Source organism: Myotis myotis, unplaced genomic scaffold, assembly GCF_014108235.1.
Source record: "Myotis myotis isolate mMyoMyo1 unplaced genomic scaffold, mMyoMyo1.p scaffold_m19_p_11, whole genome shotgun sequence".
In the NCBI taxonomy this organism is placed as follows: Eukaryota; Metazoa; Chordata; class Mammalia; order Chiroptera; family Vespertilionidae; genus Myotis; species Myotis myotis.
In genome coordinates, this window is record NW_023416315.1 from 35586888 (window position 1) to 35658976 (window position 72089).

Genomic DNA, 72089 nt, shown 5'->3' on the forward strand with positions numbered 1-72089 from the left:
TTACACACAGTAATACTCTCAAATCGCACAGCTTTGGGGGATATTCATTTTTTGGTTCCTGTGATGCATCAGTGTGCATATTAAAAATTAATAAATTTGTTTACTTTTTCTCTGATTAATCTTCTTGTTATCAATTTATTTTATAGACCCAGTTATTAAACCTAAGAGAGTAGGGAAAGTCTTTCTTTTCCTACACTGTTAAAGGAGCCACAACAAGTTATGCACTAGTCATGCAGTGCTATTAACTACATCAATTTTCAGAAACTCAGATATTTTCTCTTACTTTCATTTCATCTAAACCTTTGCTTCTTCAAATGTGGTCTCCAGACCAGCAATATTGACATCACCTGGGAGCTTATTCAAAACATAGAATTTCAGGCTTTAGGTAGACCAACTGAATCAGAATTTGATTTGATCAGAGATTTGAATGCACATTAAGGTTTAGAAACACAGCAAGTCCCAAATATTTGCTCCAGAAAAATTTTAGAAGCTTTATTCCAGGTAGACTGATGCAAGCTAAAGAACCTGCTGGGGTATAAACTCTGAGATGGGAGGAACCTTGTCTGGCACCTGCCCTGCATGTATTTCAGAGCCGAATCCATAAACAATGTTAAATCATTTTGAGACAAGAGAATGAAAAATATCTCCTTATATCAAAGGTGACATATTTTCAAGTTTTATGTTTTTTAAAAATACTTTTTATGTTTTATTTTATTTTTATCACTCCCCTATAAGCCAAACCATTAAACATATATCACACATATATTAAACACACCACACATTAAACATATATCACACATATATTAAACACACACACACAACCTTGGCCATATGGCACTGTTAGTTGGAACATCATCCTGTACACCAGAAGGTTGTGGGTTCAATTCTTGGTCAAGGTACATACCTATGTTGTGAGTTTGTTCCCTGGTCAGGGCATGTGATTGGGAGGCAACTGATCAATGTTTCTCTCTCTCTCTCTCTCTCTCTAAATATATTCTTGGGTGAGGATTTAAAAAATATAGTCCAGTCAGGTGTGGCTCAGTGGTTGAGCATCAACCCATGCACCAAGAGGTCACTGGTTCAATTCACAGTCAGTGCACATGTCCAGTTTGCCGGTTTCGCTCAATCCCTAGTAGGGGGCATGCAGTAGGCAGCAGACTGATGTTTCTCTCTCATCAATGTTTCTCTCACTCTCTCTCCCTTCCTCTCTCTGAAATCAATAAAATGTTTAAAAATAAAATAAACACAAAATAGATTAAAAATTTAGGTATAGGACCTGAAGCTAAAAATTTAGGCATAGTACCTAAAGTCACTCCTAGAAGAAACGTAGGGAAAAGCTTCATAACATTGGTCTAGGCATTGATTTCTTGAGTATGACACCAAAAGTACAAGCAACAAAAGCAAAAGAAAGACAAATGGAACACATCAAACTAAAGAATTCTACACAGCAAAATAAATAATCAACAGAGTGAAAAGGCAACATATAGAATGGGAGAAAAATAAACTATACATAACTGATAAGAGGCTAATCTCCAAAATATATAAGGAAATCCTATAACTCAATAGCAAAAAACAAATAGCCCAATTAGAAAGTGGGCAAAGAACTAGAGATTTCTCCCAATAAGACATACAAATGTCTAACAAGTGTGTGAAAGATACTCAATATCATGAATCACCAGGGAAATGTGAATCAAAACCACCATGAGATATCACCTCATATCTATCAGAATGGGTATTATAAAACAAACAACCAAAACCAAAATGTAACAAAACCCTAAAAGGTAACATGTATTGGTAAGGATGTGGAGAATATGTAACTCTTATATACTGTTGGTGACAATGTAAAATAGTGTAGCCAGTATGGAAAATATCATGAAAGTGTCTCAAAAAGTACAACCAGAATGACTATGTCATCCAGCAATCCCTTCTGGGCATTTATCCAAAAGAATTGAAATCAGGATCTTGAAAAGATATCTGGGCTCCCATGTTCATTGCATCATTATTTACAATAACCAAGACATGAAAACAACCTAAATGTCCATTGACAGGTGAAGGACAAAGAAAATGTGGTCTATACATACAATGGAATATTACTCAGCCTTTTAAAAGAAGCCAATTCTGTGCTAGTCAACAACATGGATGAACCTGGAGAACATTATGCTAAATAAAATAACCTGGTCACAGAAGGACATAAGTTGCACAACCAAAGTCACTCAAGTAGATGATTCTACTCTGAGTAACTTTGGAGCCTAAGCTTTTCATCTTTCCTGAAAGGACATCATAGGTTTGCGTTCTCAGTTTTTCATGGCTGGCTAATTACCTGTGTCCTCCCGAAGTCAAAATGAAGATGCCTTTGAAATTGGTCCTTTCTCCAGATATCGGCCATTAAACAGCCCCTCACCATTTCTTCCTGGATAGAAACGGATACAGAAATGTCAATCGCGTGGGATCCATCCTGCCTGGTTATGGAATAGTTACTCCATAGCAAACAAAGATTCGGGTATGTATTTGTGATGTAACTAATACCATGTGGATCCCAAATGCAACTTCTAGAAAGAAAAAGATTTGCCTGAGACAAATGGAATCATCTACTATAAAATCTGCTACTGATCTGATTTCCTTTGAAGTTAAATATAATCCACCAATTACAGACATGATCTGATATGAAGGTAAAGGCATAGTTTTCACTCCAATGCTTCTCGCTAGAATCGTGGATGGTTCCTAGCCATGGAGAACTACGTCAACCCCAAGGTTTTATTTTCTCCTTTATTCTACCTGTTTGCCCTTTGCACTTCTGTCTACATTTATGTTTTGCCATTTTCCCACATGTGTATACCTTTAAAAGTGTTAGAAAGAAATGATTCTAGAGATTTGTGTGTGAACTGTCTGCCTTTCCACACAATGAGATGGTTTGTTTCCTATCTTTAACAAAGCCCTTAGGATATAATAGCTCCACCATGCCTTAGCACTTACTTCTCTCAAATATAAAATAAATTTAAATTTTAAGTACTCACTGTGAGGAGGATTCAATAAGTAAATACACAGAAAGGGTGTGGCATAGTGCCTGATACAAAGTAAGCACTAAATACATGTTGGCTACTGTTATTTATATTATTATTAACTTGTGGAGGGACTGACTTCCTCACAAAGTATCACCAAGATGTCATCTAAGAAACAAAATCCACATTTAGAGATTTTTAGGATTGGTATGGAAGATCTGAGATAGATAATAACTAACATGTATTGATCACATTACACTAAGTTCATCAGATAATCTCATTTAATTTTTACTATAACTCTGCAAGTAACCAAAATATACTTTAGAGAAGTTAAGTAATTTGCCTAAAATCCCTCTTTGGTAGGAATTCAGCATGGATTTATAGCCTGGTCCATCAAATATGTATTCTTATATGCTCAATGTAATGAAGCAATAATGCCTTCAGTGCCTCATACACTAATGGCTATCATTTCTCAAAGTTCTTCCCTGTGCCATAACCATGAAAATGAGAAGATGCTCATTTTAACCATGTGCCACAATGGCTAAAATGAGAGGTTATCCAGTCAGTGGTTCCAGCATTTTGTATTTAATGAATTAATAAAATAAAATAAATGGAGACTAAACATAAGGTAGTTTCTCAATTATTCCTTTAAATGGAATACATTCAGTTTCAGGGAATAAAATCACTATATTGCTATTGCTTTTTTCTTTTGCTAAGAATTAATAAATCAAATAATAGGCCCAGGAAGTAGAATTTGGGATTCTTGACTCCTTGGACTAATTTTTAATAGCATCTTAAATATTAAAATATACTTCAAATAACATACAATTCACCATTTTGAAGTGTACATTTTAGTGGTGTTCAGTTTATTCCTTGTTTTGCAACCATCATCACTATCTGCCATTACTATCCTTAATCATCATCATATTAGCAGTTAGTTCCATCTCCTTGCAGCCGTTAATCTTTCTGTCTCTATAAACTTGTCCTTGGGCAAATCTTTTATCTCTGCATAAGATGACTGCTCAGATATGTGATTTGTTTTTTATTCTTTGACGTCAAAATCAAACTGCCTGCCCCAAGCTTCAACTTGGTGTGTGGTTCTAGTGCAATATGTAATATGTGTGACAGAAGGCATGCTAGAGCGTATAAATCTCTTACGAGAGCTCATCAAAGTTAGCAAATGCTGCAATTAAATGGACTTTAATATGAAGAATATACTACATACTTTCTGCATATGAAGAATATACTACTACTTTCTGCATGTGAAGAATATACTACGTACTTTCTGCATGTGAAGAATATACTACTACTTTCTGCATATGAAGAAATATACTACATGCTTTCTGCATTTCTACTGTCTACATTCATTACCAACTTTAGGTTTTCCTCATAGTCTCCCTTCTTTCATTAATTTGGTACTTACTTGTGTAGCATACCAAATTACATATACTTGGAACTTAATTTGAAGACTGTCAATGTTTTCAATAATCAAATCAAAATAGTATTATGAAGGGTAATCTTATTTTTTTGAAAGTTACATCTAATTGTAGGTTCCCAAACTCTGATCCAAATACGTGCTCTATTTAGTTGCTCCATTCTCCTCCATACACTCATGCACTTTGTCCACTTCTTAGGAAATTTTAATTGAAAATAGAGATTCAAATGTATTATTGTGTCATTGGGACCCATCTGTGTCCATGTCTCTGAGTGGACTATGAGCTACTTGAGGGCAAGGACCTCGTCTATACCTTTGATGTTCCAGCACAGTCAGTCCCTGGTTCATGGTATAAAATTTATGGGATGCTGTTGAAGAAATGGGATTTCAACACATAAACAAACACATGTAACAAAATGTACAATAATTAATGTACATTTAATTATATTACGCAATGTTCAACTATAGTATCACATATAGATGAGATAGTTTTAGGTAGATCACTACATTCCAAATATTAGATATTTTAAAAATTCAAAATGACATGTTTTAAACGCCATAGGATATTATGCATCTCGCTTTTACGTAGCATTATTTTGTAATAACCTGTAAAGTAGTTATTACACACACTCCCTATTAATCGGGTATTCACCACATTGTAACTACAAGATGGAGGAACACCGAATGGGAAAATGTGGAGATTGAAGTCAGGTGAACAAATCTGCATTTGGGTTGACTAACACTACCTGAATGCCTTTGGCCGTTTGCAAACCTGAATATTCTGGGGTGTGCATATATTTAATGCCATGCTCAGCGAATTGGTTTAAGGACTGAGCTAACCTAGCCTAAGGGCCTAGCATTTAGCAGGCCCTTCATGAATCTTGGCGGACGCCTCACCCCTCAGGTTTGAATTTATTTTTACACAATATGAGTCTTTTCTAATCGCGGAAACCTACCCTGACATCCAGTTTGTCAATTCAGAGACTCGCGATAAGGCCGCAGAGGTACAACAGATCCAACCTAAGCAACCTTTCTAACTGAAGGCTGGCTAAACCCGCAGGAGGCGCGGGGCCGACCTCCAGTATCCCAGCATTCCTCGCGCCGCCCCTCTCGCTCTTCCCCCGCGTCTCTATGGTAGAGCGCGCTCGGCGGCGGCGGCGGCGGCAGCGGTGGCAGCCGTGGTGAGGCGAGTGGGTCCAACTTTCCTGCTGGCCTCAGGGGGTTGGGGCGCGGAGGGTCGCGATGTCCGAGAAGAAGCAGCCGGTAGACTTGGGTCTCCTGGAGGAGGACGACGAGTTCGAGGAATTCCCTGCGGAAGGTGAGCGGCGGGGCCTCGGCCTCTGGGCCTCGCGGACGGTGACTCAGGCTTCGGGTTGGAGGAAGCGCGGCAGCGAGGGCCGGGCCTAGAGGCGCCCGCGGGAAGTTTGGACCCTGCGGCCGGCGCTGGAGGCCCCGCGGGGGCGACTCCCCGTGCACCCGGCTCCGGGCTCGGCGCGTCCGTGGGCTCGCCGAGGAGGCTGAATGCCTTCTGCTTCCTCGTTGGGAGGAGCCATGGTGACCCTGGGCCCCCGCGCCGGTGTCCGGGACGGTTGGTCCTTCTCGTCAGCCGGCTACCTCGTTCGTGACCCCACCTCTTTTCCCTTTATTTTCTTTGGTTGAGCAGCCCTCCTTTGCCTTTACACCCCCCACTCCCAGAGTTGTTGTTTCTGGTTAGGCCAGTGCTGCTGACTTTTGGGACGTTACAGGTGAAGTCTGAATGAATGTTAGGTAGGATGGGGGGGGGGGGGGGGGTCAGGTGTTAGTGCTTCATACACGTTATTGTGTTACTTGTGTTCCTCACTCATCTTTGATTACTTTGAACTAATCTAAGTTTAAGGGTTTTTTTAGGGCCCTAAAATTCTGTATTTTTATTAGTTTCATGGTTACCTAGACTCTAATTTCACAAATCTAGCCAGAAGGTACTGATATTTACAGTTTTTCAGAGAGACACTGAAGCTTGGAACAGTTGAGAAACTTCCCGTGGTCGCATAACTGGCAAGAATTGGTGGACAGCTGGCCCCTTTGACACCAGCGTTCTTAACCCCTTTAGCTGTTTATTTGGTAGATTTGGTTCTGTCTGTCTGTTAGATCGTTGTGGCTACTTAGATTTTTTCCCCAAAAATTATTTACTTTATTGGCTAAATGTTATAGTTAGGATAGGTATTTGTCTCATAAGAAAAGGAGGTTATTGTTGGGGGTAGTCTTTCTGAAGGTGGTAGAAAGAATTGTGGTTAATGGTGTACAAACTTGTTACATTAAGCCGTTATTTGCGTCACTAAAATTGGCCTAAGTTATACCCATCGTGATTCTATTAAATCATAAAACCACACAGCTGGAACACTTGTTCTTTGTATATATAGTGCACTCAGTTGTTTTTTAATGGAAGAAGAAAGACATTAGTGTGCAGGCTACACAAATTCATAAACTAGCCCGAGTACATTTCTTCTCAATTCTGGGATTCATTTTACATTGTGGGGATTGTTTGTCTTCTGTTTTGATAGTAGCTTTATCGTCAGACATGTTTTCTTTACCTCACTTTCAAGTTGGTTCATAATCCTCCAGTTTGAGCTATGCAGTAGAAAACTGGCTTATTGAGAGCAGGATCCCATTTCTTACTTAAATTTCATATTTTGAAATAGCATTTATTCATTGTTTATCATATACAAGGTGCAGTATTAGGTACTTTATTTAAATTAGTCTAATTATCACCACAGTCCTGAAGCTCAGAGATTTAAAAAGCTTGCCATTAAGTGGTTAGTCAAACCATGCTTAATCTTAACATTTTTCAAAGTGCCTGGTACTTTTTAGATGGTCAATAAATGCTTGTTGAATGAATGAATCTGTATTTAAAATAAGTAGCTGAAAATTGACTCCTTAAAAAGGATCTAGAGATAATTGTGTACCTGATGATATACATGATTTTTCTCAGCAACTTTCATCTTACCAGCTTTTGCAGAATATGTACTAGTAGTTTGTTCCTGTTCTATGTTTATGATGTGAGCAGCAATTTGTTCAAAATGTTTGTAGTTACATAGTAGAAAATCTCATTAAAAAGGAAAAGCAAAGAATATTTTTTTGTGAAGAAAAAGGCCTTCACAATAGACTGGTTTATTAGTATTAAGTAATTCACCATTTATTGGTCACCTTACAGAATATTTGTGGTCTTCAGGTTTGAATGTGTAGAACCTACTTCATTCAGGAAACTTTCCATTTAGAATGACAAAAAACATTTGAAATTGTTTTGTTCAGGTTTCTGTATGTTTCTTCTTTGGTTTATAATTCAGTTTTTCTTACATGTTAATTTGAGTTAGTAAGATTTTTCTGGATACAAAATTAGCTTAGAGGTGAAACCAGATATTTACTAAGAAAAACTCCAATAAGTAACAAAACTAAGTATTCGTCCAGAATTTATATATACATATGTATATAATTTTGTGTGTGTTTATATTTTTTAAATACACACAGAGGACTATATTATATATAACATTTCTTCTACTTGATTTTTATGTTTTATTTCTTAGGCACGTGTTTACACATTAATGTAAAACTTTACCTTATGCTTTTTAATAGTTGTGCACTACTAGTCCCTTGTATGCATATTAAGTAATCTATTTAGCTTTTGTGTTTATCAGATAAACTCTTAGAGAAGACTTTGCAAGATCAAATTGACAGGTGCATTTATATTTTTTAATATAATTTTTTACTTTTAAATAATTGCAAACTTAGAGAGTAATTGAAAGTGCATTCTTTTTTCCCCTAAACCCATGGTCGGCAAACTGCGGCTCGTGAGCCACATACGGCTCTTTGGCCCCTTGAGTGTGGCTCTTCCTAAGCCTTAGGAGTACCCTAATTAAGTTAATAACAATGTACCTACCTATGTAGTTTAAGTTTAAAAAAGTTGGCTCTCAAAAGAAATTTCAATCATTGTACTGTTGATATTTGGCTCTGTTGACTAATGAGTTTGCCGACCACTGCCCTAAAGCATTTGAGAGTAAGTTGCCAACCTGATGCCCATCACCCTTGTGTATTCTAATTTGAATTTCCTAAAAAGAGATTCTCATAGTACAACCATCAAACTTGGAAATTAATACACTAATACATTACTATCATCCACAAATCATCTTTAGGTTTCTCTAATTGTCTCAAAAATGTCTTGATTTAGAATCATGGATCACTACATTCAGTTGTCATGTCTCTTTAGTCTTCTTCAGTCTAGAGTAGTTCTCAGTTTGTCTTCAACTTTCATGATTTTTACACTTTTGAAGATTATAGGCCAGTTATTTTATAGCATGTACCTTAACTTTGACTTTTTTCATGTGTCCACATGATTAGATTCAGGTTCTGCACATTGTCAGGAATATCAAAGTCATGATGCTGTGTTCTTATTGCATCTTGTCAGGGAGAACATGATTTTCATTTGTTCCATTGCTGATGATGTTCATTTTTATCACTTTATTAAGGTGGTGTCTGAGAGAGTTTTCCATTGTTAGATTACTAATTTTCCCTTCATAATTATCTGGTATTTTGTGAAGAGGGATTTTGAAACCATGTAAATAAAGTATTCCATTCATCATCAAACTTTCAGTTTGTTCATTTGCTTATTTATTATCAGTACAGATTCATGGATTCTCAGTCAGTGGGTTACAATTTATTACTATTATTTACTTTCATCCTCAAATTGTCCCATATTTGAACATTGGGAAGCCCTTCAAGCTATCTTTGACCTTTTGACATGTCACCATCAATCTTTGTGTAATACTTACAATACCTTCTGGCACAACAAGGTATTCCAAGCTAATCTTATACTTTCCCTGCTCCAGTCCTGGAATCAGCTGTTTCTCCAAGGTACATTCCTTATATTGGAGAATGATATTTAGAAGGCAGTATCTTAACTCCAGTTATGCTAATTGCTTTTGGGACCATCTCAGTAGGAGCTAGGAAGTATACAAGTGTGTGTATACATATATACACTTTTACATCTATAGTGTATGTGTTTGTATAAAATTATGATTTCACACAGAGATCTCCAATAGCTGTTTGTCACAGGGTTTATTCTCACAGGGTTTTTTTTTCCCCTTTCCTTATTCATAATACCTTTCCCAACAGTGAGATACCTGGCTTTCATTATCATAAATATATTGTCTATTTGGTCATCCTCCTCCCTAACCAATCTTTGTTGTCCCCTGCACATAGAGGTCCCCTCCTCATGCCACTTGGGTATCAACATTCTATGTCAGGCCACCCTCTCCCCTCCTCACTCCAGTATTGGATGACTTCTTCACCCTGTTCAGGCTCTGACATAACAACCATGCAGTGCTACTCCTCCACAGGAATGCTACCCCTCCAAGCTCTGCTTGGGCTCTGACACCTCATCAGGACCAGGTACATTTTGAAATTTGATGTATATTTTCAAATTGCCTTTGAGAAGTATTACAGTAATTAACAGTCCCATCTACAGTTCACCTTTTTCCTCATTAGGTTGCCTATCTATAATAATAAAAGCATAATATGCTAATTAGACCAGACAGCCGAACAACCTTCCAGACGAAGCCGTGGCTGCATGGACTAAGCCCCTTGCACGAATTTCATGCATCGGGCTTCTAGTACTCCATATTAAACATTTTAGGCATTGCAAACCTAATGGAGATGGAAAATATTGCATCATTTTGATTTGGATTGATTTCTTGTGTGAGATTCACCATTATGTTTTTCATTGAACTGTACCTTCTTAATTCTCAGTTTCTTTATATATAACTAGCAGTTTGTGCACTGGTGAGGTCCCTCAGCCTGGCCTGCAGAGATGGGGCCGAAACTGGCTCTCTAACATCCCCCCGAGGGGTCCCAGATTGCGAGAGGGCGGTTCTCGGGTGACACACCCCAGAATCGGGCTCCCTCCTCTCTGGTTCCAACTGCGTCACTCAAGAACCGCTGCTGCCAAGGGACCACAGCTCAGCAGCTGCTGCATTAAGCATCTGCCCCCTAGTGGTCAGTGTGCGTCATAGCTACTGACCAGTCAGCTGGGTGCTTAGACTTTTATATATATATAGATTTTTGGATAATAATTAGAGTCATATAAGGATTACATGGTTGTATTAGTCTGCTTGAGCTGCCATAACAAAATTCCATATTCTGAGTGGCTTAAACAACAGAAATGTATTTTGTCACTTTTCTAGAGCCTGCAAAATCCAAGATCAAGATATTAGCCTATTCATTTCCTGCTCAGTGCTCTCATTCTGGCTTTCAGACTATTACCTTCTCACTATGCCCTTACAAGGTGAAGACAGAGCAAGCTCTCTGGTGTTTTTGTGTTGTTGTTTTTTTCTAAAATGCCACTTATAGTTTCATCATGAGGACTCCACACTCATGACTTCATAGGATCCTAATTACCTCCAAAAGGCCTCATCTTCAAATACCATCAAATTAGGGGTTAAGGCTTCAACATAAGAATCTTGGGTTTGGGGAACACAGACATTCAGTCCATAGCAATAATACGTGTAAGTGCATATCATAGAGTTTGGCATAAAGTTGGTATTCAGTGAATATTAGAGCCCTTTCTCTTCTCCCCCCAATCTGTTTAGTGCTTTGGATTTTGGATGATGTTTGATATTTAATTTACTTAGAATTTGAACTATTTTTGACAAATATTTTATTTGTAATTTTAGGTATATATGCAATTAAGCTTGTTGAGTTTATGGGTTATTTGATAATTTATTTTCTAATATTAAAATTTTAAAATTAAAAAATATTAATTTTTTTCCAAAAGTACTTTTTAAGTTAGTGTGGTTATTTATATAAAATATTTTAATACATAGAACATAGCATACATTGTTTAAGGATGTATACAGATGGACAATAGGTATAAAAAACAGGGGAGTGAAAACCCCCCAAATCAAGATATTGGTGCTTGGGAGGGGATGGTGAGATGGTGACCAGGATATTACGCAGTAAAAACTGCTTAGAAAAATTATTTGATTAGCTCTTTCACTGATTCTATGGAATGAACAAGCAGTACTAGTAAGCAATCCTGATTTACATGACTCATTGAAAGATGTGGACTGTGGAAACATTTAGGGGAAAATGAAAGTTTTAAAAGTTATATTTTTCTTCTGGGGTACTAAAAATTCACCAAGTAACATTACCTCCCCAGTTTTGTGTTCTGTTGTATGTGTAATGCTTGGTAGGGATGGTGTTGTCTTTGTTCTGGAACATGTTCCTTTTATCTCTATCATCCTTCAAGTTCCCTGGCAGTGATTAGCATATAATAACTTACTTATTCATTGAATATATATGTTTGTTGAGTGCTTCCTGTAAATCTGGCACTGAGTAGTGCAGAGAGAGAATGCTACTAACTGACATTTTTCAATACTGTTTTAGATATACAGCTGCCTTATGGTTTTATATTTGGGGCTCAGGAAAAGACCAAGGTTACAGTTAACTAGAGGCTGCACTTAGGCAAATTTGATTCCTTAGGTAGATATTTGTCTTTGGACTTAATGATATAAATATCAGTGGAGATGATGGATCAATAGTTTTCATACCAAGCTTGAGCCTTTCAGTATTTTGCAGGTGCTTATCTGGAATGTGGGTCTCCAAATCCTTTCCTCCCCACCTTCAATTAAACCAGAGTAGCTTTGCATTTGACTGTCTTTATCTGTTGGGTTTCTGATTAGGAGGTCCTTTGGTTTCCTGTCAATTGCTGCTGCTGGGGGAGTGGGGAGGGTGATTAATCAATTGATAAAGTGCAACAGCAGTTGAAAAGGGGGAATGATTTCTAGTTGTGTACAACCTGAGATAGCAACATTTGAACAGAGTTTTCAAAATATAGAAATGTAGGAAAGGGGTTTCCAAAAGAAGAGCAAAGAAATAGATGCTTGGAGATGGAAAATCAGTGTGTAAATTTTGGCTATGAAATAATGGTTGCAAAGCAGGTAGTTTGGGGCCTAACATGGAAGGCTTTAGCCAAATGACCAGTTTGGACTTTATCCTTAGGTAGATGGGATGTGGATTTTTTTTTGTTTGATATGTGTGTGTTTTCCTTCAGATAGGCAGTTTGGGGAAAGTCAACCCAGAAAAATTAATTTGAAGAGATAGAAAGAAAGAAAGAGAGAGTCAAGGACGCTAATTAGCAATAGCTTAGGTAAAGAGTAAGGGCCTGAGATATATTATTATTAGGAAAGAAGTGAGGAGAGTGATGGAAGAATAACAAGGGAGCTTTGGCAACTAGTTTGATAATGGAGTGTTGGTAGTAAGACGAAATCAAGTTTGTGATTTTGCACTTGGCATGTCTAATGTATGACAGATGGTGGAGTTCACATTGGATACCCTTGATTCAGTAGTATGGAGGATCAGAATGAGGAAAATGATGAGTATAGGACATGAGGGCTTGGGAAAGATGAGAGTAATGGCTTTGGAGAATTTTTTAAGAGAGAATTCAAAATCGATTAACAAAGGTAACAAGTCAACATGACTTTGTAGTGGAATCATTCTGCCATATGTATATTTTAAAAAATTATTTATGAAAAGAATTGTTTGAATTTCCTTTTGTTAAAATATAAGAAAAAATTATAAATGGTTATGTAAGTTATTTTGAACTTCTTTTCAGACTCCTGGCAACAAATAACTAAAAAAGGTTACTGGTAGTCTGGTGCTAACATCATTTATTACTTGCTTTAGGTTGCTGATCTGAAGTTCCTTATTGACATTTTTGGTCCTTGTTAGAGAAAATACAGTAGTGCAGTGATGCTCTGCTAGCTACTGATTTCTGAGCCACTGAATATAGGCATTATTCTATATGTATAGAATAATAGGGTATAGATATTTTTGTATCACAATAACCTACAAAAGTGACATTTAAAAAAAAGTTTTAACTTATTTTATACAGCTTAAACAGAAACACAAGTAAGTTTATCTCTGACTAGATTTAGTGTGGCTCATCATATTCATGAGCATAATGATGCTATTTGCAAGTATTGCTGTTCTCTTTTACACTCATCTGTGATTGTGAGTGTACAATTTACAACTTTTTTGAAGATCATTTGTCTCATATTTTTCTTTATACATGCACATTTATTTTATTTGAAGAAACTTTGTGGGAGATGAGTTTGTTTATATTCAGAGTAACTTTGCTCTTAAGGAATGAATGATAATTTGATGCTCCTGAAAACTGGTATATTGCATCCCTATTTGGTATAAATTGAATTTCCTCTCTACTTTTCTCCAAAATGGTATCCTTCATACTTTTAAGGTATTTTGGAATGTATGTTGGAGGGTGGGGAGAATAAGTAATCTTAAGGACAGAGAGAGAAAAATCTTTTCCCTCTTTAATGTCAAGGTGATACTTAGATAAAGTATATGGGATCTTTGATAGCTCAGATTTTTGAAATTTAAAGCTAGTCACAGATGTAATTCTCACTGACAAATGTGAACAAAGCCATATTTGGGGGCAAAGTCCTAAATAATTTAGAATTGCTAGAAACTTATGTATTAGGCATCTGTTACTGGTTATTTCTAACTCTGACTTCTTAAAATATGATAATTTTTTTACCAGTACACATCTGGAGACCTGCACACTGAAGTCAACACAGATGTCGTTATTTAAACGATTAATCACAATCCTGGCAATGCATTTAGTGTTGAAGATAACATGTATGCTTTATAACTCATCCACATGTTGAAGGAAGGCCTTAGCTATGAATCTGGTATCCTCATTTGATTTTATTGTTTTAACCTTTTAAAAAGGTATTTCTGGGTTTAAGGCTTTAAAATGAAGTGATTAAATCAAATTGCATGATTCTCAGTGTTATGTTTTAATTAAAAATTAAAACACAGTTCAGTCAGAGATATATTGCAAGAGATGTCAGCCAAATCCTAGAGATTACAATAGTCACAGCTTATTTATGTTACATGTTCACTTAGTGGAGTTTACATATATTATAGCTTACATATACTGTAACATATATGCATATGGAGAATTTGTAAGTTTTGAAAATAATATTTAAGGCTCTTATATCCTGTCACTTAAACTTCTTACTTAATATAGTTTAATATATTCCTAGTTAATAAAGAAAATATTAAAAGTTTCTACCTAAAATAGATATAGATTCTGGTTTGTCACTGTGAACACTAAGTTTCTTAATGGTACTTTTGTTAAATAATTTAAAATGCTTAAGTTGTAGTTCAAACAGTTAATTATTGTCCTGAATTCTTCATCTGTGATGGATGGAAGGATAGCATGGCATGGGGCTTCCGTGCATCTTACTCCTAGGATAAGACATTAAGGTTAAAAAGTATATTCAGATTTATGTGATGATTAATGAATTTAACTAGCTTTTCCATTTTTGTATACTCGAGTATCCTAATTATGAAATACTGTATAATTATACCAAAGAAATATAAAACTATTGTCAAGTCTTTGTGTGTGTGTGTGTGCTCTACCTAAAACTTTGCTCATAATACTGTTTTCCCCTCTTTCATAGGCATTTTCCTTTTTTTGGCGGGGCGGGGGGGGCACTTTATTTCTATCTTCTTTCTTTTCCTTTCTTGCCATTAAAGTAGCATTAGGTGGTTGTTAAAGGAGGGAAGAGATGCTTTATCCTTATGCATTAAATGATCATCAGAATTCAACTCAATAAACTAAAAATTATACTACTCTTGAAATTAAAAAAAAAGACTGTTCAAACTAGTATCTCTGTATTATGTTAAGAATTTTTACTTTTTCTTGCCTTTTTAGAATTAAGGATTGGGGCTCCTACAAAAAAGTTATGAAATACTTATGTTTCTGCCACTCCGAAGCAGTTGGGCACAAATTAAATATTTTTTTAGTCTCTCAAAGTTAAAAGAATTAAAGCTAGCTTGAAGACACGTGAATGTATCAACTAATAACAGTATTGAAATTAATATTTTTAATCAAGTCATAATTAGATTAAAAGTTCCTGGGCGGGGCGGGGGGGGGGTAGGGGGGTTGTGTCTTTATTGTTCTGGAAAGGGTAGGTTTACAAGGTTAGCAAAGAGATGTGAAAAAAATATTCTTATTATTTTATATTTCTAACTTGAATTTTTTGACACATTACCATTTCCTTTTTAGAGACCAGTGTAGTAAACAATTTAGGAAGCTGGTTAGTTAGAAGTTGTTCAGGCTGATGTGAGGTTTGGTGTCTTACAACCTTGACACAATTCATTTGTGACTTGAGTTATATCACCCCCTTTACTCAAGAACATATTATCCAGTATTAATGAATTCAGATTATTTTGTGGAACATTAAACTTCATTAGGTAGCTTTATAAAGACTCCTTAAAATATCAGTAAAACAAATATTTAACTTGACAATTTCTATTTCTAGACTTATCCCAAATATATTTATAGTCTAGGATTTGATATCATGAAATAATGGTAGAAAAAGTTATTAAATATTTTCTTGTAAGGCAGTCTTCACTTTCTCTATTGTATGGTGGTGGTTTTCAAACAAAGAGGGGTATAATGTACACTCATCTCTAAGGCTTTTTTCTGTCTCCAAAATTCTGTAATTTTAACCAGTCCTTAGTCTTAACCATTTTATAAAACTTGAAGTCTAAAGCCAAAAACCTTGCTACATTGCAGTTTATTGAAATTGTTTTATGTGACATTTTTACATGGAAGGCCTTAATGTCATTAAAATAAAACAGAATAAGAAACAAAAAATCCTAAATTGTTCATTAATACTATTAGGTAGCTCCAGAGCTCTAGATTATAGTAACTGGAGGGAATGTGGAATAATAGTATTAGTTGTTGTTCACTTGCTGTAAAAGGGATAATGGATTTAGTTGTTTCATTACAAGTTCAACATATAGGAATGTAAGTTTCTATAAAAGATATGTTTGAGATTATTTGAAGTGTTTTCAGTTTTAAAATTTAAAATTATTTAGTTGATTTTTAATGATATAGTATTACAAAGAATTATATCTATTGTTTGAAATGAGGCTTCTTTGGTTTATCTTAGGATACACCTCATATTACCTTTTCTTAATGTTCCTCTCTTGTATAGTTAATATTGCAATTTCTGCCCCATTTATTTTTACCCTATAATAGTTCACCTCTTTCATATTGAGATGTCTGTTTTTTAGAACAAAAAAAGAAAGTTTATATATAATATTATAATATATAATTATAATGCACATAGTACACAGTTTATTATTTATTGCAATGGCACTATGAGAGTAACAGTCCCTATACCTAATGATTTAGTTTAGTCCCTATACCTAATGATTAACTTAGGCTTAACTAAGAAACTTTTCTAGTCTATAAAAGTGCAGAAATGTTATTCTTTCAGTTTATCTTTAGCTTTGGGAATAGCTATATCTATTAAATTGGTTTATAGTAGCTGTCTGATCACTCTTCCTTAGACTGAGAAAAATCCTGAATATGATTTCCTTTTCTTTAACTCTTAATCTACTCTTCATTAAAAATATAGTTAATTTCACACATAGTAAAATTTTTCAGTTCAAGTTTTAAGGTACTTCTACAAGAAAGGAGAAAATGTAAGAATATATTTAGCTCAGCCAACTTAATTTTGAGATGTAATTAGTACTTATTATTATTGAATATTACTATTGTTAAGGACTTCAGAGAATAGGAATTCAATTTAGGTAATTGCAATATTCCCTCTTTGAGAACAATAATATTACTAGGAGATATAAAAAATATATGCAAGTGAAAATTCACATTTTTTATTGAGAATTTTTACTAATGAATATACATTTACTACCCTATGCCATGGTTGGCAAACGGCGGCTCTTTGGCCCCTTGAGTGTGGCTCTTCCTAAGCCTTAGGAGTACCCTAATTAAGTTAATAACAGTGTACCTACCTATATAGTTTAAGTTTAAAAAATTTGGCTCTCAAAAGAAATTTCAATCATTGTACTGTTGATATTTGGCTCTGTTGACTAATGAGTTTGCCGACCACTGTCCTATACAATGATTAAAGTTAGCCGTACATTTGACTGTATGTTGTTGCTTCTTAGCAACCTGAAACAAATTGCCTCAGGGAAATTTTTTCATCTTTTTTTAGGCACTGTGTCCTTAAAAGATAGTTTCCACATGGTCTCTCTTAGGGGATCATTGAATGAAGTGATCACATTTCTCAGAAGCAGTCTTAAGTATAATTGAGAATTTTACATAACATTTATAATACATGATATTGTTGATATCTTCTATCTTTAATTATGTACTCTTGGCTTTACTGAAACCATCACTAGCCTCTGTTTTCTTCATATTGACAACTCAGGAAGGGAACTTAAGAAGTATAGTTTCTAAGTGGAACTATAGCATTTTATTAAATTTCTACTATGTGCCCAACACCTAGCTGTAGGCATTAGAATTACAAATTTAATAAAATGCCATTCCTACCTGAAGGTGTTGAATAGTATCCACAGGAATAGCAGTGGTTGTTTTAGGCATCTGTGGTGGGTGGATGGGTATATACTGTGTAAGATTGGGGAGGAGGGAACAGAAAGAGGGCCACAGTAATAGTCCATGAAGGGAAAAATTACTTCTCAATTAACATAGTGGCAGTAAGAGTAGTGAGGGGGAGACTAAACTCTGGGGATAGTTGGGAGTTGGAAAGGATAATGACTTTGATAGTTGAAGGAGAAAGAGTAGGTAAGATGCCTCCCGTGATTCTGCTTTGGGGAACCAGGTAAATGGAGATACTTACTTCTATTCTTAAATCATAACAAAGACATATCACATTTTAAAAGTTTTGTTGATACATAATGTAACAAATAAAATACTTATAGTATGTGTCATTGCTGAATAGTTTTAAATCTAAATGTGCATTATAAGAAAAGCCTAACTCATGTTTTGTTATTTAATTATTTTTCTTTTAGGTTTAAATATTCTTAGCCATGTTTCTAATAGGTATCTACTAAGATGAAGCTAATGGCTAGGACATATTTAAGAGAGAATGTAATTCATAATTACTGATTTTGAAGGGGAGGGGTTCAAACAAAAATTTACAAGTTCTGATTTAGAGTTCTGTTGTGTGTTTCACAACTGTTTGTTGTACATATGCTAGATACTGTTTGAATTTAAGAATACAGAGATAAAATAGAGTTGTTACTCTTGAGCTCAGACACTCATGATTGTACAGTATGTAAGTGCTGTGATAGAGATATACACAAAAGAAGGGATCTAATCTCTAAAGGTAAGGAGGAAGAGAAGGAAATATGGAAGGCTTCCAGAGGTAATTTCCAAACCTATTTTTAAAAAACTATTTTCTGACATTTTAATTTGGAAACTTTCAACCCTGAAAAAAAGTTTAAAACAGAGGGGAAATGGGGCATGGTGGTGGCGAATTGGGTAAAGGGGTCACAAGGTATAGTCTTCCAGTTATAAAATAAATAAGTCATGAGGCTATCATATACAGCAATGATGACTCTAGTCACTAATGCTGTACTGCATATTTGAAAGGTGCTAAGAGAGTAAATCTTAAAAGTCTTCACAAGAAAAAAATGTAACTGTATAGTGATAATATTAACTAGTCTTGTGATCATAAATATCAAATCATTGTGTTGTACACCTAAAACTAATAAAGCGTTATATGTTAATTATACCTCATTTAAAAAAAGATGTATAATGTTTACTTTATTTCTCTCATGTATAGCATATATGATATATAGCAAATATATATTTTGAGAACCATTTGTAAGTAAATTGTTGACAAAATAACACTTAACTCTTAAATATTTTAGTGTACATGTCTTAAAGAATAAAGACATTCTCCTCTAAAACAATTCTACAATCAAATTTAAGAAAATATTTGGTCTACTTTTTATTATCTGTGAATGAGTTACCTTTTTAATGTTTAGCAGTTTTGAATTTCAGGCTGATGTCTTCCTGTTACTCAACTTACCTTAGTGTTGTTACTGCTATGTTTTGAAAGATTGTGAAATAGACCTTATAAAAGCCCAAGGAGAAATCAGGAAAGTAATATCCTCCTGAAATTAAAATAAATATTCATGGCAAATATAATTTGTATATTAACTTTTGTTTTAGATTATCTGCAAATTCAAAAATTGAGAGAACATATGTGACAGCATAAATTGAGATTTAAAGAGGAAGATTACCATTTCTCATACTAGTATATATGGTATTACATGTTTTGAATTGTTAGAGTTTTCAGGGCAAAGTTTCTGACGTTCTTGTATTTATGGAAATAATATATGAGAACTATTTAGACAGCATCTGTTTCTGTTTTCAGACTGGACTGGTTTAGATGAAGATGAAGATGCACATGTCTGGGAGGATAATTGGGATGATGACAATGTAGAGGATGACTTCTCCAATCAGTTACGGTAAACTTTAAGCCAGATTTTTATATAACTTAGTATTAATTGTAAGCACAGAATATGTCATCTACATATGATAATTGAGCTCTTAAAAGATAATAAATCTTTGAAATATGTTTTTGGATTCCGAAAAGTATGACATTTTGCCTTCATTTCTTGTGTTTCTAAATATGAATACTTTGGGTAAGTGCCTAGAGCTTTTGTTCTTTCTAGGCTCTTGGCAAAAGTGGTTAAATAGAAGCATATTTACTGTTTTTTATCCTTGTGGGTTTAATTCTGTTGAAGTTAATTTTCTGCCAATATTGAATAACTCAGTAGAAATTAGAATCGTAGAGTGCTAGAACCCACCTTTCCTTCTGGCTATCACCATACTGTTGTCTGAGTCTGTATAGTCATTCATGCTTAATCTCTTCACAATTTTTCACCCAGCTCCCCAACCTCTCTCCCATCTGACGGTTGTCAGTCTGATTTTGTTTGTTAAATTATTTTGTTGATTAGATTCTATATATAAGTGAGATTATAAGGTATTTGTCTTTCTCAGACTGATTTCACTTAGCATAATAATTTCCAGATTTATCCAGACTGTCACAAAGGAATGATTTCCTTTTTTTTTTTTTTTTTTTACAGCCAAGTAGTATTCCAATGTGTAAATGTACCGTAGTTGTTTTATCCATTCATCTGCTGACTGTTTTATCCATTCATTTAGCTTGTTTCCAGATCTTGGCTATTGTAAATAATGCTTCAATGAGTATAGAGGTGCATTTATTCTTTTGAATTAGTGTTTCGGGTTTCTTTGGATATATTCCCAGAAGTGGGATCACTGGGTCAAAAGGTTCCATTTTTAATTTTTTGAGGAAACTCCATTCTGTTTTCCACAGTGGCTTCACCAGTCTACTACATTCCCAACACATGCCTGAGGTTCCCGTTTTCTCCATATCCTGGCCAGTAATTGTTGTTTGTTGATTTATTGATGATAGCCATTTTGATAGGCATGAGATGATATCTCATTGTGGTTTTAATTTGCATCTCTATGATGATTAATGACCTTGAGAGCATCTTTAAGTCAAATTTCTCCAAAGTCTCTCTTGTCTTTCATTAGCCAGAAAGTAGCACTTTTCTTTTAAAAATTAAGTCAGGACATTATTGAGTGCTACGAATTTATTGGGAACTTTTAATAAATGTATTTATAATGGGATTTCTTGTCACTACTACATCTTGCCTTTTTACTGGTTTGAAAATAGAGCATTATCCATATGTTCTTTGTGGCTTGTTGTTTTCATAATACGCCTCCACAGTGGTCTTATGTTCTCTGTTGTGTTTCTGCCTTTAGGTTTGTGGATTTCCATAGTGTATAAATCTTGGTATCTCCATTAGTGAATAAGGTATTTCTTTTTTGTTTCCTGTTTGAGTCATGAGTATTTTTCCCTACAAGGTTGTTCATATGTCAACAATTCTATCAAATAGAACGTACTATAGTGATGGAAGTGTTCTGTAACCCATTCGTGTGATTAGTGAGCACATGAAATGTGGCTAGCGCAGCTAATGAACTACATTTAATGAAATAATTTTACTAAATTGCCACGTATGAATACTATATTGGACAGCATAGCCTCAGATAATATTTATATTTCTGCTTTTAAAAACTTGTCTCAATTAACAGGTCTCCAGCAAATATGCTCTTCCTAGTCTTTGTAAAATGCATTGAGGCCTTTAGTGTGGTATTGTAAACCATGGTAAAAAAAAAAACACACATGTTCTTCTATCTTCTGATGTTATTTGGTCCTAATCCCATCTAATTTCTGAGAGGCAGTTTGTACTTTAGAGTCAGTCATATTCTCTGAGTTCTAACTCCAGATCTGTCTTCAGCAACAACCTACCACAAACTTTCCATGTCTCTTTCTCTTTTAGTGTAATTATCTTTAGCAAGTAGAAGTAGAAAGAAAAAAGGATATCTGTGTCTCCAAGTAACTGAAAGTCCTGTTTTTGCTGTTTCTGATATATTTGTTTCTCTGTATATCAGAAGTAGGTAGGATTATCAGGTTTTCCTGACCCTGCATCACATTTTACATAAAAACTATGTTCTTCATTTACTGTGTCAGATATAGCCACTGGCATATAACAGTAGTTTTTTTGGATAGTAAGAGGAGTTCCCAAACCTATTAGTCTTAGTCTTCTTCTATTGTAAAAGGAATGCTAGTTTTGTTTGTTTGTTTGTTTGTTTGTTTCAAATAGTTTGTATTCACTATGTGTCTCATTTCTTCTCTTTGCTGGATTTTTCCATTTAACAGGCTCTTGATATTAGTGTTTTTATATTGTTTTGTGTTTTGTGCTTAATGGCCTTGACTTCTTTTCCTTTTGATTTCTTATATATCCTAAATTTTAGCAAAGAAGTTTTCATGTTCTCTACGAATTTAGCTAATAGGGAAACATATCATTACTTCTTTTGTATTTGTAAATAATTTATAAATATAATTGGTTACCACCTCCTGTCAAGAAGTCAGATGGGTTTTTTGTTTTGTTTTGCCTTTGTTGTTAAAATAAGAGGAAGTAAATAATATACATTAATTGTGTTGAAGGCATCAGAAAACTATTATTTAAGAAACTTTTTAAATTAATTTAATGTTAAATAGGAAACATATGAAGGATAGGCATTATAATTTTAAACTTCCTGGGTGGGAGGGCAAAAGAAACATTTTAATTAAATTTAGCAAAGGAAGGGGTAGAGTCAGAAACTTGTGCTGATCTTTATACCCCTACTCTAGCATTTTACTACTAGTCCATACTGACCTCTACTCCTGAGCAGAAGAAAGATGATTCATATGAATAATCTCTGGTTAGTGTTTATATTATAAGTAACTAAAATTTTTAGGAAATTGAAGGAGTGTGAGGAAATGAGTAATAAATACTATACATCATTCCCACCATGTGCTTTTTACATTGTGTTTACATTGGATAGTATGATAGTGGCTAAGCTAAATTACACTTGAGGACAAAAGTCTTTGTCTTATTGGATGTAATGATGTAGGGCACATTAGTCATACTTTACATTTGTATTATGTTTTATCATGGATTGGCCCTCAAATAATTTTGTGGTGAACTATTATAAAATCAGAATTGTGGCAGGTAAGTTGCTGGTGATATTTGGAATGGCAGTTTAAATAGCTGAAATTCATTACAGAACTAAACTTTATTGTGCAAATGTTTTATATAAGGCTAATCAGCTATTGCAGTTGACATTTTCTGAAACTTCAGGTTGAATAAATTATTTAAAATTATAAAAAGTGTCTTTTTAAACTGCATTTTTTCCAATATAATTTTTGAGATTTTTTATTCATATTTAAAATTAGGAAAGTCTCATTTAATAGTTTATAACTTATTTATTATATTTATTTTGCTTACGTATAGCTAACGCAGAATAATGCTTACCCTTAAATTTGATTTATAATTTCTGTCTGCTTAGCTCAATAGATATATGTAAATATGGAAAGCAATCTGTTCATCTCTTATGTGTAAATAACAGTAATACCTATTGTGATGATTATGAAATCCCTAAGATTGATATCAGTGTCTTGTGTTCTTAACTGTATGGTTAATGATTCTTAAAATTTGTTTAAATATTTATTATTATTAACCGGACATTTTATGGTATTTGGAAGATAGCAGTAAATTTCTTATATTTCTTCCATAAATAGATTATCAGAAAATTAAGGAATATGAAATACTAGTGGGAAATTAAAATTTTACTAGCATTGTGTTGATTCACATCCAGTTTCTTGTATAGATTTATTTCTAGGGACTAAAGGAATTTGGTAGTATTTTTAATTGGTGCCTAAATTTAGCTCATTTTTAATTTATTGTATTATTTCTTAAAACCACCTGTTTCTTTAATCCATCATAAAGAATGTCTAGTGATATTATATTTTTGTGTTTTATTTTAGAGCTGAACTAGAGAAACATGGTTATAAGATGGAGACCTCATAATATCCAGAAGAAGTATTGAAGCAACCTAAAGTTGAACTATTTACTAAATTCTAGGTCACAGAATCCAGGATGAATAAACTTAAAAAATGTTTATTTCATTACTTGCTTGGCTTTATTTTTGCTTTTGTAACACAAAAAATAAATGTTTTGATCTAATTTTGGTTTGGTTCAGAAGTCTTGATTTTTGCCTAATAATTAACTTTCTCATAGTATTCATGATTTTCCAGGACTTGATTATATAGAGTAAAACTTCCTATTATGATTTTTTGTTTTAATGTTAACTGAGGCTCAGAGAGGCTAAAATGAAATGAGCTAGAATCCATATCCCCAATTCAGTAGTTAAACCACGTCAATTAAATATTAGTCTTATTCATAAGGTATTCCTTTACGTTACTTTTAAACTTAATCTCATCTGTATTTTTAAAGCTTAGACAACATTCACATTTTTAAGATGATTCTTCAAAACCTGTGTTTTAAGATATTAATCATTTTAAATTGCTTAATCTACTTTTCTGTGTGGGAGATTTAATTTGGTTAGTAAATTATTCTTTCTGATAAGACTTAGAATGGGGCTGTTATACAGTTTTTATTAGGAATATTTCAGACTTGAATGTGTTACTATTTAGAAGTAGAATCACTGGTGCTGTTGAATAATTTAAAATGTAAAATTTATTTAACATGATGTAGTAAAATTTATTTAACATGATTTTGGTGTTAATACTAACATGATGTAGTAAAATTTATTTAACATGATTTTGGTGTTAATACTAACACCAAATAGAAAAGTTGGGCACCGGAAATATAATTTAAGTTATGCCTCGAAACGATTTTGAACATATATAAGTTTTTTCCTCCTAAGACAAGCATAAATCTGCCTTACCTACCTGACAACTACTAGATGATCAGATGGAATAAAAGTAATAAAGAACTTTGGAAAGTGTAAAAAGACCTTATGTTTTTGTAACATATAGTTAGAAAATGTAGCATGTAAAGAAATATTTTTATTGGATATTTTCTCAATTTCCTGGTCACTGGTTATAAGGTCATCTTTAGACCCCATTATCATAGGTTACCTTAAGAGTCTCAGACAAGTACCCAGGCGAATGGCCACTTCATGTGACTTTTAAATTGGTGAGATACAATTTTGAAACCTCGTAGGAATTGGACAGGGACTTTAATGGGTTATCTCTACTTTAAAGTCAGTATTTTGTCCTTAAAGAAATTATAAATTTCAGTTTAGGTGGTTTTCTCTTTTAAGAATTGAGTACCTAAAAATTGGTATTTGGCATCAAGATGATGAAGCACATTGGTGGTGGAAAGTGTGACTAGTCTAGCTTAAGAAAATTATCTTTATAGGATTTTACAGTTAATAGATTTCTTTAACTTTGACCCTGTGAAGCAGGCAGGAAAGACGTGTCTATTATAAATATTCATCAAATAGAAAACTGAATCTCAGAGAAAATTAGAAAGTGAAAGCATCCAAGGTTGCATAGCTAAGAGGTGTCAGATACAGATTTGAATCCAGGTTTTTTCCCTTGTAATTTTCCATAATCAATATCATTTGAAATAGTTTTGAATTCAAATTGTAGATGTAATAATCAACATTTTTCATCAGGCCTTGGATTGGAATTGTTGCCATTAGATGCCATGTCCTTTCATCCTGTTCCCACTAAGTGTTTAGTTTAGAGGACTGTGATAATAAGCCACCTCTCTTTTGAAAGATTATATGGTGTATTAATGCCTTTTTATGGCATGTCATGATCTACCCTGTATTTTTTAAAGATACTCATATCCTTTCTGTCCCACACTTACCAAGTTGGAAGCAAACATCTTCCACCCTTTTGGCAGAGAGTCAACAATTTTTACTACTCAGTGTACCCCCTGATGCACTCAAGTTTTCTAGCTACCTTAATGGCTCCTGCTGTATTCCACCTTGAGCCCAGCCAGCATGACTCAGTAGTTGAGCGTCGACTTATGAACCAGGAGGTCAGGGTTCGACTCCCAGTAAGGGCATATGCCAGGGTTGCAGGCTTGGTCCCCAGTGGGGGATGTGCAGGAGACAGCCCATCAATTATTCTCTCTCATCATTGATGTTTCTATCTTTTTCCCTCTCCCTCTGAAATCAATAAAATATATATTTTTTTAAATCTTGGCATGAGTCTACACTCTGCTTTGGGTTCAATTCTTGCTTTGTTCATAATTCTCTCAGTTGCTTTATATTTTATTTTTTTTGAAAGATTTTATATATATATATATTTATTTAAATATATTTTATTGATTTTTTACAGAGAGGAAGGGAGAGGGATAGAGAGTTAGAAACATGGAGGAGAGAGAGAAACATCGATTAGCTGCCTCCTGCACACCCCCTACTGGGGATATGCCCGCAACCAAGGTACATGCCCTTGACTGGGATCGAACCTGGGACCTTTCAGTCCGCAGTCTGACGCTCTATCCACTGAGCCAAACCGGTTACGGCTGCTTTATATTTTAAAAAACTTATTTATATCAATGTATATTATTTCATTTTCTATTCTCAGTCTTGGCCTCTCCTTGAAACCTCATACTCCTATACCTAACAACTCTATCACCTGCACCAGTTGTTCCCTCAGTGCTCATGCTCAAAAGGCTTTCCCTCATCATCAACCTGTGGGTCGCAACCCCTGAAAATACATCCTGCATATCAGATATTTACATGACGATTCATAACAGTAGCAAAATTACAGTTATGAATTAGCAATGAAAATAATTTTATGGTTGGGGATCACCACAACATGAACTGTCTTAAAGGGTCGCGGCATTAGGAAGGTTGAGAACCACTTAGGTATCCACTCAGTCACTCCACACATGTTGCCTTCTAAAAAATGCTCTGAAATAATACCCAATTTTTAAAAATTAATGTTGCATTGCAAATGATCACCTCCCTGCGTATCAGAAACCAATTGCAAATGATAGCCAGAATATTGATTTGGTTTTGCTGTCTATATAGTTGCTGTGGGGACTGATGGACTGTCAAAAGGTTAATGTAAGGATAAAATTCATTTTATAGGAGCTATAGTTTGAATTAACTTGTCAAGTGAAATCATTATTTTGTTACTCCGGTGTTCTCTTCCTTTTGTTCCATAGCTGTCATGGATTAGTCAAGTTTATACTCCTACCTTCTTTGTTGCCGTTTGGCTACAGTTCTATTATCCAGGAAGTAGTAGTACAATATCAGTGATGGCTACAAGGTAGGATGACATCTTAGAGTAAGGAAACTAATATTGTATATTTTTCTTTTTGTATTGATTTTGTCTTTTTAGTTTATTATTGGTCTCCTGTTCTAGATTGTGAATTCTTGGAAGATAAAATCCCTATTGTATTCATCGTTACATCTCCTCCTCTTAGTCTGGGTTCCCTTTGCAGACCTAGAGATAAGAATTTAAGTGTGAGTAGTTTATTACGGGTGTGATAGGGGAGTGGGGAAGTGAGGCAAATAATACAGGGAAACTTGTAAAGAGTATATATATCAAGCAGATAACCACTGGGCACTTAGACCTTAATTCTATCTAGGCACTCTGGGAGGTCATATACAGCATACCTCAGAATTACCTGAACCAAGGTGCTGGGGGGCTAGAATATCCAGCCCAGGGCTAGGATATCCAGCCCTAGCCCCCAGCACCTTGGTTGAGAGTTAGTCTGAGAGAGGGAAATTGTTAATTCCCAGTAACTAGGTCTGGCCCATGTGCATGCAGAGTAGGTTCTGGCTGCCAGAGAAAGTTTTCAAGCTGCTGGGAGCGGGGAGTGAGGCTGTCCTGTCTGGAAATGTTAAGTAATGAAGTGATAGAGTCAGGGCACCAACGGCACTGCACATCTCTACGCTATACTTAGTATTTCTTAAGTATTTATGATGTGAATCTTGAAACCATTGATCAGGAAATCAGAAGAAGGATTGGAATAATCAGCATAGACTAGGAAGTAGAGATATTTTTAAACCACAAGAGAGGACTTTAGATTTCCTTCTTGGTTATAAGGCACAAACAAATCCATCTAATAAGCCGTGCCACGTAATTGTTGTACCTGGACAACTCAAACCTTATATTCTGCCAAGAGAGGTCAGCAGGGTGACTAATGACTGCAAAATATACCTTTAATTGTTGCCTGCAGTGAAAATGTATTACAGAAAAATCTTCATAACTTTTTGCTTTGATGAGAACATGGCATCATTGAAATACAGTAACTTCAATAAATTGACCACATGAATCCTGTTTATATTTTCAAGACTAATCCATTATTTAAGCCAGAATGATGGTTGTTATCTACATGGGTGTTAGTAAATAAAGATCACTTTAATAAGGGTGTTTGAATTTTGCAAACCTCATACTCCATGATTTATTGTTGGCATTGTATGGGTCGAAACCTATGGTCCAAGATAAGATGTATCTTAATGATTTTTTTATGATTTTTCCAAGTAAAGAAATAGATTAATTTTATGAGAACAATTGCTTCTCTTTGCTAAGACTAAGAAGGTAAACATTGTTAACCATAAAGATGACAGTTTGTTTTTAATGTCATTTAACTAGAGGTCCAGTGTACAGAATTCATGCACTCGGGCGGGGGGGGGGGGCAGGGAGGGCCTCAGCCCAGTCTGCACCCTCTCACAGTCTGGGAGCCCTCGGGGCCTAAGCTGTCAGCTGGACATCCTTAGCGCTGCCCTCACCAGCTGTGAGCCCAGCTCAGAGCTTCTGGCTGAGCGGCACTCTCCCTGTGGGAGCACACTGACCACCAGGGGGCAGCTCCTGGGTTGATCGTCTGCCCCCTGGTGGTCAGTGCACGTCATAGCGACTGGTCTTGCTGCCGTTTGGTCAATTTGCATATTAGCCTTTTATTATATAGGATTTGTTTTCAATCTCCCTTTTGGTGATTAAAGAAAAGGGCATTTGCTAAATTACTTTGGCTTTGGCGACATATGTATCTTTTCTCTGAAAAGGAATGTAGGAAAAAATTGTATAGGAAATGTCTTCTAAAATTAGAATTATAAGCAAAGTTTTAAATGGTATTGATTTATATATTGGAGAGTCTTCATATTTTACAAATTAGCTGTTAAATAAGTAGAAAAATGTTTTGGAAGCTAAATTTTCAGTTTGATACAATAGGCCTAGACCAGGGGTGGGCAAACTTTTTTACTCGAGGGCCACAATGGGTTCTTAAACTGGACCGGAGGGCCGGAACAAAAGCATGGATGGAGTGTTTGTGTGAACTAATATAAATTCAAAGTAAACATCATTACATAAAAGGGTACGGCCTTTTTTTTTTTTTTTTAGTTTTATTCATTTCAAACGGGCTGGATCCGGCCCGCGGGCCGTAGTTTGCCCACGGCTGGCCTAGACTATATATTACTAGTTGTCAGTAGTATAGGAGATTAATTAGTTGCTGTTAGATTTTTTCAAATTAAAATTAATTGTTAATAGACTGACAGATTATCTAAGTCTTTTTAATGTCATTGAAAGAGAATATATACTTGCCTATGGAAAATATTTTTTCCCTGCCTGAATAAAATTGCTAATCTCATTTTACTATCACAAGGTACAGAAAAGTCTAGGGATATTCCATCAGGAATTAGATGAGCAATGGCAAATGGTGTTTCTAGGAGTCTGTGGGAGATGGTGCGAGGATGGGGATCCACACATCACTCTTTGTTTCAGTCAGAGTTTTTTTACTTTTGTTTTAGACATTGGGTTTCAATGTAAGATTTCATTTGAAAAATGGATTCTGCTGCCTTTCTTTTAAAGTTTGATAACAGTGATCTAGATATTCTACAATATTGGCAATTTCTCCTAAATACTACCAAGTAAGTTTGGTTTTACTTTCTGTCCAGATTCAGGGTAGAGCCACCTCATACTGTGAAAATTATAAACATTTTTTCTAAGTTAGCTGAGTCCCTGTCATCTATGTATTTGTGACCATGATGTTAGATTTACAGAATTGGACAGATTCTTAAAGAGCATCTACCTCTACCACTACATTTTACAGGTGAAGAAATAAATCCAAAGCAGTTGGGACCTGTGCCCAAGGTCACATTGTGCAGAAGTAAGAAAATATTCTATTCCACTACTCTTTTTACTGCACTGAACTTTCTCTTTTACGGGAATATTTGTTAAATGTTAGGAAATATGAAAGACAAAAAAGAAAGGATGAGAACAAATAACAATGTAAAGTTCACCCTATTAAAGAAAAAATTGAGCAGCTACTATGCATCAGGCACCGGGTTATTTACTGAAACTAGCCTGTTAGCTTTCATACCAAAAATAAACATGTGCTCTATGTGGTGTTAATGTAAGTTGAGTAGATGGCTCCTGGCCTTTAGGGTTAACGCTATTTCTGGACATTAGCTACATCTTGGCTATCCAGGATACATAGCTTCTGAAATGAAAATAACACTCAGATTTCCTTATGGGTAATTAACACCAACACCTCCCCACCTCCACCCCACATTCCTTTCTTTGCAGTCTTCATAGAGCCAAAAATCAAGGTCCCCTGTCCAGCCCTACCTAAAGGGGTGAAAAAAATACGGCAAATTAAACTTTTTCTTGGGACTTTGAGAGGTACAAAGATGGGGAAACTGACAGAATTCATTTAGTCCTGACCACTGAATAGTTCCTGCTTCAGAGACCCCACCTGCGCCTCTTGGACTCTACGTTTGTAAGGCTTGGCACTTTAGCCTTGTCTTTGATTCTCATAATTCTCACTCTTTCCCACTAAATTCCCTTTTGCTTACGTAAATCAAAGTTTTTTGTTTTGTTTTTGTCAGAACTAGTAATCCCAACTGATATCTATGTCTGTGAAAGATTTGCAAATCTTTATTGAACGTAACAACACAAACTGCTAGAGAAGACCAGGACCTATGAACGTTTAGGCTATTTGTCTCCAAGTTCAAAACCTCAGTCCTTGTACCACGAAATGATGACCCTAACCCTCCAATGAACCATTTAGCTCTTTGTTACATTAACGAGCATTGGTATCAGGAGAGCTGATATGCAATAAAAATAATTCCCTTCTCGCTTATCTTTCCCTTCCCCGTTAGAGGTGACTGCCTAAGAAGCCATACTGGGCCTCTCAGGGGTGTGAAGCACTGTCATCCTTTTTCCAATCTTCATTTTGATCTGCTCAAGTACCATTGCACTGGCCCTCTGCGGAGTGCTGTTGACCTTGATCGCTGATTGCTTTTAGTGATTCTCTTCAGTGATTGATGGGACGCATGGACAGTAATGAAAACAGCTGCTTCACTTAGTTGTAGCAGAATTAAAGCCTGAAAACAAATCTAATTTTCTTTTATGGGGAGGGGAGGTAGGAACAAAAGATTTTGATCAGCCTCTTAAAGTAACATGAAAGGAGGACTGAGGGACTTAATATGGTAAAAGGAAACTTTGTAAAGGAAAGGAAGCATAACTGCTCAGACTCCTAATGGAAGGAGTGGCGATGCTCTAATTTTCTTTGTAACAATAAATGCCACTCACATGCTAGGAATGGTATATAAAACTGGCCCACAGACCCTCCAAATAAATGTATGATCTAAATTGGGAGAAAAAGACATGTGGAAATGTAAAGCAATCATGGGAAAACCAAAGAGATTAGAGCTTAGGCTGGCAGACTTAGATCTTTCCCTTTTCATATATCGATCAAATTGAGAAAATCTAGCTTGTAGGAAACTAAAGATACTTGGAAAGTTCTTGAGTTCTTTGAGTTGTTTTTCTGCCAGTAGTGATGAATATAAAGGGTTAACTATTAAAAGCCACAGTATAATACAGAATGTTAGATATTTGTAAATACCTTTTGAATTAAAATTCCAATCCTTTTAATACTTGTAGGCAAATTACAGCTACCTGGGTTGCAAAAAATTTCTCCTTTCGGTTTCTCTGGAGGAATAAATAGATGGTTCTATAGGTAGAAATAAATAAATCTATAGGTAGAAAGGCAACAAAATAGCCCAATGCAATGTCATTGCAATACTGTATTCAATTTAGATGTCAGTGACTATTTTTAACTGAAGGATAAGATGTTTCAGTCAGGGGCAGGGCCACTGCCCACCTATAAAATGTCTCAGGTGGAAGTGCATAGTAAAATACTAAAAAGTAGTGTGAATTCATGATTCCTCTTGGTTCTTTATAACCTGCCCCATACTGAGTGCAGATGATGGTTTTTTCTAGAGAAAGAAAGAAAGCCCAAATTTTTATCTTCCTTTCTCTTACAGCTAGAAATGTATGGATTTTTTACCTTTTCCCCTTCTTCCCTTTCTCCCTTCCTCCCTCCTTTCCCTCCCTTTATTTTGGAATGGCCATACAATAAATAGCAAGGAAATGGCCCTTACAATCAACAATGTAATTGCTGGGGGTGGGGTGAGGCACTGTGTCCCATGCTCCTGTAAGATCCAGAGCCCTCCACATGATCTTGTCCCCACACCCTTCTGTGAAGGACCACTGGTATTTGTGGACAGTATTACCAGAATCGGAGAAAGTGTAACAGTGATTCTGATTTTTGGTTCTTGCCCAAGACTTTCTGTTGATTTTCCTCATAGAAAATCATGCCCTTGAGTTTCTTCTGTGTACAAAACTGGTTTGTTACCAAGTTTTTGTACAAATTTCTGGCCCAGCAAGTAGTCTAGTGGAATTTGTCTTTCTCCTAATGCCATGTCTATTTTATGAAACAGCAAACATCCTGCTACTTTATATATACTTTTCTTGATGGATTAGTGTTTATTAATTTAAAAAAATACTAATACTGTTCTAAAACCTAGTGATGTTATAAGTCCTAGTTTATTTATTTTTATTGGTAAATAAAACCTACATGATCTTATAGATTTCTTGTGTAGTTACAGTCTAGTGGTGAAGGCAAGGAAAAAACAAGTGGACACGTGTAAATATGTAATTACAAATTATGAGGGAAGTAATTTTAAAGCTAAAACAGGGCTCAATATAATAGAGAATAGCAAGGGTGGGACCTACTTAAGAAGTGGTTCTCTGAGGATCAGATCCTGCACCTCCTGTAGCTGTGTAGCAGGTGCACTTGAAGAGTGACACCATTTACTGTTCCACTTACCAGAGGTCAGTAGAAAGTCCTGTCTTTTTTTTATTTAGTCACCATATCTTTTATATTAAAACATTTTATTGAATTTATTGGGGTGACATTGATTAATAAAATTATATAGGCTTCAGGTATACAATTCTATAATAGATCATCTGTATATTGCATTGTGTGTTCACCACCCAAAGTCAAATCTCCTTTTGTCACATTTATTCCCCCTTTACCCTCTTTTACCTGCCCTACCCCCCTTTTCCCTCTGCTAATCACCATACTGTTGTCTGTGTCTATGAGTTTTGTTTTTTGCTTAATCCCTTCACCTATTTCACACACTCAAACCCTCTGACAGCTGTCAGTCTGTTCTCTCTATCTAAAGTCTAATGTTTCTAAAGTCATGTCTTTTATATATTAAAAAAATGGTTTCCAAACTTTAGAGTCCTAGATGGGAAACAGATAACTACAAATAATTATTAATCATATACTATGTGTGCTAAATATAGCATATGCATTTTCTTATTTAGTTTTAAGTACTATTATTATTCCCATTCTACAGATGAGGAAACATACAAAGAAGCTAAATTATTTAATAGTGTTGCACAGCTGGTAAGTAATAGAGCTGTTATGCAAATGCAGGCCATCTGACTCAGGGCCTATTTAACCACTAAACTCTAATGCAGATTGAAAATGTTTTCTTGGACCCGGCCAGTGTGGCTCAGTGGTTGAGCATCGACCTGTGAACCAGGAGATCATGGTTCGATTCTTGGTCAGAGCACATGCCCGGTTGTGGGTTCGATCCCAGTAGGGGGTGTGCAGGAGGCTGCTGATCAATGATTCTCATCATTGATGTTTCTCTCCCTCTCCCTTCCTCTCTGAAATATATATATATATATATATATATATATATATATACGTATATATATATGTATATATATACATACATATATATATATACACATACATATATATATATACATATATATATATTTATTTATTTATTTATTTATGTTTTCTTGGTCTTGGCCAGGAAGGGCATTGGTGAGTGACCAGGTATCTGACTCTGTAGAATGGAGTGTTACTGCATCTCACAGGGCAGGACAGAGAACAGAAGAAAGGAGTGAGTATAAGGTACTAATGAAGTTGCATTGCCTTTTGGAGTTAGTGTTTATCCTAAGAATCCAATTTTGGATGGTAAGAAGCCAGCACTTTGTTAGTTTAACTAGAGATTGTCTTTCTAGTGTTCTTGTTCTTTCATACTGTATTTGGAAACTTCACCCTCACGCAGTCGGAGAACCAAAAGTACCCTGTACTGCCCTAGTGCCTAGAGGCACCATGGGAGAGGTGGGAGATGGTACCCATCATCAAAGCATAGAAACAAGGGGGACAAAAACTCAATGGGGATGAAGCTGGAGGTTCTTGGACAACTGCCTTTCCCCACCTAGAGTGTCTTCTTTCAAGGCTAAAACCTAGGTGGGTCTCAATTTATTTTAATAATGGAGGTTGTTCTTTCCAAACTTTTGGGTGGCTGCCTGCCAAATTCCACAGTTTGGCACCCAATAGCGACCTTGGGTCAGAGAGGGCTCCACTCGTGGTTTCCTGCCCTCTGTTGTTCTTTCCTTTTACTAAGTAACTCTGGGGTAGGAATGCAAGTACTACCTAAGGAGCCCTGAAAAGAAATGATGTGTGTGCAGGATGTTCAGTAAATAATTTTCAGGGAATTGTACTTGAGAGGCCATTGGGTTTCTATTTGTTTTACCTGGAGTCACATCAAGTTTCACCCAATCATTGCACTGACTAGGAAACAGGCATGAGCCATGTCACCAACCACAGGACCAAGGGGGTATTGTGATTTTCTAAAATTAAATCCATATTTATAAAAGATAGTTCTAGGACCAAATTCTCCATCCTGATGTAGGCATCATATTGTAACAAAAGGTGTCCCCGTTACAGTTTACACTGTGAATTTAAAGCTATTAGTAATATTGTCCAGACATTTAATTTTTTCCATTTTGGAAGACCATGAATTGAGGGTTTCAGGTTAGTAGTTATGCTTTCTCTACATATAGCAAGCTCCCTGGCATGTTCTGTGAGCTCTCCTGCTTCTTGGTTTTGCTTATGAAGTTTCTCCAAGCCAGAGTCCCCTTTCCTCCTTTCTTCAATTGGATAAAGCCCCATTACCCATCAGGACTTATTTTAGAAATCATTCCCTCCTGGAATCCCTTTTTGGATTCCCAGGTTAGACTCATACCCTCTTCCAGCTTCGCATTGCATTCAATACCCTTATCTTATCCTTTAGCTTCATTTAATTGAAATTATCTGTTTTCAGAGTTTTTTTCCTCTCTTGTTAGAATTTCAAATCCTCATGGGTGGGTTCTGTCTTTATTTAGCCTTTTCACCTCTAAATCTAGTAAAGTCCTTACCTTTTGAGGTAAATTAAATAGGCAAAAGCTGGTTTCCAATGAGAGATAGTGAAAGTTCTATCAGAGCTTTGGAAGTGAGAACTGATTCTGTATAGCCATCATTGAAACGATGAAACTAAAATGCAGCTCCATAATCCAGCCATCTCAGAGAAGGTAACTAGAAGACATTGAAGCTGGACTTGACTCTTATTGCTGACATCTAAATTGTTTTGAATCGAATTGTTTGCTCTGTTTTAATTTGCACAACTGCAAAATAGCTGTGAATATTGCGTTCGTAGAAACCTGTGGGGCCTCTATTTTTTGAGCCATTGGAAGTCAACCCACCAGGGATGCGGTGCCTTATTCCAAAAAACAAAGCACATGCAGCCTAATCGATGCAGAAGTGAAGATCAGCAGTCATGGAGCAGTTGTGCTGATCTGACATTTTCCTGGAATCGACAAGGAGAATGTATTTCCATGAGGAAAGCTACTGGGTTCCCCCTTCCCTGCCCATATTTCAAGTTATAAACACTCTCCTCATTGACATTTATTAGAAAGTAACGCAGAGCAGATTGCTAGATTTGTACTCTGCAGACATTTATATTGGGCATATCATATGCTTTCTGTGTGCCAGGCATGATGGCATCCTTGGAGGCTAAGCCTTCAAATCCTGTTCTACCATTTTAATAATTTCATTTACTTAACGTTTATATAGATGAAGTGTATACTTTTCTCTAAGGAACTTTGCTGCTCTATGCTTGACAAAAGAATGCTTCAGGTTAGAAATTCAGTCTATGGCCTGTCAGATGATGATGCAAAAGGTTTAACTTAAACACAAACACTAGATCACAGAAGGACCAGATCCAGATAGGTTTGTATTCCTCCATCCTCATGTCCCTGGCATCTCTACCCTTCTCTTTTCTGCCTCTGTCAATACACTTGAACAAGAAACATAAATACAAATGCTATCAATAGTTGGGTTTTTTCCACCTTCCCTTTCATTAGGTGGTAAGAAAACAGTCTAGATAGTAAAAGCCCAGTGACCGTTATCGTGGAACGATCAGAACAACCAGTCGCTATGATGTGCACTGACCACCAGGGGGCAGATGCTCAATGCAGGAGCTGCCCCCTGGTGGTCAGTGTGTTCCCATAGCTGGAGAGCTGCTCAGCCAGAAGCCAGGCTCACGGTTGGCAAGCACAGTGGCGAGCCAAGCAGTAAGGAGCGAGCAGGTGGGTGTAAGGAGCAAGGGGTCCTGGATTGCGAGAGGGATGTCTGATGCTGGTTTAGACATCCCCCGAGGGGTCCCGGATTGTGAGAGGGCACAGGCTGGGCTGAGGGACTCCTCCCCATGCTCCTGCATAAATCTCATGCACCAGGCCTCTAGTTTCTAAATAAAGTCACATTCTGAGGTACTAAGAGTTAGGATATCAACATACCTTTTTATTTTTGAGGGGAGGAGGGAGATAAAATTCAACCATAACTATCAGGAAACTAGATCCCCAAAACATGAAGGAATTCACCCAGAGTCACAAAGAGGGTTAGTGGCGGAACCAAAACAAGACTTTGAAGTTGTACAAGATGTCAATTTCTAATTGATGACTAATCTAATTGATGACTAATTTATGACTAATCTTTCTACTAGTAAGTTACAATAGTAATATGGGTTTAAAATGAATTACTCTTCCCTATAAAATGTATATGCAATACAGAACTTTTTGCAGTTCTTGTTAGTGTGTGTGTATATATATATACACATATATACACATATACACACACGTACATATACATATACATATATATATTTAAGCATTAATAAGGGAACACTGTTTAAAGTTGTGGACTCTAATTAGCTAAAATCTCTAGTATTATAATTTTTATTTTTTACAGCAGGAGAGAATAGGTGTGAAGAGGTTTTTTTTTCTATCTCAGTTGTTAGTTAACCATTCTAGAAAACAGGATAGAATGTATTCATAATCTACATTATGTGGTGACACTTTAATATTCTGCTAAATTATCAAAGTTTACATTCTTATTCAGAAGTGACATGCACACAAAACAATACTAAAGAGGAAAAATCAGTAATATAAATAATACTTTGTTTAAGTTCTTTTGAAAACAACCTATTTGCTAACTGTATAATTTCCTTCTTTTTCCAATGGCTACCACTTTTATCAACTATAGGAACTAAAGCTTAAAGTTATTTTGTAAGCCAGTCAGAGAAAAATAAGTATCAAATGATCTCACTCATATGGGGAATCTAATGAACAAAATAATCTGATGAACAAAATAGATCCAGGGACATAGAAGCATGGAACAGACTGTCGAACCTCAGAGGGAAGGCAGGGGAGAGTGGGAGGGTGGGAAGAAATCAACTAAAGAACTTGTATGTATACTAGTAGATGCATAGCCAAGGACACAGACAATAGGGTGGTGAAGGCCTGGGGTGGGGGAGGGGGCTGGCTAAAAGAGGTCAATGGGGGAAAAAGGGGACATATGTAATATTTTTAACAATAAAGATTTTATATATATATATATATATAATGCACAATTAAGTCTTTCTGCACAATTACCCTTTCTATAGTATTTAAACATTTTTAAAGTGGAAAAAAAAGTGATTTCTTTTGTAAAGCTACTGTGAAAGTAGTATTTATAAGTGAATTCTCACCTCCACAGGTCTGTTAATGGTTGTATGCAAGGAGTTAATAGAATTTATCAGTGTTAAAATATCATTAAAATAGAGTGTGGTAAAGAGGATCCCTTTAGAACTAAAAATAATAATTACATGGCAAATAATAAAATATATTGGTGTCACACAAGGACAGGAAGCAGAGATGGGACTCTTCACCAGGCCTTACTTACCTATATTCTTTAGAATATTTTTCAAATGGTGTCAGATGCTTCTATTATGGGGAAGCCTGAGCATTTGGGACGAAAGAAAGCCGCCAGTGTGGTTTAGCAATGCTGTTCTCTTGAGCTGAACACAGGCTTTTCGGTTTAATGTTTTGGAAGATGCTGCTGCCTCCATCGCCAGAACTAAGGCAATTGGGTATGTGGCTCAGTAACCCTAGAGAAAAAAAAAAACCCTGAAGGGACCTCCAGCTACAACATTCAGACATCCAAACCCTAAAGTATCCTAAGATTAAATTATACTTTGAAGGAAAAAAGCTGACAATAGCTTTGTTACTGCGTGCAAAGTTCCAGGTTTACTGTGGCCATGGAGTAATTGTCATGACATGTGCCTTTGAAGTAGCTGGAATAAAGGAAAAATTTCCCCATTTGACTGATAGAAAAACTGAGACAGGGCAGCTTACTTGCTTGTGGTTACCCAGAGAATAGTTGGCTGAGACTCCAGGATTCTTGACTCCAAATTCATTGCTGTAACCACCAGACTGAAAACGGCTGCCAAAGGCTGTAATTTGGTCTTGAGGCCGTGGCCATAGTTTAGAACCACAGTAGTGAGGGAAACACACTTTAAGGAGGACCTTGAAAATCTTTCAAGGGAATTATGCTTCTTTATCTATGTTGATTATGCAATGATTGGTATAAGTGAGGGTTCTGGCCCCAACATGTTTGTGGCTTTGGGTTAGGCTGGGGTCCCTTTTAGGAAACTGGGAAGTTCTGCCTCAACCTGGAGCCCAAACTTTTAAACCAATTGTGTTGAGTTTATGATGAACAAATCAATGTATTTACATTATGCCTTTTATTTGGCAGAAGCCATCATATGGTTTGCCATGGCTATAGCAAGATGGACCAGGGAGGAGAGGATTGGAGACTTGGAGACAGAGAAAGCATACTTCGTGTGGGCCACACAGTGATCGGGAAATACCCCAAGGTGAGTGTTCTGCAGGGATTTGAATGGGTGGGTATAGGCTTTGCATTGAGAAAATGATTAGTTCTTCTGGAGGCAGAGCATAGCAGAAGCGGATTTTGTCTCTGGGCACTAGTCTGAAGTTCTAGAAGCAAACCTTAGGCATCACGGGGATTGGGCTATACTTCTTTAGGGTTAAGGGTCAAAAAATGGGTTTCAGTGGAAACATTCAAACTATTTTTGAGAGAGTAAAGCAATACTATTCCATTGAAACCAGTGGTACCAGGTAATAAGAATCATCATGTTAATATAAATAATAACTATAGTGCATCTACTCTTTATTTAGTACCTACTATGGGCTGCGAGTTACGTATGCTTTTTATATTTACCTTGTTCATTCTTTACTACAGCCCTGAAATATAGGTTTTACATTTTATAAATGTGTAAACTGAGACTCAGACCCAGAGTCACAAGGATACATGGGACAGAGAAGGGATTTGAATCCAATACTCTAATCCCACTGCCCATGCTTTATGGGCAGAGCGATTGTCTCAAGTATCACAGCTCAAGCATGGTTGTTGACTAACTAGTTAGTGTAATTGTCAAGGTGGACTTATCATAAAAAGATATGTATTGTGATCTTTAAATCATTCTGACCAATAATTTTTAAAGGTATCATTTGGCCTAGAAATAATTGACATAATTGATAGAGCAGACTGATTATTAAAAGATCACAGAATTGAATGAAAGTAGGATGACTGTCCTGGTCTGACAGGTATAATTTATTTACAAATAGTGTTCCCTCTCATTCTCAAAGGTATCCTGATTTGGCCAAAAAATTATATGGCACCCTCTGTATAAGAGCCTTGGAGTTCCATATTCTAAATTGGAATTGGCCACATTAACTATATCAATAGACTTAATTAGAATTGCAGGAATTGGTGTCTGACTACCTTTGAGTATAAAGGTAAAAATTATTCACCAAAAATTATTCATCATTTCTGAGGGAACAATTGTTCCACAAGTTGAAAGCTCTGTGTAGCCAAATAGATGGTAGCAACAAAGTGACAGCAGAAGTTAAGTTCAGTTCCTTTGGTCAAATTTATCTATTTCTGTGCCAGCACCACATTAATGCAGTATATAATAAGTCTTTATATCTGATGGGGCAAGTTATCTCATCTTATTTTTCTTCTCCAGGAATATCTTAGCATTGACTGTTTGTTCTTTTAATATAAATTTTAGCATCACTCTGTTGAATTCCTAGAAGCAACTTGTTCAGATTTGATTGAAATTGAATTGAATTTAAGGAAAAAATTGGGGGGAGAATTGATATCTTAATGATTTGGATTCCTTCTAATCAGGAATGTGGCATTTCCATTGATTTATTAGGTCTGAATGTCTTTCAATAAAGCTTTATGGGTTTCCCCAGAAAAATCTTGCATGTCTTTTGAGAAGTAGTTAAGAATAAGGGCTAAGAGTATGGAATCTGGCACTGGAAGGTCTGGGTTTGAATCCTGCCATTTACACAATTGTGTAAACTTATGTAACCTCTCTGTGCCTCAGTTTCTTCATCTTTAAAATGGGGATAATAATTATGCTTACTTCAAAGGGCTATTGTTAATAGTAAATAAATTAATATGTAAAGCAAATAGAAACATGTCTGAGAAATGATAAAAATATATAAGTATTTGCTGCTAGTATTACTTATCCCTAGGTTCCTTTGAAATGAAATAGAATAACTTTTTGGTAATTACATTTTTGTATTTCTGTATACAGTATAGACATGCAATTGAATTTTTACTTTTATATATTGATTTTAAATTTACTTCTGTGGTGGTCAGGTATCATTTGTTAGAAACTTCTTGATAATTACTCTATGGCCTATATTTGATCAGTTTTCATAAATATTTCATGAGTTCTTTGGAAGAATATATATTTTTAAGTTATTAAATTCAGATTTCTCTACATGTTCGTTAAATCAAATTTATGAATTATGTTATCCAAATCATCTCTTTTAATAAGTATGTTGGTTTCACTAGATCAGTGGATAAAATTGAGTTAGTAATATAGTAGATCTCTAAATAGTTTAAAATTTTTTAAATGCCTAGTGTAAATTATACAACCACTATGAGGCTTCTCACTAGATAAAACATTAAGTTCCTTTCCTTTTTACTGGGATTAGATCAAGTCCTTATGTTCAGAGTGGCAGTTATTCATATTTCTGATTAAAAAAAATAAAGTTATTGCACAACAAAGTGCAACTATATCTCTACTAGTTCTTTTTTCCTTTTCATCTCTTAGTCCTATCAAAAATGGAAAGAGGTGTGTCTAAATTCCCCACTCAGAGAAAGGATTTGTCCATTTCTCTCTATGGTTCTATCAACTTTAGATTTATATCATTTGAAGCTATTTTATTAGTTGCTAGAGGCCTGGTGCACAGATTCGTGCACCAGTGGGGCCCCTCAGCCTGGCCTGCACCCTCTCGCAATCTTGGACCCCTAAGGGGATGTAGTAGTGCGTGAAGTGGCAGGTGGCCAGGGAGGAGCCCAGGCCGGGTGACGCTCCTGCTTATCCTGCTCATCCTGGCCCCACTGTGCCTGCTGCCACTGCAGTTCAGTAGCACGCTTCTGTGGAGGCGGGAGAGGCTCACACCACTGCAGCTGCACTTGCCAGCCATGAGCCCAGTGTCTGCTGCCCGTCAGTCAGCTGAGCGGCACTCCTGCTGTGGGAGTGCACTGACCACCAGGGGGCAGCTCCTGTGTTGAGCATCTGCCCCCTGGTGGTCAGTGTGCATCATAGCAACCAGTCAAATGGTTGATTGGTCATTTAGGCTTTTATATATAGAGATATGCATTTTTAGAACTATTATCTCTTCCTTGGGAGTTGAAACTTTTGTCATTATGTTGGGATGCTCTCTAGCCATAAGAATGTGTTGTTGTTTTTTTGTCTCAAACTCTATCTTATTCTCTATTATTATGACTATTCCAACTCTTTTAATTAGTATTTGCATAGTGAAACATAGTTTTCTTTTTCTTATACTTTCATTTTACATTGTTCCATGTCGTTAGGTATGTTTTTATTGTACTGCTTATAAGTAACATAGAGTTGGATTTTATTTATTTTTAAATATTTTTACTGATTTCAGAGAAGGGAGAGGGAGAGAAAGATAGAAACATCAATGATGAGAGAGAATCATTGATTGGCTGCCTCCTGCTCGCCCCCTACTGGGGATCGAGCCTGCAACCCGGGCATGTGCCCTGACTAGGAATCCAACCCAAAACCATTCGGCGCAGGAAACAATGCCCAACCAACTCAGGAGATGACACCCAATCAACTGAACCACATTGGCGAGGGCCTACCAACCATTTTTTTCTTTCTTTATTGATTAAGGTATTACATATGTGTCCTTATCCCCCCCCCCCATTGTACAACCCCTCCCCCGCACATGCCCTCACTTCCCTGGTGTCCATGTCCACTACCAACCATTTTTAATGAAATTGCTCTATTGTTAGAAGTGGGTCAGAGACAGTTACACTGATGCAACTAGACACAGCTACCAGGCCTCTGCTAGATGGAATGGTACCTTTGTGCAAATTAGAAAACAGCGGCCCCTTCAGGAGGATATGAGGTATTTGATTTAGTGAGCAGAGAACATGGCGTGGAGAGAGGGGCTCAGGGTGGGTTTTAGTCACTTTGTTGCAACCTTTGCTGGGTGCTTTCCACCAATCAGAGCACCCCTGAAATGGTAAGACCTTTGGTGGCAGGGCTCAGTGTCAGGACCTGAGGCTGGGGGAGGGAGTCCAAAAGGGCTTTAGGACAACAGAGACTCTTCATGTTGTGCATTAGGGAAAGCCCATTGTGCTTTAGGAAACACCAGCTTGTTGATAAGCTGGTCTCTTCAACCACACTTGTACACAGAGACTCTGCCCCATTTCTGGATCACTGTCTAACATAGAGACAACTTATGGGTCCTGTCTCCTAGGAACTGCATATGAATTTAACCTTTACTTCTTTTAACACGCTCTCTTTCTTAGAGGGCATGTGTTCACATAAGAACAAATTTTTACTGTTGAAAAACATCCACGTGGTTTAACCATTTGAATCAATAAAGAAAGAAAGGACTGTACATTAGAGATGTTTAGCATTTTTTATTATGTAAAACTAGAGGCCCGGTTCACAAAAATTGTGCACTCGTGGGGAAAGGGGGGTCCCTCAGCCTGGCCTGTGCCCTCTCGCAGTCTGGGACCCCTCGGGAGATAACGACCTACTGGCTTAGGCCTGCTCCCGGGTGGCAGAGGGCAGGCCCAATCCCTAGGTGCAGCCCCTGGCCGGGCTCAGAGCAGGGCCGATTGGGGAGTTGGGGCGCCGCCCCGTCATGCACAGAGCAGGGCAGATTGGGAGGTTGTGATGCCACCCTCAGTCACGCTCAGGGTAGGGCCAATTGGGGGGTTGGGGCACCGCCCCCTGTCACACTCAAGGCAGGGTCGATGGGGAGGTTGCGGCGCCACCCCCTGTCACGCACAGAGCAGGGCCCATCAGGGGGTTGGGGCACTGCCCCCGTCACACACAGAGCAGGGCCCATCAGGGGGTTGGGGCGCCGCCACTCTCACACTCAGGGCAGGGCCGATGGGAGGTTATGGCTCTACCCCATCACACACAGAGCAGGGCCTGTGGGGGGGGGGGGTTGGGGAGCTCCCCCCTATCAGGCACAGAGCAGGGCTGCTCAGGGGGTTGGGGCCCCGCCCCCTGTCACACACAGAGCCACAGGGAGATCAGGGGGTTTGGACACTGCCCCGTCACGCTGATCCCGGTGCCGGGAGGCATATTACCCTTTTACTATATAGGGTAGAGTCCTGGTGCATGGGTGGGGCTGGCTGGTTTGCCCTGAAGGGTGTCCTGGATCAGGGTGGGGGTCCCCACTGGGGTGCCTGGCCAGTCTGGGTGAGGGGCTGAGGGCTGTTTTCAGGCTGGGAGTGACTGAAGTTCCCAACCGCTCCTTTTTTTCTTTTTTTATTCTGGGCCAGCTTTACCTTGAGGCTTGGCTCCAGCTCTTAGGCCTGCCTCCCCGGCTGAAAGTAGGTTTCTGGCCTTTGCTTACAATGTTGCGAATCTGCTGGCTGAAGCCTGGTGGTATTTGTTACAATGTTTCTTAAACTGCCTGCTCAGAGGCCTGCAGACGCAGGCGGGGAACGTTGATCCTCCTTCACTGAGGCAAGCAAGCCTCATGTTAGTTTCAAGCTGCCTGGCTGCCGGCCGCCATCTTGGCTGACAGTTAATTTGCATATCTCGCTGATTAGCCAATGAAAAGGGTAGCGGTCGTACGCCAATTACCATGTTTCTCTTTTATTAGTGTAGATATGTACATCAAGCATTCCTGGCCACCCAAGTGGGTGCTTAGATACTAACCAAACCCAGAGAAAAGACAGGCATTGAGATTTATATTGAGCCTTTTTTTTTTTTTAGTGGGTGTCCACTATGTGCCCAGGACTAGGCTGGCACCAATCATTGTATTTACAAAGGTACAAAGGGAGTATTAGCAAAATGCTAGCATGGCAATCCCTGGGCCCTGAAGCCGGGAGTGTTGCACTCCATTGAATCACACATAGCATCCTCTGATTTCACTTGGGATCCATCAGCCTAAATAACCTAATTGAGTGTCATAATTGATTTGGGAGACTCATTTCCTTCCCTGGAAATCATTAAAGGTGGCCACGGCTTGCTTGAAGCAGCACTTTCTCTAATGGAATCCCCTGGACTAGTTTATGAGGAAGAAAGGCCCTGTCAGCAGGTGGCCTGCTGAGCCCTGCTGTCGGGAGGCTTGCCCAGACCTCCCCTCTCCACAAAGGCGGCCAGTAGCTCCTCAGGCCTCCCCATAGGGCGCCTTTCAGAGTGCACAAAAAGGGCATATTGCCATTCCTAGTAGAAGCAGCCACCCTGGGCAAAGGGCTGGCCATTGACGGTCCTCTTGGCCATCACCCCAATTAGTGAGACACATTGCTTGCCACTAAAGAATTTTCAGCAGGAAACTCTTTTGTGAGTGGCTCGACTTCTCCCTTGTTTGAAATACCTAGATATTGTGACTTCTTTTTCGAAGCCAAAGTTAAATTCCTAATTAAATCCTTACCTTTGAGGTTTTCCAGCCAACTGAGAAAACCCACTTGGGGTGTGGCCCTAAAGAATTTGCAGTTCCTTGTTTGATTTCAGCAGTGAGTGGGGAAGCTGGGAGCTCCCTCTCACAAGAGATGGGACTCAAGAGAGATGGTTCTCCTTTCCCTAGATTTTGATCCCTCTTGTACTTAGTTTAGGGTAGATATAGCCTGAGCCAAAATATGAAAGAGTGGCATCAAAGCCTCATAAAAATGCTAACATATAGGGTCACAAACGGAAAGATGTCTGAGATTTAGTTTTGTGACGTTCATTCATCTCAGCAAGTACCTTTTTCCTAAGATGAATCTCTGTCTGCAGTGGAAATTTCCATTTGTAATACAGCCCCTACAAGTATAAGCCAACCCCAATTTAGAATCATCTCCATGGCCCTGAGATAGCTTCAAGTCTATAAGTGACATTTCTAAAGTCATCTAAGGAAAAATGTTCCTGTCATTGGTGAGATGGAAAGGTTGCTCTAACCTGCTTTTGGTTTAACCATTCTCGCTATTCTTCCATACATCCAATTTAAATTTTCTTCCTGCCATTTAACTTTCTTGTCTCTGTGGAGATGAATAACAGATGTTTCATATTTTTCAGGGCTTAAAGACAATATTTCTTTAAGGTATATAATCACAATTTTATACTGTGGACTGCATATTTTTGTAGTCACAGCTACAGCCCAATTTATAAATTCACCCAACTTATAAATAAGCCCAACTTATATATTTTATATTTTTTAAAATTTATTTTTATATGTAATATATTTATAACATGTGCATTCCTCATCTGGGCTACATCAGCCCCAACAGTTGAAGAACGTGTACGTTAAAAGTGCTAAAGTATGGCATTCTGTTCATCCCATTCTCACAGATTTTATGGGATTCAGGGATTATTTTTTCCAATTCACCTAACATCACTAACTAAATAAATATAGATTATTTTTGATGTATAAAGATAGATTTCTAAACACTAATCCTGCACTTAGATGAAAGAATCCTGCTTTTATTTTACTAAGTCTAAACTGACTCTTGAAGACTAAAGAAAGCATAAGTTTTCATGGAAGCTGCTGAAATGCAAAATTAATTAGGCCAGGGGAGGATGGACATGGGGATTAAACTGTCATGCTAGGATTTGGATGGTCAGTGACAGACCAGGTGGGCTCGGGAAGTCAGGATGGGGTTGGGGGGTTGATGTGTTCAGTATATCAGAAGCAGCAAGAGGGAATTTGGTGGAAGCAGTGATGGTCAGGCAAGGGAGTGAAGCTTGGGGAGATGAGCCAAGCTGGGAGAGAAGAATGCTTAGGCAGTAGGAATGGGGTACTTTGGTTAAGGGAGTGGGGACTAGGAGGTTTGGGAAACCAAAGGCCAGGAGCTGAGACTCTTGACCCATCTTTTTGCATCATAAAACCCTTTTGTCATCTTATTCTTCATCATGTTGAAATTTCTTTTTTCCTCTTGATGATCATATGAGTTATTATTCATGAGCAGAGACTCTGGCTTCCCCTATGATCTGGTTCTTGACTATGTCTATGGTTTTTTCTCTCAAGTCCACCTAACATGAATTCCATTTGATATTCCAGAAAGACCTCCTCAATTATTGTCTTATACTTATTTTAAGTAACAATATCTTATCTTTGAAAAAATATCATCTGCCATTTTAATAAGGCATGGAAAATTATATGTATATAAAATAGTTTTTAAAATAGGATTCTTAAAGGAAGAGCCTAACACCTTTTCCAGTGTGGAATTTTACGTTCTCTTGATTCCTGGTTTATTACCACTGTGGCCACAGAGGTGACATTTCCTTCGAGGTTTAGGAAATTTATGGCAATACTAATAAAAACCAATTCTTGACTTGCCACCCACATGCTGCTTGATGCTGTTCTTCTGATGGACCTGGAGACTGTGGCATCTTAGATTCCTGACTTTGCTGTTATTCATCCCACCCACCTTTCATTTTTCTCCATGAGTAACTGCTTTCCTCTCAGTCCTAGTAACCCAGAGGCATTGAAGTCCAAAGGCAACACTCAAATGGAAACATAAACCCTAGAACCTCACACCTGAACACACCGTAGAGGCAAACTTACTGCCAGACTAACTCTGGGAAGCAGTTGCTATCAAATTGCATAGATAAGAATAGCTTTATACCAAAAAATTAAAAACAGGTCATTCCCTAAAAAATAGAGAAAACAAACAAACCAGAAATTTATGTATTTTGAAATGATTATAGCTGTCAGGCCAGTTTTATACACGGTGAGAATATTACATCTTATTTGTAGTTTTGAGTGTGTGTGTAGTTCTGAGTGTATGAGTCCTTCCATTTGTTTTTTATTTAGAAAACAGTGGTTTTCATTGGAATTCTAAGTAATGCCTTTCAGAACAACCCTACAGTGTTGTTATTGTTACAATTGTTGTTTTTCTTCAGTATTTGAAATCTTTCTATCCTTTCATGGGAAAGCTGTCAGAAAAGTCCTGAACTCAGTCTCCCCAAATGGCTGTGCCTCCTGACAACGGATCAGCACAACCCAGTCAGATGTAGGACTTGCTGGCAAGGTGTCTCCCTCACTGCCTGCAGAGCTTGCCTAGGAGGTTGGAATCTTCTCACCAGCTTGGCAGTAACGTAACATGCCAGGCCAGTGAGGACTTTCTCACAGCTGGTGAATGAGGACTGCACAGAGTCTTGTGTAGCAGAGTGTCCCACCGTTTGTTTTGTGGATCCTTAGTTTTGCATGATGACCATAGGAAAAATATTTTTGTAGTCCAGTCAGTTGTGGAAACCTCTGCCTTTGAGCTGTTTATAGATTCACAATGCACATTAGCATGAACATGTTCGAGACTCCCTATGCTTACAAAAAACTCTAACTTTGTTTAGTTTAGTGATTTCCAAATTTGTTTGACCACAGAATATTTTTTTTGAAAATATTAGTAATATTTCATGGAACTGCCAGGTTACAGAAAACACACAGGATGGACCGTGTTAGGAAGATGGATCAGATACATAATGGAAAAAAGGATGGATTTGGAGTCACAGTTCTATGTTCAAATCTATCTGCTGTTCACTAAAAAAACAAACAAACAAACAAAAAACTCAAAACACACACACACGCGCACACAAAAACGCCAACAATTTTAAATTTAGATCTCCAAACCTTTTTCATCTTTGGTCTCCTCATCTGAAAATTGGAAATAGGAGTACTATTTACTACACACAGTGCTGGTGGCATCAAAGCAGGCAGTTGTGAGAGGACACAGGATTAGTACTTGGTACAATTTTAGTTGAATCTGACTCTTCTTAAGGAATGAACACTGGGGCCAAATGGTACAATGGAATATATGGCACAGAGTGATCTGCAGAAGCACATGTAAGTGTGCTCTTGGTATTGCCTTTATGCAGGGTAGAGCTGGATGTAATTAAAAAGGATATGGGTAGCCCTGGCTGGGTGGCTCAGTCGGTTAGAGCAGTATCCCATACAACAAAAGGTTGCAGGTGTGATTCCTGGTCAGGGCATATACCTAGGCTGTGGGTTCTGTCTGGTCAGGGACCATACGAGAGGCAACTAATTGATTTTTCTCTCTCACAGTGGTCTTTCTCTCTCTCTCTCTCTCTCTCTCTCTCTCTCTCTCTCTCTCTCTCTCTCCTGTTCCCCCATTTCTCTCTCTAAAAACATTTTTTTTGGTGAAGATTTACACCACTCCTCTCTGTTTTACATGGAGGCTGTGTCTGCTGTGGGTTGTGGAGATTCACGGGATTAGTCCATTGCTCATGTTGAAGTCCACCTAGAACTGCATGCTACAAAGATGAGAAGGAGCTGGATTTCTGCATCTGACTCAGCAGAGAATGGAGGTTCCTTCTTGTGATTAAGAAAAAGGATATGGGCATTTCTATGGCACCAAGTTGGCCATCTTCAGAGTTGGTTGAGATTGGCCATCTTACATTACAAAAGATAAAACAAACTGCTCTCACAATACTGTACCAATTGTATGTTTCACTAAAGGCCAGAAAGATGATTGAGTGTGGAGATTTGGTGGCCTCTTTCCTCAGGAGAAAACTCACAGCTTTGTTTGTGATAATTTTATTGTATAACCAAGCAGCTACCATTGACCAGAAAATCTTTTTTTTTTTTAAATGATTTTGTGACTTTTTCATAGTTTGGAGAATATTTTTATCTGAATATTTTGTTGTACTTCAAAAAACTATCTTAGTTTTCTAACCTCTAATTTAAGTAAAAACATTAGTTAACAAGCTATCTCTACACTACAACATATGGATACATGAGTCCATTGTTAGATCTCTCTACTAAAAATCAATTCACCTTCATTAACGGATGCTTTAATTAGAAGTCCTCAAAGAGCCTCACAAATGAATTATGGTAAACGTGAAGCTGCACTGCCCAGAGCCTCCCTTGAGATGTGCTGCTCTCCAACACTGAGGAGGGCCACCAGCAGAGTCTTCAGTTCTCAGCTCCTGAAGAGCCCACCTCAGCTGCTGAGACGCGTCTTTATGGAGGTTGGACCTCTTTAAGATTTTTCCACATCCAATGACTGATCCAGGCAGGGCTCATAAAACTCACCATTTTGGTGCCTAATGTAGGACCACTCTGAGGGCCAATATGAGTTTTAGTGCCCCCATTGGATAGGCCAAGGCTTTATCGGGCCTGAATTATAATTCTACCCGCAGTGTTCTGCAAAAAAACTGACAGGCAAAAATAATTGCAGTTGAACTCTGCTCAATCCTACTTCCTTCACCTTCTTTCCACAGGCAGAGATTCCCACAATCTCAGCATCTGCTTTTGGATAAGCCAATCTGTGCCAGAAGTTGGCACTTCTCTGTATCTCCTAAGTATCCGTTTGGTATTTCATGAATACAGCATTCACTCTCTAACTTGATTATTATCTCTTTGTGGGTTAGAAATATATAGAGACTTCTACATATATGCTACAGTTTTTATTGCTGTGCCATAGACATGGAAGATAGCTGTTAAGTATATTATGAATGTAATAATATGTATTTTATGCAGATGGATAGCAAACTTCCATTGTAGAAAGACTTCTGTACTGATCAAATGGTCACAAATTAAGAGAGCCCTGTTAGAACTCTGGAAATTCTGTCAGTCCTGTTCAATCTTTTTAGTGGCTCGCTTAATGTCCACTTACTTACTCTGTGGAAATTTCCAGTCTGAGGTTCTCTCTTCCTTTCCTTCTGTGTCCAGAGTTAATACTGATGTCCAGAATTCTTCCACCTATATCCTTTCACATTCTTCTATGATAGCTGAAATTATATATTTTTTTATGAATTGTTATTCACAGCAACCTTCTTGACTAATGCATTCAAAAATTGTGAATGCCATTTCCCCCATAAATAGACCCATTTAGACAAATAACTGCTAAGCATTTTTTTCCTGTGAATATGTAAATAGGTTAAAAATGAAGATGCGGGCAGTGTTGTGTGAATATTATTCCAACATTACACTTAAGATCCTTTCAGCACCATTTGCTAACATTTTGTACTCCTAGCCAAAGTGCCAAAAATTGCTCTCTCCTCATGCAATTTTCAAAAATTTCGCTGGCACAAAATGAAGTAAAATCTCTATCTGCAGGAGAGAGCAAACTTCATTTAGCATGTTTTACAAAGTGCTAAATAGGTTTTCTATTTTGGGAGCGGAGTGGCAGGATGTGTGCTTCCTGCTATCCTGATCAAACATTGGCAATGCCGTTCCTTACGAAGCGCACATTCCAGGTTGTCTTTGGATATATTAACATAATACTTGTTATTTTATTCAAAAGAAAAGGAAAAAATTACAGTGTGTTCAAGGAATGTGATGTCAGTATTGGAAGGTAGTTTTCCTTGTCTTTAATTTTTTTATGATTTAAAATAAAATAATGATTATGGTCCCAGTGAGAGGCTTTTGTATTCAACGGGTTTCAAAGTTGGAGCTCTTATTTTCTATTTTCTAGTGCATCAACGGAAAAATAAAAAGTGTCATGGTCTCACTGCTGAGAAATGTATGACCCTGGATCACTAGCATTATTTCAAGTAGTCCATCATAACTGCCTGAATGAAAGCATACTTGACTAAATAGTCACTGAATATATTTTCTAGGAAAAAAGTATTTGTCTCACAACATAATAACAACAACAAGAGTAACTAATACTGATTGATTGCTCATAGTTTTCCAGGCATTATTCTGACCTGTATTATCTCATAGCCTGACATCCGGCCTCTGAAGGCAGGCCTGTTAGTATCCCCATTTTATAGATGAAAAACTAAGACCAGGATGTTAAGGAACCTGGGCAGGCTAGTGAAACATGAGCTGTGATTTAGATAGAACTTAGTTTGACTCCAGACCCTGCATTTTTTACTACTGTGCACGAATAAAAAGAGTGTACAATGATAGGACCTTACACCTCTAGTGGAATTTGCCATTCAGTCCATAAGCAAACTTGGCTGAGGAGCATGGAAACAGAGAATGAGGGGAGGAAGCTGGAGAGCACACAAGACATAGAAATATGTGACTTTTTGGTAAACACCTCCATATTTACACCATAAACACATATGCTGAGAATATTCAACACTTTTCCAGCTTTTCCCAATGCTTGTATGTGGCTTTTGTCAATATCCAGCTATTGTTTGAAAGGAAAGTTCCTTCAATGCCAATGAGGGTTGAAGAATTGACCTCAGCAATTAATTTTTGGAGAATTAATGATGCTAGTGAGCGTGAGTCCTTTCTTTACAGATATCTGCTAATTAATTCACCTTCTCAGAACCAGTGAACAGAAGAAGAGATGAGTCATGAGACAGAGGACCAGAGCTTACTCCTGCCAGACATTGTGGAGGCACAGCTCCACAACACAGTTGCTGCTTCTGGAAACTTCCTGAGCATTGCCCAAGCTGACTGCTACCCTTTCGATCATTTAGAGATGCAAGCCCTAGGAAACCATGGGCCTGTAAGGAATTGTGGCCAGTGTCTTGTTACACCTTAGGAGATGGGGTCACCACAAGGTAGTGGGGGATAAGGAAGGAGACTGTTAAAACCTGGAATTGGACTTAGGACAATGAACATTATCACCCAGGCTTCCAGCTGGAGATTTAGATATTTGCAGCTAACAAGGAAAAAGAGGTGAGCAAAAGGCAATCTCTTATAGTTAAATACAAGCTTTCTATTGTTCTTACCTTATTTAAGGATAACTGTAAAAATATAGAGCCCATGGGAAAAATAGTGAAAAAAAAGTGTCTTGCTGAAGACTTGAAAGAACAGAGACTGCTTATCACTGAAAATGAGCAATTGAAGGATCCTGGGAAAAAAAGTTCCAACCATTGTTTGGAATTCCCAGTTAAAATCAAGAAAACATAGTCTCTATGAAACAGGAAGTAAAAGTAATAAAGAGAAAGAATAACAGACAGCAGGATGAGATCAAGAAGTAGATGAATCTGATGAGAAGGAATTATAAGAACTAATAAAACAACGGTGAGATTAAAATACATATATGTATATAGTTACAGAAAAAACCCCACAAAACTTAATTTGGTACACAGGAAATAAACTCATTTTTGTGAAGGATTAACTTGAGAACCTTTCCTGAAAAGGTAAAATAAGAAACAAAGGTGAAAATGATATAAGAAAAAAAGGACAGGAAACAGAAACCCAAACGGAAGAAGCTAGAATTGCGGGAGGAAAGAAAACAATTTCTAAAGATGTAATTGAAGAAAGTTTTCCTGAACTGAGACCATTTTGCATGTGCAAATTGATATTATAAACTGAAATCTACATAATTACAAAGTAACATTTAAAAATTCTATAAACTGTAGGTAGAAAAAATTTATTCTGTAAATGAGTAAAAGACAGGCATTTTCAACCTTCTCTGAATTCTAGAAGGCAGTGGATCAATGTCTAGCCTTAATACTGTCCAGTAGCACTCCCTGTGATAACAGAACTACTCTGTATCTGTGCTATAGAGTGTGGTAGCCATTAGCCATATGTCAGTATTGTGCCTAGGGAGCTGAAATTTTCATTTTATTTAATTTTAATTAACTTAAATGTAAATAATCCCATGTGGTTAGTGCCTATATATTGAACAGTAGAAGTTTAGAGTTTTGAGGTTAGGATTGTAACTTAGATTTTTATTCCCATCAAGGTGGTCTGTCTCATATGAAGAAAATTGAAGAGCTTTTCTGAATTTTCAAGAACTGAGAAAATATACCACCCAGGAACTTTGACAAATATCTTCAAAGATCTACTCAAACTGTGATAAAAATAAAGAAAAGTTAAGATAGTAAGAATGGAGAAGCTTTATTATAGAAGGCCTAATGATGACCACTGAAAATAGAAAACATAATATAAAACCTGAACAATCAAGACAATGACCTGTACCTGCATCTCCAAATTATGTTAGCAAAAGCAGAAATGAGTTTGAGGTGTACTAAATTCTTCTTTTTAAAGATGTAATTTTCTTCTTAATCAGACAAGAGGAAAAATATGAAATGGCTTTGCATTTGTACAAATTGAGTTTAAAACACAACTATAAAAAACTGGAGAAGATAAAAAGTAAAGAAATATATTCTTCTGCACTCAGAGAAGAATCTATAGCATTCAATGCTTTCATTATTAAAGAACAAAGAAAAAATATAAAGAAGTTAGGGAAAGTACAATAAAGGAACTTTAAGAAAATTAGAAGACAGAAATACTAAATTATTTTTTTTAAATATATTTTATTTTTTACAGAGAGGAAGGGAGAGGGATAGAGAGTCAGAAACATCGATGAGAGAGATACATCGATCAGCTGCCTCCTGCACATCCCCCAGTGGGGATGTGCCCGCAACCCAGGTACATGCCCTTGACCGGAATCGAACCTGGGACCTTTCAGTCTGCAGGCCGACGCTCTATCCACTGAGCCAAACCGGTTTCGGCGAAATACTAAATTATTAAAGCAATAATTAATATACCAGAAAATAGACGATGGGATGAAAATAAACCTGAGTTGGTTGTTTGGGAAAAAATAACTAATAAGTAAATCTCTAGCTAAGTTAATCAAAGAAAAAAGCCGAAATTATGAATGGGAAATGAAATATGATGGTGGGGATAAAATAGATTTATATTTAAGGAAAGAGAGAGTAATACATTAAAACCTTAAGAGTTATAACACAAAGGTGAAGCCACACAAACACCTAAGAGAAGTCAAGAGAAAAGTGTATTACTCCTCGTTACTGATCATCTAGTAAAACTCTGAAAATTAAAGGATTTGACAAAATGGAAGATCATGGTGACTGGATCATTATGAGCAGTATCATTGGGGTAGGAAGGCAGAATTTGTACTTCATTGAGCAACTACGGGAGAAATCCACAGGACATGGTAACTGACCAGTGGTTACCCCAAGGGCTTGTCAGGGGCAGTTTGTATTAGGGGAGAAACCCAAAAAGATTCCTTCCGTTCCCCTCAGGAATGGTTGCTCATCAAATGAATAGAGGATAAGAAGTAGTATGTACTAGTATATAACCCAGGATCTCTAAGGTGTGTGCACAAGCATGTGTGGGTCCCCAGTCACCCTGAGAGATCATAATCAGATATTTATATACAGCCCTGGATTCTTTCTGAATCTGTTTCCAGTGCTCAAGTAGCCTATCCGAGTCTAATTAGAGAAGGGTTAGCCCTGATTACGTTTAAAGAAATGTGGTTGGTGAAAGAGGCCACAAAATGAAGACTTCTGAACTGGAGTTGGGTGGAGACACCACTCCTCTCTGTTTTACACGGAGGCTGTGTCTGCTGTGGGTTGTGGAGATTCACGGGATTAGTCCATTGCTCATGTTCAAGTCCACCTGGAACTGCATGCTACAAAGATGAGAAGGAGCTGGATTTCTGCATCTGACTCAGCAGAGAATGGAGGTTCCTTCTTGTAATTAAGACAAGTACTCTCTGGGTGAGAAGGAGGAGTAAAAAGAAAAAAAATTAAGCAAGTAAGAGATGATTCAAAATTCTACTTATTTGTGACTCAAGCAATGAGTCTAAGGCTATTGTTAGCTACTGACCCTGGCTCTTCACAGTTCCTAGGTGAGTGCAACAGAGAAATTGATCTGATATGGAGAGGGTATGACTGCTCTCCTGCTATCAGGAAACCCAGGAGGTCACCAGCGTGTACTTAGGCACAGAAAAAGAACAGTTTTAAATGTCACTGGTGTTACATGTTTTTTTCTGGATGTCTCAGTGTATTCTTCATCTTCATACAGAGATTGACACACATTTCCCTTGTCCCTGATCAAAAATAGAAGGCACTTCTCATTCTGTCTCTCAAAGCATCAAACAGTGAGTCCCAAGCTTTTGTAATCTTCAATTTACAACCTGAAGCCAGCACAGCAAGGTGTTGTCTGGGTGCTTTTAACATGTTAGAACTTTCATTATTTAGCTTTTTCCCCCTTGAGATGCATCTCATTGGTGGCAAACCCTTTTTTCTGCTTATATTTTTATTGAACTTTATTTTGATGCCAATGGTATGTGCTTGCTTGTATTTGCTGTTTCATTTCAGGATGTTGGGGTCTTAGCAAAGCAGAATGAGGATCCCAGTTCACTCTCAGTTCAAGTACTGGATCATGTGCTTCCGCATAAGATGAAAGCGATACCTCTCCTATGGTTATCCTCAGTCTAGTTATTCTGCTGTGAACCAGCTGGGCATGGGCAAATGGCCCCTGTTTGAACCATGCACTCCCTTTCTCTGCTTGTCATCCCTTCCTCTTATCAGCCTGGCTAATTCTCACTCTGATTCCTGAATGTTACTTTGGGTTGTCTGTGTTTGCTGGATTTAATCAGATTGTCTTCTCCAATTCAACAACCTGCCTTTTCTCTACCTCTCTTAGCTCCCCAGGGGAACGGCAAGCTCATCTATGTACTTCTCCTCTAGCAACCGGTCACAGAGATCACTGCTAACAGCTACAAATGAAAAGTATATTAGCAGACACTGTCTGCACTTGATGTTTGGGCTGGCCGCCTCATCATTGGCTAATTTTAAATATCCTCATGTGGCATTGTTTCCAAACTCAGTGTTTAATGAGTTCTACTTAGCCACATTCCTCCAATCTACCTGTTCCCAGATGACTTGTGACCAAGACTTTTCTAAGTACCTTTCAGAGAAGACCAAAGACAAGAATTCCTATTTAATTGGTACTTACCTTTATTCCTTGAGTATCCCTTTTGCTCTGTCATTTTCATGTGGTGCCACAAATTCCCCTCTCTTCTAGGACACAAAAGAACCTCTTCTTATTGGAGAAACACAGAAGATGCTCTATAAATTCTTACACTTCCTCATTCTTATTTTACATTTGACCTACCATATTTTTCTTCTTATTTAGGCAAGCTTTGCTTTTTAAGTGTAAGTGTTTTTCTAATTACAAAATAAATACATATGTGATAAGCTCAGAAAATATAGAGTATCTCCAGTGAAGAGATATGAAATCACTTATAATCTCCCCAATTATTATTTACTATTCAGTTTATATCTTCCTAACCCCTTCTCTATGTATGAACACAATTAGGATCATATTGTACATACTCTTTGTATTTCATTTTCACTCAACAATTCATCATTAGTATTTCCTCATAGTAATAAATATTATACCACATTATGATTGTTAATGGTTACATAGGATACAATACTCCCTAATTTAATAAACCAGATCCCAATGAATATGTTAATTAACTTAATTATGGTAATGATTTCATAATATATATCAAATCATCATGTATACTTTAAATATATATAATTTTACTTGTCAATTATATCTCAATATGGTTAAGGTTAAAACAAACAAACAACAAAAATAAATGAAATTTCATATTATTGAACATCTATATTTCCAATTTATTAATATTATAGACAATGCTTGAATGAGCATCTCTGCCCATACCTTTTGTATTCATCCTTAATTCCATTGAGCCACTATTTTCTCATGAAGTCAAGCTTCATGTTGTCCTCTCTAGTGTCCTCATTTACTTTGCCAGTTCAGTGGACAGTATTTTGGTATTCATGTTTATATTCAACGTAGGCATGCCTATTTGGGTGCATACACTAAGGTTGTTTCTAAATAGTCTCCAGGACTGCTTATTGTAATTCACCTACCCACAATTGGGTAACTCCATGATGAGTGTTTTAAGCTTTCTCCTCATTAGAGTTTGGTACTTATGGTCTTAATTATATAATGACCATGACTATAAACTGGTTTACATAGAAATTCTGCCTATACCAATTTCTGCCTACACCTTTCTTTAGAGCCAAGTCTAGGATATGTCTTTTCCACATGTATTCAAAGAGCACTTATGCAGAGGCTGTAGTGTTTCCTATTCAAACCTCATATTCACAGTTCATCCCCATGATGGGCTCTGCCAATTTGGATGTGAGTACTGATGAGATCCCAATTGTGAAGCCTCCCAATGTCACTTGATTTTTCCAGGCCTGTCTTGTGATTTTCCCTCATACCTTTAATAGTGTAATATATCATCATTACTTCCATACTTTATAGTTTCAGTATGGGATCCACCCAAGGAAATGTTATAATATTGCCTTTACTGATAGGCCATTAATTATTGATCTTATACCCACTACAAGTGTAAAACACCACGCTGTTTCTAAACTCTTCAAATAATCAGATTAAAAGCAGGGGTGAGGATAAGGTTTAAATTTGGATATGCTAATTCAAACCCATGCTTAATCCCACCATCATCTACCCCAAAGTTAGAATTATTATTACAAAATAGCAAAGCAAGTATTTTGTTGGACTATATATGTGTATTCATAAACATCATATTTTCTCCACTAAGCTATGTCTACTCCTAAAAAGATGTTTCTAATTCCTTCTTGCAACATCTACAATAGTGATTCCTAACCTGGGTGCATATAGGAATCAATTGAGATTTGAAATATTACAATGTCTGGGTCCTCCAATTAAATCTGGATGTCCATGAGTGTGCCCCAAGCAGTGTTATTTATTACTTAAAAGCTATTCATAAAATTCTAACATTAAGCCAGTACAGTCACTTGGTATTGAACCAAACACCTTGAATCTGGCCCCCCATGACCTCAAGAAAATCAACTACCTCTATACCACTGGCTCTCAAACTTCACTGAAGTTAGAAACACTGGGGAATTTTTTTTAAAGTCTGATACCTACGTCACACTCAAGAACAAATAAGAATCTCTGGGACATCAGTCTTACTTTATACTCTCCTGGTAAGTCCAAAGTGTAGCCAAATTTGAGAACTGGCTCTATACCCACATCACCTGGGAGCTTATTAGTAATGCTGGGTCTCAGTCCTACTGTTACTAAACTCAAGGGGTCCACCATTTGGGGTGCTCTATTCAAGAATGGATAGATGTGGATATCACAAAGTAGTTTTATTTACTTGCAGCAAGTAAAGGAGACAGGGGATTCTTATCCAAAGCTCTGCCTCATGGACAAGAGGTTTAGTCATTGCTTTTATACACAATTTGATCAATTACACTTTGACTTCTTCTTTGCAGTTGACTACTTTTATTCCTGTCAGCTCATCCTGTTGATCCGTAAAATACTGTGCTATATTTTAACATTTAGCAAGAAGTAACATATAGAACTGCCCAGAAGTTGAGAACATTGTACTAGCTAACACTACCATGTCTACGGATGACTTTTGTGATATTAAGTCTTAGTGGCATTGTTTATACAATGTAGTACCTCAACTTTGAGACGTGTTCTATTGTTCGTCACTTTAATTCATTTAGTGGGAAGTAGAAAGTGTCAACACAAGGGAGTGGTTGCAAAGATTTGTTTCAAGAAAGCTTCTGGACCTGTTTAGGGAGCTGTATGTCTCTTTGGCATTTCATTTTTTTTTATTTTTTTTTTTTTTGCCTTTGCTGGTTTCATCTTTAAGTTTTTGTTACAGTTCTTTCATTTCTTGTTTTCCTGGTCTTGCACATGTTCAGTGACTGCGAGCGATTGAGAGAAAGTATGATGCTAAGTGAGAAGTGAAGGAAGCAAGAGCCTTCATGCTCTCGATCTAAAAAAGAAATGACACTCTAAATATGAAGTGTGAGTTGCCTGAAGAAGGAACACTGACACCTGAAGTGTGGGAGGAGGAGGCATCAGCCACAGCACTCCACCTGAGGTGGGCTAGGTCCACTCCCCGCTGGAACAGTGGGGTTCCCTAACTGCAGAATCACTCATGAACCTCCTCCTACACTCCACCTGCAGCAACCCCCTCATGAGGCAGAGGGAGTTGCTTTAAATAAATGTTTCAGCATGAAGAGCGTCCTGAGAAATGACTTTTTCAGTTAGGTTGAGTCATAATCACTTAGCATTTGCAGCAGTTTCCTAGATATAATAAGTACTTTGGGAATTTGCATTAACTCCTTCAGCATCGTAGTTATAATTGGGCTCTGAACAATGGCTGGCAGGCATTGCCTAAAAATCTACAGGAGTTGCCCTTGTTTTTTCTGTTTTGTTTTTTGGGGGGTTTTTGCCCTTGTTTTTGTAATCTCCCTGTCTCCTCGGTCATTGCCTCACTCTTTCCCTCAGGCCTGTGCAACTACCTTACTCCCTGCATCCCTTCCTGCTCCCCACACACTAACACACACGCATATACACTCACTGTAGACACCCTGTGCCTCCTTCCTAATAGTGTTTCTCTTAACTAATGTGAGTCTTTTAAACCTGCAAGGAATCTTTTTTGCAGTAGATACTAGGATAAAATGTAAACACCTCTCCCTGCACCCCAAAGAGGGGTAATTGTACTTTAACAATCTAATCTTTAAAAGTAGAAATCCCACAAAAGTCAACATAATAATGAATATAGCCAGACCCTTCTATTTGCCAGGTAGCTCATGAACAGTGTTTCATTTAATCTTGCAACTGTCCAAAGTTAGTATTATTTCCATTTTATAGATGAAAAACTAAGTAACTGGCTCAAGATCCCACAGCTAGTAAATGCTACACCTGGCAGAATGCAAACCCAGGCATTCTGACCCCAGGGCCCATGCTCCTTTCTCCTATACTGAAATAACACCCATCTCTTGACCAAATGAAGAATTTGAATTTGGTTTATGATAAAAATTTCTAATTTTTGGCATACAAAAGTTAGAAAAAATAGTGTAATGAACTTCCATATACCTACCACCTGGATTTGTCAGTCATTAACCTTATGTCTTATTTATTTCATCCACATTTTTATTGAATCATTTCAAAGTAAATTTCAGTTACTAGTATGATACCTCCTCCCTGTAGTGGGTTGAATGGTGTCCCCCAGAAAGATATTGTACATCCTAATCCCCAGAACCTACAACTATTACCTTATATGGTAAAAGATTGAATGTTACTTTGGTTGGTGAAGGGGTCTTGGAAGATGTAATTAACTTAAGGATCTTGAAAAGAGATCATTCTGGATTATCTTATGGGGCCCTATATCCATTGACACGTGTCTTTATGGAGAAAAGCAGAGGGAGACTTGCCAGAGACAGTAGAGAAGAAGGCAAACAGATTTTGAGGCAAAGGCCATATGAAGATGGGAGGTGGAGATGGGTGTCACACAGCCACAAGCCAAGGAATGCCTACAGCTGCCAGAAGCTAGAATAAGCAAAGAAGCGTTCTCACCTAGAACCATCCAAGGGAGAACAGCCCAGCCAACACCTGGATTTCTGTTGTTTTAAACTATTAAGTTTGTGGTGAGTTATTATGGCAGGAAGCTAATAAAACCCCTAGGAAGCTAGTACAACCCCTGAGTACTTTACATGCATCATAAAAAATATCAGGATAGCCCAGCCAGTGTGACTCAGTGATTGAGCATCAATCTATGAACCAGGAGGTCATGGTTCAATTCCTGGTCAGGGCACATGCCTGGGTTGTGGGCTCGATCACTAGTAGCGAGTGTGCAGGTGGCAGCCGATCAATTATTCTCTCTCATTGATGTTTCTATCTCTCTCCTCCTCTCATATCCTCTCTGAAATCAATAAAAATATGTTAAAAAGTGAATGTTTTTTTTTAAAAAAATAAGAATATACTCCTACATGGCCATAATATAATGATCACTCCTAACAAAATTAACACTAACTCATTAATAACTTCTAATGTGTAGTTTATATTCAGATTTTACTATTCTTCCAGAGGTCATTTACAGCTGGTTTGTTCAGATAGGGTCCAACGAAGGGGCCATAGGTTATATTTGGTGTTTGTTCCTTGTAAGTCCATTTTGATTTAAGAAAGTGTTCTCTTCACTCCTCCTGCCTGCCCCCCCCCCCCCCCCCCGCCCAGGTATTGACTTATGGAAGAGCCTGTAGAATGACTCACATTCTGGACTTGTCTAATTGCTGGAGTGGGGAGCTTTTACAGGTTAAGGATTATGCCTGGCAAAGATTTTTCTCAAAGCCCTCTGCGACCCTAGTCTGCTCATAGCACCTGCTCGTGGGCAGAGCTGATGGGAGGCAGTGACAGAGTGGGCCAATGTGCTCCACCAGCTGCATGTTCCTGGGGCCCCTCAGTGTGCTCACGCCTCTCCTTACATAGAAAGATGTTAGAGTTGTAGAGTTGGATGCTCTGCCCAGAGAAAAGGTGGACCAGGGCTCTTTCCCCTGGATCTGGATTGATTTGTGGCAGTCTGGAGGGGAGGTAGTTTCATTTTCAGGGACATCACTGCCACTGTATTCCATGCAGGGCACATTGAAGCTGGAAGTCCACCTTTTGAAATGCATCTATTTATGTAAATAGTGACTGCTCCCTTTGAAAATGAACGGTAGAGGTCATATAGGAAAATACATTAGATTGCTAACATAGTGGTATGAATTGGTATTATATTGGCTTCCCCACCAATCAGGTGGTCAAGGGGGATTTGAGGCTGATGGACATTTGACAAAGAAAACCTTCACCTACTTTCTAATTCTGCCTGTGGCTGGATACCCTGCACTGGAGGACTGGGTGGGAGAATTGCCAGTTCCCACATTGGTCATGCAGCTAATGAGAAGGAAGCCAGAGGTACCTTGCCACTTGCCGTATGATTGCTTCCATCAGCTCTGGTAGAACACTGAAAGAAGATGACATCCTCTGTTGAAAAGCTGCCACTTTCCCTAACTGGTTTGGCTCAGTGGATAGAACGTCGGCCTGCGGACTGAAGGGTCCCAGGTTCAATTCTGGTCAAAGGCATGTACCTTGGTTGCGGGCACATCCCCAGTAGGGAGTGTGCATGAGGCAGCTGAATCGATATTTTTCTCTCATCAGTGTTTCTAACTCTCTACCCCTATCCCTTTCTCTCTGTAAAAAATCAATAAAGTATATTTAAAATAAAATAAAACAAAATAAAATAAAATAAAAGCTGCCACTGGTATCTCTTGATGGTCAGGCTACTTCTGAATCAACTGCTGTTTCCCCCCAGCAATTCAAAATCAAGATAATGTTTTCTTATCATGGTGTGTCTCTAAGTTCTGGCATAAGGCATCCTTTCCTGTCTTTTATTTGATTTAAGATCTGCTTCGGGCATTTACTGATTAGCACATTAGTTTTATTATTCTCCTCCATGTCCTTTTATGTTCTGGTGAGTTTATTAGGTGAGGTTGGTTTCCTTCTGAGAGTTTAATCCAAAGGACTTTACTAGAAGAAGGCTGGCATATTTCCTTTTCTCATAAAGATAAGAAAACATCAACAGGCACAACAAAGATAGCAGATGTCTGAGCCTGAGTTATGGAAAAGGATTTGCATCAAGCTTCCCATGAGAGTGACTTCAACACTCACTGACAGACTTTTCCTGGTACCTGGTTCACAACTGGGACAGTTTATTCCATGAAGGGAGAACTGGACATGTTGCATTGCTTACTCATGGATTCTGGTTCTTAGGTTTTTGGTAGAAAAGACATGGAGGGTGAGGAAAAGAGAGAAGTCAAGGATGTTCCTAAAATTTTTGACTTGACCCTAAAATGTTTGACTTGAGCAAGGTGAAGGGACAGGATTTCCATTTGCTGGTATGGAGTAGAATACTGGAAGAAAGCCATGTAGGGGAAGAAGGGTACAGGGGAAATGTCAGAGATTTGACATTCGATGTTAAATGTTAATTTTGAGAAGCCTAACAGAGATATACAGCTAAGTAAACAAGACTGAAGTTCATGGGATTACCATGATTTAACTAATATTTAATGCCATGTGAGGAAAAGTAGATAAATAAAAGAGGCTCTCTATTGTTCATAGTAGGGGGTCAGCAATCTTTTTCTGTAAAAGATCAGACCAAAAATATTTTAGGCTTTGCAGGCTGTATGGCCTCTGTGAAAATTACCTACTTGTACCTTTGCAGTGAAAGCAGCCATATACAATGGATGTGATTGTGTTCCAATAAAGCTTTATTTAAAGAAATAGTTATCAGCCCAGATTTGGTCCAAGAGCTATAATTTGCTGACCCCTGGTTAGAGGTCAGACTCATGGGCTCATAAGAAGGAACAATGCAAATTCTGAGCTTATACTTTAAAACTGTTTTTAAATAAAGCAACTGTGTGAGTATGTGTGTGTGTGTGTCATATATTTGAGTAAAAGGTGAAATGAATACCTCTGTGGACCAGAAACCTAAAGCTCTAAGTAAGGCTGAAGCACATGAACTGGGTCTCATGTGCAGAGGAGATAAAGGCAACCACATTTCTGTAACCATAAGATTGTAGAGAACCCAAAGTTTCCCATGCACGTGAGAGACCTGACCTGAAACCAGGAGCTGGCCAGTGCTGGGGTCCAACCCCAGCAGGTCCAGGGGTCCCCAAAGGTGTGGACGGAGTCGGTGAAGAAGGAATGACACAGAGACAGCGTTCAGTTGATCAGCAGCCTAGCCAGGATCTCTAGCCAAGTTCTGGTCAGGATCTCCAGCGAAGTTCTGGTTAGGATCTCCAGCCAGGTTCTGTGTCCATGTTCTCTTGCTAGGTTCTCCAGCCAGGTTCTGTAGCCAGTTCCCTCGCTAGGTTCTCCAGCCAGGTTCTGTCCAGGTTCTCCAGCCAGGTTCTGTAGCCATGTTCCCTCGCTAGGTTCTCCAGCCAGGTTCAGTCACCAGGTTCTAGTCAGGTTCTCTTGCCATGTTTCATCCAGGTTCTGTAGCCAGGTTCTGTCTCTAGTTTCTTCAGCCAGGTTCTCTCGCTAGGTTCTGTCTCTAGGTTCTTCAGCCAGGTTCTCTCGCTAGGTTCTGTCTCTAGGTTCTGTGTCCTGTTGTCTTGTTACATCTGTATTTATAACAGTTGATTCCAATCCTATCAATCTCTATTCCAAAGGTTAGGGCGTTTCTTATCTCCATTTCAGGGAGTAAAGATTATGTAGCTTAAGCATGATTGTTTGTAGTTAAAGTGATTAACTACCCGCCTGACACTTAGTTAAGGGGTTTTATTCCCTCCCTAACTTCAGGGGAAAATCCCTACCTGGGGAAACAACTTTTCTCGGAGAGGTGACCTTGGTTAAAACACATAGCGCCAAGAAGGTGAGTAAACATATTAAGAACAGTATGCCATATACGCCAGGTCCCTTGAAACATATGCTGTGCAGATGTTTCTTCCCTGCAGCGACTGTGTCAAGCAGCAAGGATGGACCGGCTCCCAGCAGGCCAGGGCTGCCCTGCCTGAGAAAGGAAGGCTGAAAAAGAAGTGATACTACTGTCTTTGAATATGGCTTGCATAAAGTTTAAGTTATGGCAACAAGAAGCAAAAAATGTCATTCAGAAAGTTAAAGGTCAGGACAGAGCTTTCTGCTATTTTTGACTCTGTGGGTCATCTGGTCTCTGTTGTAACTTCTCAACTCTGCTCTTGTATCAAGATAGCAACTATAGATGATATATAAACAAATGAGAGTGGCTGTATTTCAATAAAACTTTATTTATGGACACTGAAATTTGAATTTTATATCATTTTGATATCATGAACTATTGTTCTTTTAAAAAATATTTTAAAATGTGAAAACCATTCTTAGCTCATGAGCTATATAAAAAACAGGTGGTAGGCAGGATTTGGCCTGCTACCTATAGTTTGCTGACCCTGGGTCTAGACTCTAGATAATAGTAATAAGGAAGATGGACAGTGTGAGAGGTAAGAAAAGGGGGTCTATTTAATGGATAGTTTGAGGACATTAGAGATGCTACATATCTATAATCATTGTTTTAAAAATTTAAGAATAACCACTGAAATATTAGGAATACCATCTGTAACTTTAAATCCAGCAAAGGGAAAAAAGTGAAATAAAGACTACTTATAAATGCCATAGAAAGTAAGAAATAAGATAAAATTACAAAACACAGTAAAACACACCACAAAAGGAATTGGTATTAGTAAGTCTAAATATATTAGTTAGGATGAATGTAAGTGGATTAGATGCACCTAAAAAGGGCAATATGATTTGATTTTTTTAAAAAGCCAGCTATATCTGTTTATAAAATACTTAAAAGGACATAGATAGGTTGAAAATAAAAAAATATGGAAAGGTGTATACAAACACTAAACAAAAGAAAACTAATAATAACATTAGGCACCATGCAATTTAAGGGAAAAGCACTAATCCCTATAATAGTATTAATGAAAATAAAGAGGAATATTATATAATAAGAAAAAATAGCTTGCACCAGTAGATAAAATAATCATAAATTCATATGCACTTAACAACATAGCCCAGAAAAACTAACATTATAAAGAGAAATATATAATCACAATGGGTGATTTTAATAGTTCTGTCTCAAATGTACCAAGCAAAGCAAAAGTTTATGCCAACTTTTTTGCCCATACAGAATATATATATACAAAATGGAACATATATAGAAAATGCTTGAGACTCACAAAGTAAGCCTTATGCATTTCTAAGATCAAATCTAATGAAATCACATTTCCTGACAACAATGCAATTATATTAGAACTTATAAAAGTAGTAGCAAAAACCAACCCATATACAGTGTGTTCCCCCCAAAATGTATACATACTTTAGAGGCTGGTAGCTCAATTTTGAAAATGAAATTTATTTTAATAAACACTGCCTGTATAATTATTCAAAGCATGTGTATACATTTCTTGGGAAACCCTATACTTGGAAACTAAAATATACTCTTAAAGAATTCATTGTGTTAAGCAAGAAATCAAAACAAAACAATTGCAAAATATCAGAATTGAACAACAAAGTAGTACATTTCAAAACATGAGGGCATAATTATTATACAGTGTGTAAACAAGGAAAGCAAGTAGAAGGAAGGAAATAATTAAGAATAATAACAGAAGTTAATAACATTATAATGCAAGTCTACAAACACAAATAATAGAAGCAATTAGCACAATAAGCATTTATTTCTAGGGAGAGAAAGAAAAAAAGGCAACTGAAGAAAACATAGAGAAGACAAAAATAAACAATTTAAGGACTGAAAAAAGTGGGCATACCTAATATATAGTAAAGAAAAAAGATCAGTATAGAAAACTGAAAAACTTGAGGCCAGAACATTGGGATGCAAAAAGAATAGACATTTTTTAGAAGAATCAATTATCAAATTAGTCTCAAAAAGAAATAGGGCCTAGCCGGTGTCGCTCAGTAGTTGAGCATTGACCCAGGAAGTCAGGGTTCGATTCCCAATCAGGGCACATGCCCAAGTTGTGGGCTCGATCCCCAGTGTGGGGCATGCAGGAAGCAGCTGATCAACGATTCTCTCTCATCATTGATGTTTCTATCTCTCTCTCCCTCTCCCTCTCCTTCTCCCTCTCCCTCTCCCTTCCTCTCTGAAATCAATAAAAAATTATTTTAAAAAGGAAAAGAAGAGAAAAGAAATAGAAAAACAAAGTGCACCACTGGCCATTAAAGATACTACTGATTACATATATCAGCATGAAGAGGTCTCACATATTTATTGTTAAGTTAAAAATAAATTACAGATTGTCACATAGAGTATTGTACTAGTTAAATCTGTTTTTAAGATTAATATGTTATTTTGAGTATGTATCTACTTAAGAAAAATATAAAGGCATAACTTGGATCCACACCAAATTCGTGACAGAGGTTGCCTGAAGAGAGGAGGAGGAAAGGAGCAAAATGAGGCCAAAAGGGAAAATCTGGCATAAATTAACTTTTTTCTTTAAGGATTAATTTTTTAAAAAAAGATCTGAGAAAACTGTTAAAAGATAATTTTCAAAACACTATGAAATCCTGGCTCTCATATAGATGTTATATGAATGCATGTTATTTTGAACCTAATCCATGAGTGAGCTAGGCAAGTGTTCTATTAGGTTCAAAAGAGAATCCATGAACTGACACATTTTAGATCAGGAATATTGACATGTGTGTAAGATTGTTTCCCAGGGTAAAAGGAAGAGACAGGATTGGTGTGGCTATGACAAGAATAATTTTGCATTGCAATCAGTTATCTACAAAATATAGGCTCGTACAATAGCTCCCATAGAATCGGAATGTGATTACCCTGATCGGCATCCTCCAGAGTCTAGACAATATAGGTCCATCAATGCACAGCTTTTTCTCTACACAACCATGACCAAATGTTAATATTGCTTATTTCAGTTTCTAGGTACATGTGTTTTTGTTATATTATTTTCTGTGCTTTATTTAAAAACAATTCAGTGTTTAAAATTTAAAATATTATTTCCTTGCCACTGCTCCCCCTCCTCCTCCAGGTCCCAACTCCAAAGGTTCTGATTCTGTAGGTCTAGAGATAGGTGTAGGGATTTGTAATTTTTAAAACTAACCCGGGTTATTCTGATGTGCATCCAGGTTGGGCACCTCTCCCTAGGTTCTAAGATTCATGATTTGTGCCCTTGTTCTGTGGTTTGGAAACAGAAGTGGGGTTAAGGACTGGGTTAGGTAAGGGCTAATGAGAGAAATGCTCAAAGCCTTGACCTGGAGAAGAAAGGTCCAGCAGCACATCCTGTACCCAGACAGGCAGGGTGCATATATCAGGAGCCAGGTATTTTTTATAGATGAATTTACCACTCTCATTGGAGCAGAATTAGAACAACAGTCATATAGTACAATGTCTGGGCAGGTCTATCAATTGCTCTGAATCTTTTCTCTAATTTTAAGAAAAGATCATAATCTGTGTCCTGCCTACCATGAAGGGCTACTAGGAGAAGGTATTTGGAGTTGCTTTATGAATTGTAAAGAGATATGCAACCAAAAATATTACAGTGATGCTTATACAGAGTGGTCATAACTTCATATATATATATAATTGATTTCAGAGAGGAAAGGGAGAGAGATTGAAACATCACTGATGAGAGAGAATCATTGATTGGCTGCCTCCTGCATGCCTCCTACTGGGGATTGAGCCCACAACCCAGGCATGTGCCCTTGACTGGAATTGAACCTGGGACCCTTCAGTCCACAGGCTGATGCTCTATCCATTGAGCAAAACCAGCTAGGGCCATAGTGGTCATAACTTTGACAAACCAGTTATATATATCAGAGTAGAGATTGTACTATAATTTTTTTGAGGCAAAAGGGTTAAAGGAAAAAAAGAGGCTCTTTCTGTCAGCACAGAAATGTATTTGAAAAAACCTAGCAAAACCCATGAGTCATGAAGTGACCTGTGATAGTAGGTCTGATGAACTTAGGGACCCAATGATGCAAACAAGACAGTAATTTCTGTCGAAATAGAGTGAGGGTCAGTGAGCCCCAGATGGAAAAGCTCTCACTTGATAGGAGTTGCTCAAGAGTAGAATGGGATCAAATTGTTTAAACAGGGGATTCTGTGATTGCTTTGCAGGTTAGGCTGACCCAAAAGTTCTTATGAGAAGAAACAAGTAAAATCCTCAAAAAACAGACGGTACTCACTGAACTCATCTCTGTGACCTCTCATTTTCTTTCTCTGTGTTTATCGGAATCCTACTTCATTCCTCTGTGGATCTTTGCCCACTGTAATTCACAACTCTTTCGCACTCTTCTGAACTCCAAGCAGCACCTCTGGTCTCCATCACTCATATGGTTTTTGGCTCATATTTTATGATATCACTGTTGTGGATGACCTGCCAGTCCTTTTACCCATTTTTCCGCTTTCTCCTTAGATGATAAGCACCCTAACAGTGCTGTGTATATCTTAGGATTTTCCATATCTTCAGCCCAGTATTTTTATACAAAGGATTGTATACTCTGGCAACCTCTCTAAATTATGTGAACCATTGACTGAGACTTCAGAAACGCTGAATCCAGTATTGGAAGAGGATGAGACGTACAGTTTTTGTAAGGTTTATGGCAAAGATTAATTTTAGGAATTCACTTGATCTTTTATATTTTAAAAAAAATCTTGTCACTGATATCAAGAGCAACTAAAGCCAGAGATTTGAGCACAGCCAGGACTTTGCCTCTCTGTCTCTCCTCTTAGCTAGTGTATTTTTGGGATCCATACTGTTCATCTTCATAGCAGACAATTCTCTTTCACATGATCAGAAACCTGATTATCAAAAGCTGCTGGAATTTATAACTTCCATCAAAGAGAAGGGATTGACATTTCTTTTTCTTTCTCAAGTCCACAGTTTCTGGGATAAGTCTTTAATTGGTCCAGTTTGGGTCAGTTGATTGTGCCTCTACACCAATCTACCTTCTTTGGAGTGAAGGTACAGTCACATTAAAACATGGTTTCTCCCATCTGAACTTAGTGATTAGAGAGGGAGGAGAAACAATTTCCAAGAGAAGGGTGGAGGGTATTGTTTTAAAAAGATAAACAACGGATGTCAATCATACTTTCAAATTTCATATCCAGCCCCCTTATTGTTAACTTACATGTCTTTCTGTTTTCTACCTGTATCCTTTTCATCCTTAGACTACCTTCCTGCTTTATATGGCTTTGAGGCTCTTCTTCCAAGAAGATCACCCTGCCTCCATCCTCTGGTATCAATTACTTTTATACAAGAATTTCCATTAAATGATGTATCATAATGCCATGGTATTGTCATTAAAATTAGCGGACTTACATTTAGGTCTTTATCCTGAGATTTGCTAGCTATATGACTATGCAAATTCCCTAACTTCTCTGGGCTTCAGTTTCCCCTTATGTAATAGTACCCATGCCACATATACATTTTAACATTTAAGTAAAATAATGCATTAGAATTACTTTGTAAATTACTCTAGAGATAGAAGGTATTTTTATACCTCTGCCTATGGTGCAGAAAGGGTGTTTGATACAGAGGCTCACCCTGGGACAAGTGGTAAGACATTTCTGGAGCCAAGTATGACTGGCCTTAAATCCAGGCTCACAGCATTGGGCCCAAGGGGTACCACTGCCATCTCCATCATGGTACAGACAATGTTAGCCTCACTGGATTAAGAAGTAGTGGCATGCTAATGGGTAATGAGTGCATGAAAAGACACTCAACAACATTAGCTATTAAGGAAATGTAAGTATAAGCTGCAATGATATACCACTTTACACCTACTAGCCTGGCTATAATGAAAAAGACAAACAATAACAAATGCTGACAAGGATGTGTTGACACAGGGACCCTCATATATTGTTGACTGAAATGTAAAATGGTCCAGCCACTTGAGCAACAAACACTGTGTAAGTTATCCAAAAAGGTAATCATAGAGTGACTATATGAACCAGCAATTCTACTCCTATGGCTCTACCCAAGAGAAATGAAAATGAACAAAAACTTATACCTTAATGTTCATAGTAGCATTATTCTCAATAGCTAAAAAGTAGAAACAACCGATCAGTAGACATTGATGAATGGGTAAACAAATATGTTATATTCACACAATGGAATATTATTCTGCAGTAAAAAGGAATATGAACGCATGCTCCAACATGGACACACCTTGAAAACATGCCAAGTGAAAGGAGCCAGTCTACATATGGTATGATTCCATTTACATTAAAGGTCCAAATCTTTAGAGACAGAAAGTAGACTAGTGGTTGTCTAGAGCTTGTATGTGGGAGGGAGATGGGGAGTGACTCTTAGTGGATACTAAGGCTCCTTGGGGATGATGAAAATGTTCTAAAATTTGATTATGGTGATGGTTGCATAACTCTGGAAGTGTTCTAAAACCACTTTAAATGGGTCAGGTGTGACCCATTTGGTATGAACATTATTTCAATAAAACCATTTTAAAAACACAAAAGGATCAGCGTTCTTTTTTTATGCCAAAAAATTATTTTAAATTGGCTTCCAGATAATTTGGATATGTAAGTTATTATTTTTCTTTATTTATTTATTAAGGTATTACATATGTGTCCATATCCCCCCATTCCACTCCTGCTCATTCCCTCACCCCCCTGGTGTCTGTGTCCATTGGTTAGGCTTATATGCATGCATACAAGACCTTTGGTTGATCTCTCCCCCTTACTCCCACCGTCCCCTATCTTCCCTCTGAGGTTTGAGTATCTGATCAATGCTTCTCTATCTCTGGATCTGTTTTTGTTCATCAGTTTATGTTGTTCATCATATTCCACAAATGAGTGATATCATGTGATATTTATCTTTCTCTGACTGACTTATTTTGCTTAGCATAATGCTCTCCAGGACCATCCACACGTTGCAAATGGTAAGAGTTCCTTCCTTTTTACAGCAGCGTAGTATTCCATTGTGTAGATGTACCACAGTTTCTTAATCCACACATCTGCTAATGAGCACTTAGGCTGTTTCCGAATCTTAGCTATTGTAAATTGTGCTGCTATGAACATAGGGGTGCATATATCCTTTCTGCTTGGTGTTTCTAGTTTCTTGGGCTATATTCCTAGAAGTGGGATCACTGGGTCAAATGGGAGTTCCATTTTTAGTTTTTTGAGGAAACAGGATCAACATTCTTGCAAAGAACTAAAAACAAAGCAGAAGTTGGGCCTTGTGCCAACAAGCAAGGACAGTAGTGACGCTCAGAAGTAAAGTTCAGACAGAAACACTCAAATTCAGAGAAGGAACCTCCAGTCTTTCTGTAGGAGTGCTGGCGAGAACTCTTCCACAAATATCCATTCCTTTTGTT

At 37.4% G+C, this 72089-nt stretch overlaps 1 long non-coding RNA gene across 1 annotated transcript; it reads left to right on the plus strand.

Annotated features, from left to right (window-relative positions):
* The first annotated feature begins 5593 nt into the window (after positions 1–5593).
* LOC118666194 lies at positions 5594–23931 on the plus strand. The gene is made up of 3 exons (XR_004970894.1): positions 5594–5752; positions 19707–19800; positions 23733–23931. It is a non-coding gene; the product is annotated as an uncharacterized LOC118666194 (long non-coding RNA).
* The last annotated feature ends 48158 nt before the right edge of the window (positions 23932–72089 follow it).